This window comes from Bos indicus, chromosome 18 (assembly GCF_029378745.1).
Source record: "Bos indicus isolate NIAB-ARS_2022 breed Sahiwal x Tharparkar chromosome 18, NIAB-ARS_B.indTharparkar_mat_pri_1.0, whole genome shotgun sequence".
NCBI lineage: Eukaryota > Metazoa > Chordata > Mammalia > Artiodactyla > Bovidae > Bos > Bos indicus.
Window position 1 is genome coordinate 25,820,270 of NC_091777.1, and position 63,039 is coordinate 25,883,308.

The 63,039-nt window shown below is 47.9% G+C and overlaps 2 protein-coding genes and 2 non-coding genes across 5 annotated transcripts; 2 read left to right on the plus strand and 2 right to left on the minus strand.

Annotated features, from left to right (window-relative positions):
• Positions 1–299: 299 nt before the first annotated feature.
• On the plus strand, positions 300–6,830 carry ARL2BP (ARF like GTPase 2 binding protein). Of its 2 annotated transcripts, none has more exons than XM_019979646.2 (6): positions 300–638; positions 1,395–1,456; positions 3,254–3,360; positions 4,319–4,404; positions 4,633–4,729; positions 5,382–6,830. In XM_019979646.2, the coding sequence occupies exons 1-6, from the start codon at positions 601–603 to the stop codon at positions 5,481–5,483; spliced, it is 492 nt and encodes a 163-aa protein (XP_019835205.1). In that variant the 5' UTR covers positions 300–600; the 3' UTR covers positions 5,484–6,830. The 2 variants fall into 2 exon arrangements, with proteins under 2 accessions (XP_019835205.1, XP_070626714.1); XM_070770613.1 differs by lacking the exon at positions 300–638 and adding an exon at positions 856–1,079.
• Positions 6,831–8,643: 1,813 nt separating this feature from the next.
• Positions 8,644–38,740, minus strand: PLLP (plasmolipin). The gene is made up of 4 exons (XM_070770612.1): positions 38,453–38,740; positions 12,954–13,127; positions 10,840–10,962; positions 8,644–9,590 (listed from the first exon to the last, which is right to left on the minus strand). The coding sequence occupies exons 1-4, from the start codon at positions 38,585–38,587 to the stop codon at positions 9,474–9,476; spliced, it is 549 nt and encodes a 182-aa protein (XP_070626713.1). The 5' UTR covers positions 38,588–38,740; the 3' UTR covers positions 8,644–9,473.
• Positions 38,741–55,956: 17,216 nt separating this feature from the next.
• On the plus strand, positions 55,957–56,039 carry TRNAL-CAG (transfer RNA leucine (anticodon CAG)). Its single transcript has one exon. It is a non-coding gene; the product is annotated as a tRNA-Leu (tRNA).
• Positions 56,040–56,433: 394 nt separating this feature from the next.
• On the minus strand, positions 56,434–56,516 carry TRNAL-CAG (transfer RNA leucine (anticodon CAG)). Its single transcript has one exon. It is a non-coding gene; the product is annotated as a tRNA-Leu (tRNA).
• Between the last annotated feature and the right edge of the window lie 6,523 nt (positions 56,517–63,039).

Here is a 63,039-nt window from a genome sequence, read left to right on the forward strand (position 1 = left end):
ATCTTCTTAAATCTTGTAATTTATTCCCAAGTAGCAAGTGGGGAAATCGAGGCTCTCTCTGGGCTTCCATTCCTTTCTCTTCGCATTGGGTACATCTTGGCTTTAATCGTCCGACAGCGTGAGTTTACGATAGTGAGTCCCTGACCTGCTGGATGCGGCCCAGTTTCCTCTCGCTGTCCTCTATCCCTTTGCCTCACTTCCTTTCCCTATCTTTGTCCCGCCCCTGGTTTTGGGTAACGCAGGCCTGCGATTGGTTGCTAGGAGCCCCGAGGAGGCGGAAGGGTCGCGGTGGCCATGGTGACAGGAGGCGGGGCGTGGTAACTGACGCCGGACCCAGCGGCGGTAGGGGCGAGTTTAGCTAGGCCTGGCAGGGTTGGGGGGCCCGGCCGGCGTGTGGCCGCAGCCGGGGAGCCTGAAGCTGGGGCGTCGCGTGCAGGCTCTAACCGGCTAGGCCGTGAGCCGGCTGTGGCCTCGGCGGCGAGGCCTCCCGGATGCCGGTTGCAGCTCTGCGTTGCAAAGCAGAGGCTGCGCCCGGGCCGCAGGCAAAGGTAGAAGGCGAACGGGTCCGCTCCCCGACGCCCAGTGGATGCGGTGGCGACGATGGACGCCCTAGAGGAAGAGAGCTTCGCGCTGTCCTTGTGAGTCACGCCGCCCGAGCCCGGGAGGCTGAAGGCCGGGGCTGCTGGCGCTTGGCTTAGGCCTCCGCCCTGCGAAACCAGTGCCCTCAGTGGGTGTGGGAAACAAGACTCCCCCCTACCCACCCCACCCAAGTTCCCGCGGTAGACTGCCTCTGCGGCAACAGCGGGGTTTCAGGCGCGGAGGACAGGAGCGCAGCGTGGTGTTGCGCGATGATACACGCCTCTGTCACAATCCCCCGGTCTCCAGTCCTTAGTCGTCAGCAAAACCTGGTGGGTTTGAGCGGCTGAGGCCCGACCGCGGGTCAGAAGACCCTCCACCACTACCACACCACCATCCCCAGGGACTCTAATTTGTCCCTCCCCACCCCGGCCTGTGTGTTGACCGCACCAGGTTTACGCCCGCCCACAAGTAGATTGATGTGGGGTGATAAGGAAGATGCGGTGAGTAGAACCCACAGGAAATAAATGTGAGGAGCCTTAAGATGTCTGATGTGAGCCTTGACCCCTTTTATTTGTCCCTTCGTGACTCCTTGTGTCCCATCAGTTTTCTGAAAGTAGATCCACTACATTAAACTTTGATGTCACAGGTGTGTAAAATGTGTTTTCTTCAGTGTGCAACTGCTAGATTAAACAGTAAATCATTCTTAATTGTTTAAGCTGGGTGATGGAGAATTCATTTGAAAAGGGCCAGAGTACATTTGGGTGGGGGGAGAGGAATTAAGCTGAAACAGTATCTAATCCAGGTCTATTTTTCAGCTCTTCCGCCTCTGATGCAGAATTTGATGCTGTGGTTGGATATTTAGAGGACATTATCATGGGTAAGCTTCCCTACTCCGGCTCTTTAGTTTTTAGACTCTTGCTTTTAACGACATTGAAAATCCACTTGGAGAGTTAATTTTTAAAAAGAGAGAAAACATCATGCTGCATATAATGTTGAAAGTGGCATGCTGAAATACGAAGGAAGCCGTCCTGTTGTTTGCCTTAAAGGCATACAGCCCCTACTCCTGAAAATAATTGATTATCATAGATTCAGTCCCCAGAAGGGACTCATTCAGGTAACAGAGTACCTTGGAGTTATGGGGCTCATGGCAAAACTTCAGCAAATATTAACTACTTTATTTCAGAGAGTAAGAGCGGTTTGTAGTCTTGAGTCTTAATATTTTTGTGACATAGAGCAGTGTAATAGGTAACCATAGCACACGTGCCCATGAGGAACAAGGTGTCATGCTTCAGCTGGTTCCATATTTTCCTAGGTCCTGAGTTCCTATTTGTGGATTCATTTGGGCTTCCCTGGTGGCTCAGCTGGTAATGAATCCACCTGCAATGCAGGAGACCTGGGTTCGATCCCTGGGTTGGGAAGATCCCCTGGCGAAGGGAAAGGCTACCCACTCCAGTATACTGCCCTGGAGAATTCCATGGACTGTATAGTCCATGAGCTCGCAAAGAGTCAGACACAACTGAGCAACTTTCACTTTGGCATCCATAGGTCCTGCTAAGTAATAAGTGGTAACAGGCATCTGTCATTTAAGACAAATGTGTGGGAGAGAAAAACTTGAAAAAAATCTCTCGTATGGGTGACTTTAAGTTTGCTGAGAATAAGGAAAAGAACACTGTTGTTTAGTGTTATTAGCTGTATTTGTTAGTCTTGTTTAGTGAAAATCACTTGACTCAGTTTTGTACCTTTGGGTCCTATAAAGGTTCATGACCTTAACTCCTAAATACAGATGAAGATACACTATTAAGGTCCCATGTCAATCAGAGGATTCCTGGTGAATACTGAGGAATACCTGGAGTTCTTTTGGCCTCTACAAGAACCCTGTGTGCAGTGAGGGAAATGAGCTTTCTGTAAGCCCAGGGCATTTATTCCTAAGTCTAGGCCATTTGTGAAGCATTCCTTTTGTTTTGGAAACGATATTCTATTTGGTTGTTGAAATTCCCTAAACCCTAATAAGTGTTTGCTATGACTCAGTCACTGTACATGACTCCTCATCTAAATGCCACCTAGCAATCTTTTATGATAGGTACTCTGAAGTTGAAGAAACTGGGACTGAGAGAAATTAACCTGCCCAAGGTTACCCATTGTTAGTGGCTGAGGTGGAATTTAAACTCTGGTAGTCTAGCCTCTATCAGAGCCCATCCATCTAATCACTACACTGTTTCTACCACTGCAGCTGAATTTAAGAGAACGGTTTGTGGAGTTCCTAAGCCACCCTGCCCTGTCTGGCTGTGTTTAAACTGGACTAGAGGGTGGGGGCGGTGGTTGCACACAGTGTGAAGGCTCTTAATACCACGGAACTTTACCCTGAACACCTTCAGCTTTCCCACTCCTAAAGCTTGGCCATTTAGAAAGAAGACTTCCCTGGTGGCTCAGACGGTAAAGCGTCTGTCTACCATGCGGGTGACCTGGGTTTGAGCCCTGGGTTGGGAAGATCCCCTGGAGAAGGAAATGGCAATCCACTCCAGTACTCTTGCCTGGAAAATCCCATGGACAGAGGAGCCTGGTAGGCTACAGTCCATGGGGTCTCAAAGAGTTGGACGTGACTTCACTTTCACTTTTCTGCTGCCATTTAATTCCTACGTGTTAAAAAGAATATATGTTTCCTATTGCGATTCAGATGATGAGTTCCAGTTATTACAGAGGAATTTCATGGACAAGTACTACCAGGAGTTTGAAGACACGGAAGAGAATAAGCTCACTTACACACCTATTTTTAATGAATATGTAAGTGGGTTCCTATTATTCTTACTGGAGATTAGGATTTCTTTGAAATATGAATTTAGGATTTCTTTAAAATATGAATTTAGGATCAAATAATGTTGAAATCTGCTCAATTTTTAGAATCTGCCACCAGCACCCTGCTAGGAAGTCTAATTAGAATTGGGTTTAGTCTTCATTACCTATTGTTTTCCTCTGCATAGTTCTTGGGGCTGTTTTCCAAATAGTTAATAATCTCATCTATTTTAAAAACATGGTTGACTTTATCATAATCCTGCTTTCAGTTACAGTATATGGGTTCACCATACCTTGCACTTACATACTTTTGACCTTTCAGCTTTCACACACTATTTTTTCTTACTACGTAATTCAATCAAGTGTGCATGACAGTTAGATAAAAGTGAAAACCAGTTGGTGGCAAAACCAAACTATAACCCAGGAACCTTGGCTCTGGACCCTTGGGTCTTTGTATATGCCAAGGCCCTGTGCAGCCTCCTGTTAGGATCTCCTCTGTCTGAGAAGTTTGAGCCTCCAGGACTTAATTCCTTGAATGCAAAAGTACAGCAGAGTTGGTTAAAGTTTCTTAAGCCAAGCCTCCGCTTGTAACAGATCCATGACTGCCTTTCACTGTATGCTTTTTCATCTGTTTCTTTCCACAGATTCTATCTACCCAGGCAGAAAAGCCCCCACTTACTCCACTCTTCATTTCATGCCATGGGGGGTGGGAGCCCTTCTGCTCTCTAACCCTATCCATCTGGGAGCATTCCTCTTGTTGCAGTGTAATTACCTGCGTACACCTCTCCCCTGGAGGGCGGAGGGCAGGGGTGGGATGAGCTCACTGAAGAGAGGAGCTGGGTTTGGGTTCTCTCTGGTGCCCCCAGCTCTCAGCTGGGAGCCAGGCACACAGAAATGTTTGCAAAGGGCTGGAGAACAGGCTTTCTGAAAAGAAGTTTTACTGTTACAGATTTCTTTGGTAGAAAAGTATATAGAAGAACAGCTGTTGGAGCGGATTCCTGGATTTAACATGGCGGCTTTCACTACAACTTTACAGTGAGTTGAAGTTGACTTTTTTTAACCTCTTGGTACCTTGCTCCTCCTCAACTCTGAAAATTCATAGACCTTCCTCCTTTTTTTCCCCCCTAGTGCTTGAACATCAAGCTTCAGAGCACTTGGTGGTTAGGTCCTGGGTGGGAGGCCCTCCATACCTTTGAAGGAAATCTCAAGGAGATGGTCTGTGTCATCAATTGTTCATGAAGCAACCACCCTTTTCCTTCGCAGGCACCATAAAGATGAAGTGGCTGGTGACATTTTTGACATGCTGCTCACATTTACGGATTTCCTGGCTTTTAAAGAAATGTTTCTGGACTACCGAGCAGTAAGTCCTTCTTGTCTGTTATGCTACAGTGAACCACTTAGAAAATTCCAAGTGGACCTGTCAGGCACAAACCACCCTCTGTGCGCCCCGCTGTAAGACTGGCCAGTGTCAGCCAGACAGCGAGCAGCGTGCCAGCAGAGCAGCTGCTGTCCCCCACTGGCCGGGGCCCGGGGCGCTTGTGAAGATTTACACTCTCATAGTTTTGGTGAAACCAAAGGTCCCAGGTATCCTACAGGGTCCCTGTATAATCAAAAGGACAAAGCCAAAAAACAGGTCTTAATTGCCTTGCCGTTCTTGTAACGCAGGATCTTAATAGGAGAAGGAAATATTTTTCATTGAAGAGAGGTGTTTTTTGTTTTGTTTGTTTTGGCCTTGCTGCTTGGCACACAGGATCTTACTTCTCCCAATGAGGGATCAAACCCATGCTACCTGCAGTGGGGCTTAACCGCTGGACCTCCAGGGTCCATTGTACCCTGAGAGGTACATTTTTTGAGTGACCAGTGCTGAACAAAAATGCAAAATCACATCCTCCCTCTTCCTGTGTGCTCCCTGGTGGCCCGCCCTCCCACCCTAAGCATCTCCCTCCCCAGTCAGAGCTAGAAAGGACTTTCTTCTGTCCCTTGCCTCTTAAAGTTGTGATGTTCTCTTGTAGGAAAAAGAAGGCCGGGGACTGGACTTGAGCAGTGGTTTAGTGGTGACTTCACTCTGCAAATCATCTTCTGTGCCAGCCTCCCAGAACAATCTGCGGCCCTAGGTCCCACTTCAGGCTCTGGGCTCTTTTGGACGTCACCAGCTCAATAGACTGGGAGAGGCTTTGGCTAATGATGTCAGAAGAATACATCTTGGAAAGACTGACTCTTCTGCAACTCTTCATTAATGTTAAGTATTGATGGGTCAGAAGATAATTACCTGACCTTCCTGGGACAAGACATTCTTGTTTTTGGTAACCCTAGTACTCCTCCCTTAGTAGACCCCTCTCTGAGGCTTCGGAGTCTGGCTCCTGCAGCACACCCAAGTCCAGCATTCTACCTGGGATGCCTGTCCCCAGCATTCATGTTGGGGTGTCCATGTTGGGAAAATTCGCCATCATCAACTCTTCTTGGCCCAGCAGGCCTTACATATCCCAGGAGGCTTTTCGTGCATTCACAGCTCTTTATATGGATCACAGTTTTGAGTCCTACAGCCTCAGTGGGGGTTTTGACTGGGAGGATTTATTTAGGGGTTAACTGCAGCTAGCTGCCCATCTCAAGATTTCTGAAAATCCTACCATCACAGCTAGTAGGAATCAACTTACAGAGATTTCCTTTACCTAAAAGCTAACATGGGAAAATCAATTCCTAGTCTTACATGCACAGTCTTTGTATCACTGTCTTCTACAAGTCCAGATGTGGTCCCATTGTTTCCATAACCCTCCTTTACGTGTGTTTGAAAAACTATTTTTATAGATGAATACTCAGGCTAACCTAGTGGATACAATCTTGGAACTTCCATGATTACCCACTTCAAGATCAAAGTATTATATGCTGTGTGCTTTTTAGCTGTTAGTGCTATGAAAGCTAAATGCTTTCTACCTTGGTGGTCCATTTACTGGGTGCCAATGAACGTATGCTGGAAGTAGTCTAAAATATATCCTTTTCTTAGAGCATGTTCGTATTTGTGCAGGTTTGCTTAAAACCCTTTCTGTGTAAATCAGCTCCTTAGGTTTGGGGTAGGGGCTCTGCACTTCCTTTTTCGCTGTCAGAATAACCCTACCAAGATAGTATTCCATGGTCTAGCTTAGCACGAGTAGGAGATAGCAAACAGCTTTACTGGTCATACTGCTTAGATTCAGTACATTGTCTTATTATAGTGTTGGATAGAACATTACTGGCCGGAAAACATGAGTGAAAGAAAAAATGTAGTAGTTCAATTCCCAATGTGTACTTAGTTTTTTGTTTTTATTTTTAAAGTAAAAATAGGAATCTCTACCAGTTGACTCTCTTGGTTTTAAAGGATGAGCTACAGGCTGTGTGTTTTTCTGTACAGACATGGCACTTATTAAATACTTTTGTACCATGAGTAGAAGTTGAGGTGTTTTGCATAAACCATCTTTCTAAATGAACCAGTCCCTTGTGTACTATTGCTGCTGCCATCAAGTTATCAGAGCTTTGGTCTTTCAAGCCAAAGGCTTCCTTAAACACTGACTCTCCTGGCCTTGCTTACCCTTCTTGCTCTTTTTATAAATGGGACTGCCCGTCACAGGCCAGGCATGTTGGAAGCACTTGATGAAGACCCCACTGATCAGTCTGGGTGAGAAAAAGCAAGTGGACAAATCCAAAGATGAAATTATGAAAAGTGAACAAGAAAGGCAGATGGGTTTTTTTTTTTTCATCCTTTTCCACTCAGAAAAAAAGCAGCCAAGCCTGCTGTAGCTTTCCATTAGGAAATAGGCTTTCTGATTTAAAAAAAAAAAAAAAACAAAAAAACTTACTAGAACTCTCTCTATGTCCACTCAGGAACTTATGTCATCATGTGCCACCTTTAGAGGGGCTTAGGTGTCTCTTCTCTTCCAAGGAGACCGTTGTTCTGTGGAAGAAAAGCTATGACTAACCTAGACAGCATTATTAAAAAGCTAGAGATATTATTTTGCTGACAGAGGTCCATATAGTCAAAGCTATGGTTTTTCTAGTAGTCATGTATGGATGTGAGAGCTGGACCATAAAGAAGACTGAGCACCAAAGAATCGATGCTTTTGATCTATGGTATTAGAGGAGACTCTTGAGAGTCCCTTGGACAGCAAGGAGATCAAACCAGTCATCCTGAAGGAAATCAACCCTGAATATTCATTGAAAAGACTGATGCTGAAGCTCCAGTACTTTAGCCACCTGATGCAAAGAGACTCATTGGAAAAGACCCTGGGGCTGGGAAAGATTGAGGGCAGGAGGAGAAGGGGACAACAAAGGATGAGATGGTTGGATGGCTTCACTGATTCAATGGACATGAGTGTGAGCAAACTCTGGGACACAGTGAAGGACAGGGAAGCCTGGCATGCTGCAGTCTGTGGGGTCACAGAGTCGGACACAGCTGAGCGACCGCAAAAGGTATGGCCAGCATGAGAAAGCGCAGTGTTTGGCCCCAGCTTCGGAGGACACTTGCCTCTTCCTATAGCTTAGGCCTCAGCCCTGGGCAGCACTGTTCACCCACACAGCAGGGGCTGAGGACTTGGGGGGCATCGGCCTGAACCACAAGGTAGTTGTTTGACAAAGCATGTTAACATCTCCACCCAAAGAAGCTGTTTCAGGGTGTCAGAAGCCTAGATGAGGATTTTGTTTTCTCTTAAGCCTCAAAAGAAAATAGGTTGGTCCTCCTTAAAAATGCTCTTCTTATGGCTTGATCCTGCAATGACTATAATTTATTATTCAAACTCTGAGGCACTGGAGAGTAAAAAGGGATGCAGTTAATTGTCATCCCAGGACAACAGGCCCAAACTAGGCCTAGACCGGGCCAGCTGGGAAATGGGTATCTGACTTAACCTACCCCCTCCACTGCCCCTCTCCCCCAGAGAGGAGCTCATCCACAATTGTTTGAATCTAGTTACACTTTCATTGTTCCCAGTTTTTTAAGGTGGGACCAAGGGGTGCCCAGAAATGCCTGTGGCTTGTTATTCAGAGCATGTTGTGCTGTAGTAGGAAAATAAGCTCAGGGGGACCCCCGCCTGCTGCTCCCCCTTCTCTCTACTATCAGCTCCACACACTAAGCACCTGGATTGTCTGATCTCTGAACTTCACAAGCTATCAAGGTAGGTATATCAACCGATTGTTTGAATCCTCGGATGTGAAACCCACAAATACAGAAGGCCAACTGTACTGACTTAGGTTGCGGCTTCCTGGTGTTTATAAGCATCTCTAACTATGATTCCCCAACTAAGTTCCAAGTAAGTTCTTCGGTCTTTATTTTTGTAAAAAACAAAAAGTTACCACCACGCACAAGGCAGCTCACCAGCAAGGCCTTACTTTCCCTCCCGTCCCAGGTGCCTAATTAACAGCGTCAGGGAGGCAGTCAGCATTGATGTTAGTTTCCCCAAAGGGAAAATGAGAAAACAAGGGCTTGGGAAAGGGAGGGAAGCCTGGATCAGATTTTCATCACTGAGAGTCTCTTAAAACTGATTTGTTTTAAATAACTGGTACGTTCGAAAGGCAGGAAAGGAAAACCATGCTGTCAGAATCATAACCCTTTCTACATGCTTCCCTACAAGTGAACATGTTGGCTTGGGGGAGGGTCAAACCAGAATTAATGTTTTCAGGAATCAGAATGGTTTCATGGGTTTGCTCAGCTTTCCCAGAACAAAAACTAGGATAAATACTTGATGCTTGTTAGGCTTATTCTATGGTGAGTCAGGGGCTGTGGGTGTAGAGTTCACTGTTAGTGTATTTAGTGCTGGCGAGAAGGCTAGGTCTCGGCCTTGGACACGAAGTCCTAAGGACAAAGCAAGAGAGTCCTGTATCCCCCATCACCTTCTGAATATGGAGGGCAGAGAGGACTATCTTGGCTGTTGGCCTGTCTCCAGGCCACATGACTGCCAGAGGAAGGGTCCTGATTCCTTGGGAGTGTCGGGTGAGCCCGAGGAGCCTGATGAGCAGAGATGAGCATGCGTAGTCTCTTCCAGGCTGACTCTGTACAGGGCGCAGACTTCAGGCTTCTGGAGCCACCTGCACTGGGAGCAGGCTGTAGCCTTCCGCCCGCAGTGGCCCACGGCACAGGTGCTTTAGGCATAGCCACCAGCCATCTGACTGGTGGCTGCATTGCTGCCTACTCCTCGCCAGGCCTGGAAGCTGAGGAAAGCGCTCACTCCGTAGGCAATCATCACTAAACACGAAAAGAACTGAAAGAGAAGACACAGAGGTGAGTCTGTCTGAAGCACGGCATGTGGGGCTGGGGGCCACAGCAGTGAAACACAGAGGGTAGGCACAGACAGGGGAGCCAGAGCCCCTCAATTAACCGAATGAGCCACACCAACTCGTGCTTACCCGTACAGTCATTTAATGACTATGAGGCTGATGGGTACCAGGTTCTGGGTACTAACTTTGCATTAACCATACAGGCAAGGTGTGTCAGACTGAGAGGGAAGCCTGAACAATATGCCAAGAGTGACAAACGGGTAGGAGCTGCTGTAGACACAGCTCCGGGATTTTGTTTTTTAAAAGGCAACATTCGAAAGCTGCCCTAGGAATATTATGTAGTTCACATTCCAGAAGTCTCCATGTCTCTCTTCTGGTGACTGAGTTCACAGATTTCAAAACCATCCTCACCAGGAAGAATGAGGAAGCCCAAGTCCTGGTCTGGTCCTACCCGGGGCTCAGTCTAGGTGAGTCCCTTCACCGCTCTGAGCCTCAGTTTCCTGGCCTGTCAAAAGGGTTGGCAGTCCCTCTCCCCCCGACCCTCCTGTCTTCACACATACAGGGAGTGGAAGAACACTCATGGGTGATGCATGCCAGGTGTGTGGGGGTTCTGACACTTTACCCGACATGGAGCCCAAGTTTGGGTTGCCTAGGAGAACCTGAGTATCTCCCAGATAGTTTAAACCAAAGGGTTTTTGCCCATGGCTTTCTCAAAGGTGGATGATAGCTTCTAACAGACTCTCGAGGAGACATACAACCCTAGATCAGTGTGGCACAGCAAAGTTCAACAGGTGGCCCAAGCTTCACTTGCCAGCCCAAAGCGTTTCCCAAGCATTCTGGTTCCTCGGGGTTAATTTTGCTGTTCATTTTGGACACCTGGTGGCTCAGTGGTAAAGAATCCACCTGCCAGTGCAAGAGACGGGTTCAGTCCCTGGATAGGGAAGATCCCCTGGAGAAGGAAATGGCAACCCACTCCAGTATTATTGTCTGGGAAATCCCATGGAAAGAGGAGCCTGGCAGACTGTGGTCCATGGGGTTGCAAAGAATTGGACTCAACTTAGTGACTAAGCAACAACATGGACACCTGTGAGTCCACTGGGAGCTGGAGGGTTACTGAGCATGTGTCAGGTGCCTGGCCTGGGGTCAGGGAGCAGTGGGAGTCCAGGGGCATAGACCTCACTTTGACCCGTCTCCCCTGTAACTGCTGAGGGTGCCCCAGGGAACCATACTCACGGAGGCTGCTGCACGCTGGTTATACGGCTGGCTGCCCTTCAGGGATGTCAGCTCAACCGAAGCAGAGCAGGTGATGAAGGCCGTGATGTAGAGAACAGTGGCACCCACGTTAAATACCATTAACTGGGGGTTGGGGGAGTGGAAAGAACAGGCTTAAGACATGAGACTCTTATAGTAACTATGGAACTTCCTGTTCCCACTGACACATCCCTTCAGTAGCCAGAACAGGGACTAGAGCTTGAGGAGGAGGATGGAGACCGCATGGGTTTTTCCCACTACAAGGGCCTCCAGAGACAGAGGTCTACACAGGACCAGCCTGGAGGCCCTATGAGCAGAGAACACAAACATACTGAAGGCTGAGAGATGGGGGGCTAAAGTGATCTGGCTGGAACATCAACAGATCCACGTGGTAAAACTCACTCCTGATGGCAAGAGGCCAAACCGAGCCTGTCTCTGAGTACTCCAGCTGAAGGGCCTGCTCCTCCGTGGTGGCTCCCCGCCAAGCCTGGTCCTTCTCATGGCCCCTGAGGGCTTGGCTCTGAGGCTGACCCCGAGATGGGGGGGCGCTGGGGGGCCCTCACATCCCTACCTCTGCCCCCAGTGGGAAGAACCTATGCCTTCTGGCCACATCCTAGGCTCTAGGCCCCACGTCAAATGCCATGGTAAAGACCCTCAGCTGGCTGGCAAGGAAGGGCCCTGGGCTAACAACCAATCTCAGGTCCCATTTCCCTAGTGCTTGGTCCCTGGAGTCAGTTCTTAGCAGATCTCTTAGCCCAGCCAGACAGCAAACTGATGGCCCTCGGGCATGTTTGGTTTATCTCATATTTTTAAAAAACAATTACCAACATTCTAAAATTAGATTTCATATAAAAACTAAGATTTCATATAAAACTTTCAATCTTAAAATATCAAGATTTGGCACCTGCATTCCCACTAACAACAGTTAGAGCTGAGTAGAGGCAGCTTCCTATGGACCGGTTCTCCAGAACCCCTCCTGACCTACTTTACTCGTATGTCTTTATGGCCTCTTGCCCGGCCCTAAAGGGAGCTTGTAGTCCCCATCCCAGAAAAGCCCAATTTGGCAATCTTAACTCCGCCTTATCTAGGAGTGTGAGGCACTGCCCTGCCATCATGGCCTGGGAAAGGAGCCTCTCCCATCAGCAGCTGTGACTGGAGCCCCACAGCAGTGCTGAGAGACACCAAGGCCCTTCCATCTCCGGAGATGTCTTTCTTCAAGGCTCCTAGGACACAGGGCAGGGGTTGGACCCCGTCCAGGAAGTCAGGCCACTGCCTCGTCACCCCAGGATCTTCCCTCCTAGCCCAGTGCCCACTGCAAACACCACCTGGCTCCTACCAGTGATGTCAAGATCTAACAAACCCGGTCTGTCTTGAGGATGACTCACGTTTCCTCAGCTTCAAAAGTCATTGAATTGCAAACAATGCTGCCTAGTCCCAGCCTTGCTTGTCTGACAATCACGTGCCTCTCTCGCCTCTCTGCTCGCTGAAAGCCTCAGACCCCAGCTGCAGGGGTTTTCCGGGCTGGAGAGAAAAAAAGCCCCAGCAGTTTTCTCTGTGTCTGGCCAGGGTACTTCCTATGGACACTCTCAGCTCTGTGTTCTAAGGAGACTGACCTGGGCAAACTGAGGACACCACCCTCTGCCAGGCTGCAGGGGCCTCACCCTGCGCCCAGCCCATCCTGCACACACCAGCCCAGCCTCGGTGACTCCTGCCAGCTCATCCCAGCCTGCAGGCCCAGGGCTGCCGGTCTGGGCCCAGCCAGAGCCACAGCACCCCCAGAATCTAATCCCGACTGCCCACCCCCCAAAAAGGAAAAATATTTTCAAGATCCCAAACAGCATCTCACTTGTACTCCCTCCGTGGGAGAAAGTCAAGCCTGAGTCATCCTGGATTCAAAGCTCTCAGCGCTCAGAAAAAATGGACACCTGAACCATTCATCCTCCGTCCCCCATCCCCATTCAGTTCTACAGGCCAACGAGGACTTCAGTCAACCCCCAGCCGCCACTTCTCACTTAGGGAAGGTCACATTGTCACAGCCTGCCCAGAGGCAGAGGGGTCAGCCCAGAGCCACCCCTGGGGCTCCTATCCAGACTCACCACCAGCGGCCAGGGCACCATGTACAGCTTCATGTGCAGCTGAAACAGGTAGAGGACAAAGAAGATGATTGTCACCAGCCAGAGGAAGACAGCGACGAACATCACCCAGCCATAAGACGGATACAGGTGGTACGGAGTGTCAGCAATCAGGGCCCACACCAGCAGCCCCAGCACCTGGAGGGGATGAGACAGAGCCAGAGTCTCCCAGAGTCCCCATCGCTCAGGCCGAAGGCCACAGAGCAGTTTCCAGGCCTTCACCATGGGGCGCCCCCTGCAGGACACATTTCTCATTGGCCCGAGAAATATTTATTTGGCTTTTACCACATGTATACAAAGCCCTTGCCTGGTAACTTACCTCCTTCAGACCCCAGCTGAAATGGTACATGCTCCAGGGAACCTTCCCTACTTCTCCAGTCTGGGCTCCAGAGCCCTCTTCTGGGCTCACATGGCCCCTCAGGCACCACCCACCCAAGACAAATTCTGTTTCCTTCCCCAGACCAGAAGCCACAGCAGCACTGCCATCCACTCGGCTGCCTCCAGGGTGAGACCCCTGCAGCCCTGGAGAGGGTGGTCTCCCGGGCTCATCCAGTTCCCCAAGAAAATGACTGGCTCATTCATAAGTGCATGCTGGCACCCAGGACAGGACCCGAGCTCGGCCAGGGGCTTAGGAAAAGCTGCTGAAAGAAAGATGAAGTCACCAGCACATCCCTGAGGCAGGGACACAATCACAGAGGCCCGGAGGTACAGTGACATCTGCCTGGAGCCCCACCAAGCCCCCTCCACCCAACCTTCTCTGACTCTCCTAACTGCCCCATACAGGTGCTATCATCCCTGCCTTCCAGGTGAATCTGGGCCTTGGAGAAGCAAAGGGACTAGCACACCATTTGTATATGGCAAGGTGGGCCCCAACATCCCGGAGTGTGCAGAGTAGCTAACACCACGGCCTCCAGAGCCGACTGCCTGAGTTAAAACCCACTCCTCTTGCCAGCTGTGTGACATTGGGGCAACTCACAGCCACTCTGTGCTGTGTTCACAGCACAGAGCATGAAGAGCATACTTACTCTATAAGGTCAGTGCCCATGAGGGTTCATGTATATAAAGGAACTATTCCCAGCTGAGGACGCCGTGCTGCAGGGAATTCTACACAGGCAGGTTGGCTGACCCACCTCAAGGGCATCCTGGGGAACTTGGCAGAGTGGTACCTTACTTGCTCAGGAGCAAAACCCACCTCTGCCTGCTGGTTTGGAGGACAAAAATTTCCCCAGCTTCCCAGATGAGAGAGCTGTCACTCATCCCAGAGCAGCCAGAAAGGGTCCCCTAAAGTGAAAGATATTCAGTCATATCCGACTCTCTGAGACCCCATGGACTGTAGCCTGCCAGACTCCTCTGTCCATGGGATTCTCCAGGCCAGAATACTGGTGTGGGCAGCCATTCCCTTCTCCAGGGGATCTTCCCAACCCAGGGATGGAACCCAGGTCTCCCACATTGGAGGTGGATTCTGTACCATCTGAGCCACCAGGAAAGCCCCCAGAGAGGGTCCCCTGCCAAGGACCGAAAGGGAAATTTCTGTATCAGTCCCCCTCCACGTGTGGGGCAGGGCAGGGCAGGGGTGACCCTAGCTGAGGCCTGGAGTCCACGAGCCCCTTTGACAGCTTTCCTTCCCCCCACCACCGGAAGTGAGAGGTAGAGCCCTGGGCTTGCCAGTCAGCTGCTGGGCTTTCACCCTGCCTGTGTGGTGGGAAGTGTCCCCACCTCTGTGCAGCTCCCCAAGGCACCTCTAGTCCACCCGCTAGAACCCAGACCCCTGGGTTTTGGGCATCGCTGTGTCTCCAGTGCCCTGCAGTGCCGAGCACATAGGACCTGCTCAGTAAACACATGCTCAGGCGCTAACAGGCCTCAGCTTCCTTATCCAGGAAATAGGGGCTAGACACCCTTCCCGCACAGGTGCTGTGTGTTATAGGAGGACTCAGGTCTGAGTCGATAATATGCTCCCAGCCTTGCCTCCCCCGACGCACGGGTGGGAGTGGGAGACTCGGGGAGGCACCCTCTTCCCCTTCTCTCCAGGTTTTTGCACCCACCCCTCTTCCTCTCCTGGGGGGGAGGGGTGAGTTCCCAGGGATGCCCACCTGGCACTGCACCCCGCCAGCCTTCCTGCCCCACCTCCAGCCTCTGGTGCTCTCCTTCAGCCACCACCAATAGACCAGGTGGCCCTTGGGGCCCAGTGTGCGGTGAGGATGGTGGGGCAGGGAGCAGGGCCTTGTGGGCAGTCACACCACTGGAGGGGAGTCCTTATCCATGAGGACCCAGAGTCAGGGTGTCTCAGCCCAGACCCCCAAGCTTTTACCACTCATCCTTCGGACAGACACTGCCCTAAACAGACACATCAGTGGGGCCAAGAGCCCCCAGACCCAGGGGAGTCACTGCTGGAAAGGAGAACAGACACCCCTAAAGCAGCAAGGCGCAGGACCCTTCCAGGGGCAGACAATTATCTCCTTGTCTTTTTTTTTCTGGCCATGCCACTGCGCGTGCGGGATCAAACCCATGCCCCCACAGTGGGAGCGTGGAACCCTAACCACTGGAATTCCAGGGAAGTCTCTAATTATCTCCTTGCTTTAAAGTAGGGTCCTTATGGGCCTCCATGCCATCGTGTTGCCTGGTTACAACTATCTGAAAGGAAGTTAGAAAATGCAGTGAATTAAAAATCACGAAGGGAATGATTTGGGTTTACGTTAATGTACACTTATCAATTGGTGGTGTTATCACTCATGGGCTTGGTCACAAATAACCACGTAATGCCCTCTGGCTCGTAATGTGCCAAGCCTCAGGTGAGCACCTTCCCTTTTATTTCACTGATTTTCCCATAACCCTTTCATTAGGCTTATTTATTAGCCCCATTTTTCACAGGAGCTCAGAGGAAAATGTGTCCATGGTCATCTGTGGTCACCCATGAGTCAAGGACAGGGCAGGGCAGGACTTGAACCCAGGTCGACCCTTCTCTGAAACCTGGTCTACTAAGAGTTACTTAGTGATGTACAAAAAATGAGGACACTTGGGCTGGCTCCGAGGGGTGAGGCCCAGCTGGCATCCCGGCTCCCTGGTCTCTGCCTCTCCCTCCTGCTCAGCCCTGATTTCTAGATCAGCAAGTACAGCCTCTGGGAGACAAAGCTGCTGGAATAAGCAGTGAGAATATCTGGCATCCCTCTGGCCGTGCCTCCCTGGCCCTGTGCCCAGGGAGCCGCCTCGGTTTCTGCTCTCCAACAAGGAAGGTCCATCTGAACCTGACAGACTGGTTTTTCCCGTCCCCTCACCCCCAGCCCCAAGAATCTGCCAGAGCACCCCAGTCCAGGATAGGGCACCCCCGCATGTGCTGACCCTCTGCTGGCCATGGGAAGCTGGGCCCAGGCCTCATCTCTAGAATGTGCAGGAGCTGCTGGACCCTCCCTCCTGCTGTGGACCCACAGTCCAGCTGGAAGAGGCCAGAAGACTTGTCTTACAGTCCAGTCCAGAACGGTAAACCCCACCGTGCAGGGGAAGCAGGGGAGCGGAAGGCAGAGGGCAAGGCAGACAGCCCTGACTCTGCCACCTGCCCGCTGGGCTTCGTCCAGGTCCTCGTGCAATTCCTAACACCCGCTTTCTGAGCACAGGCCCCACCGTGTGCCTCCCTCTGGGTTCACTCATTCAACAAGTATCTGTTGTGGGACTTCCTGGGTGGTCCAGTGGCTAAGACCGTATGCTGCAATGCAGGGAGCCCAGGTTCGATCCCAGGTCGGGGAACCAGATCCCACAAGGCACAACCAAGAGGCCCCATGTCACAACTGAAGATCCTGCATGCTGTGACTAAGACCTGGTGCAGCCAAATAAGTAAAAACTTTTAAAAAATTGTAAAAGCCAAACATCTGTTGAGCACTTACCACTGTGTGAGCAGTAAACATGGGAAGCCCTGCTCTCCCAGAGCTCTCACTCTACAGCTGGGTTGGGGGTAGGGGAGTCAGATAAAACCCGAGTACACGAGGGAAGCACAGGAAATGTGTTATGGGGGAAAATTCAGCTGAGAAGGGATAAGAAGGTCAAGAAAGATCTCACTAGGACATGAGAGCGGATGTGGGGGTGGATTGGGGGGGGAGTTGGCAAAGGGAAGGAGCCAGGTGAGAAAGAGCAGAACTCTGTGCTTTAACAAACGCTCGAGGTCCCTGTCTCTTGCCCCCATGTTCCTCTGTCCCCATGCTTCTCTACACATACACCTGTGTGTCTTACTCTTCAAAGACTGACACAGACACACACACATAACAAACATGCACAGAATGAAACCTCACCCCTTGGCCCTTCCAAACACTGAGGCCCCTGTCATGCCTCCCCAGGCACCCCCTGCAGATGAACCAAGAGAACTGTCTGGAAATCCTGAAGGAAAAACATATATATATGCCCTTTCCTTCTTGAAAACCTAAAGATTTCAGATGAGGGATCTTGTCTTTAAACGACAACTCCCCTGGTGACTCAGACAGTAAAGAATCTGCAGGAGATGGAAGTTCAATCCCTGGGTTGGGAAGATCCGCCGGAGAAGGAAATGGCAACCCATTTCAGTATTCTTGCCTGGAGAATTCCATGGACAGAGGAGCCTGGTGGGCTACAGTCCATGGGGTTGCAGAGTTGGACATGACTGAGTGACTAACACTGTCAAAAAGGTCACATTTACACATGCTCCAGGACGTTCGCGCTTCCAAAAATTTTTTTCTCAACTGGATAACAGAGATTTTTTTAAAAACCACCTGCTGAGTCAGAGAGGAAAGGGATTAGTCACAAATGCCTGACCATGAGGCATTTGGTTGGGGGCAATCAGTTGGGGGGGGGTGCAATCCAGGGGCTGAGGTTCTTATAAGAGGGAAGCTGGACATAGAGACACACACAGAAAGAACATCATGTGAAGATGGAGGCAGAGATCCGAGTGATATGTCTCCAAGCCAAGGAAAACAAAGGATTCCTGGCCAGAAGCATGGGACAGACTCTCATTCAGGGCCTCCCAAAGGAACCAACCTTGCCAGCACCTTGACTTTGAACTTCTAATACTGTGAGACAATAAATTTCTGTTGTTTTTTAAGTGACCTAGTTCGTGGCAATTTGTTATGGCAGCCCTAGGAAACGAATACATCTTTCTTCGCTATTCTTTGAGGCTAAGAATGGCTGTTATGATCTGACTTAACTGGGAGATGTTGGCATTAACTGATGAAAAGTTGGTCTATTGACTCCCTGGGTTCAAGCTCTGGCCCTGCCAGCTTACAAGCTGTGTGACCTCCTGCAAGTTGCTGAGCCTCTCTGTACCTCCCTGTGCTCATCTTCAAAATGTGCCGACCTTACAAGGGTAGATGTCAATGAAGTAATGTACGAAAGGCACTCAGACCAACACCCAACACAGTCTTGACACTCAGTACAGGCCCTACTGTCATCATCACTTCGAGGGGTTAGAACCTGGGCTTTCCAGTCCATTCTCTGCCTGGCTTCCTGCAGTGGATAGGGTAGGAATAGCATGTGCAGTTCCTAGGGGTGTGAGGCTTGGTGAGATGAAGGTATTTAACCTTAAGCACCAAGCATAGTTCCTGGAAGATAAGGGTCACCTCCCCACACCCACCCCACCCCCACCCATCAGTGTGGCCCCTCCCACCTTTCAGATAAGGCAGCTGGGCTTATCCAGAGGTGGTGGAGATATGGAGGTGAAGGGGAGCAGAATGCAACCCAACCCCACCCTAGGACTCCTCCTGCAGCTACACTCCCTCCACTCCTCACAGGCTAAGGGTCCCAGGGCAGAACCTTCACCCATTTAGACCTCAGCCTTCCCCTCTGTACAGCAGAAGCAGGGAGGTCTGCTCAGCGTTCTCCAAGGCTCTTCTCAGTCTGAGCCCTGACACTCCTCAACTCAGGCCTCCTCCAGGGGTACCTACAGCCTTTCCTCCCTCGTACTGACTGAAAGGACTCTACCAATCCCAGGAGCACTCGATAACTCCTCTCCTGCCCCAAGACGGTCACTCAACTCTCCTTTAATATTCTCCATTCTCTGGGCCGAGTAAAGCCCTTGAGATTTGTTGGGTGGCCTTACCGTTGTTGTTCAGTCGCCAAGTCATGTCCGACTCTTTGCAACCCCATGGACTGCAGCATGCCAGGCTTCCCTGTCCTTCACTATCTTCCAGAGTTTGCTCAAACATACTTACATTGAGTCGGTGATACCATCCAACCATCTCATCCTCTGTCCCCTCCTGCCCTCTATCTTTCCCAGCATCAGGATCTTTTCCAATGAGTTGGCTCTTCACCTCAGGTGGCCACAGTATTGGAGCTTCTAATGAATATTCAGGGTTAATTTCCTTTAGGATTGATTGGTTTGATCTCCTTGCAGTCCAAGGGACTCTCAAGAGTCTTCTCCGATACCCCAGTTTGAAAGCATCAATTCTTTGGCACTTGGTCTTCTTTATGGTCCATCTCTTGTAGCTGTACATGACTACTGAGAAAACCATAGCTTTGACTTTGTCTATATAGACCTTTGTTGGCAAAGTGAATGCTCTGCTTTTTAATATGCTGTCTAGGTTCATCATAGAGTCACCTAACTTTTTTGGCTTGTGTTTTCATCTGACACATAAGAAGCTTGGGGACATACCCCAATGCTGGTCACCTTGTTAGGGGAAACACACCGACTGAAACCAGCCAAACTGGTCAGGCACCACAGTAACTCACAGCGCGTGAGTTATTTTACAACAGGAGGTCCTGGTAAGGAACACAGGACTAACACGCCACCACTAACCAGAAGAATTTGGGAAAGGTCAAAAGGAGATGTCACCGCTCAGTGTCCGACCACCTCCCAGAATCCTTCTCACTGGCACCCGTCTTGGCTGAGCAGTGCATGCACCACCAGAAAGGACCCTGAATCAAGAGTGATTGGCCAGAGACAACGAATTGGCCTAGAAACGAATTCTGTCACCATCAAACCCGAGATCACAAGCCACATGGCAAAGCAGTTCTGGGTTCCCTTACCCTCCTGCTTTCCTCTTGGACGCCCTTCCCAATAAAGTCTCTTGCTTTGTCAACACGTGTGTCTCCTCGGACAATTCATTTCCGAGGGTTAGACAAGAGCCCACTCTTGGGCCCCGGAAGGGATGCTCCTTCCTGCAACCACCTCATAGGCATGTCATGCAGGTAAAGAAAGGAAAAAGTGAACAGTTGTAGAGGTTGTGAGTGGCTAGGAAGGCTGTTAGACAGCCTGGGGCTTAGAGGGAGCAAACCCGAGTTGGGGGGTGGGGTGGCAGGAGAGGGGACACTGTGCCCCAGAGCTAACATTGTGGTTTCAAACTCAGCAGCCACCGAGGCAGGCAGGTCACAGAAATGACTAAGGTGGGCCAGGGGAGGTCTGTGGAGCTGAGAGCAACCAGCTGATGTCTGGGGGAACACAGGCCTGGGATAGCCAGAACTTTTTTTTTTTTTTTGGATTGTACCCACCACACAACATGCAGGATCTTAGTTCCCCAACCAGGGATCGAACCCGTGCCCCCTACAGTGGAAGCACAGATCCTTAACCTCTGGGCCACCAGGGAAGTCCCAAGAAGTTCTAATTTTTAAAGATATATTAGAAATCCAAAATTCTACATGAAATCTTCAGTTTTTTAAACATTGGTAATGAAACCAAATGTTTTGGGAACAATTTGAGGGCGGGGCCCATCCAACAGCCCCCAGGACTCCCTTCTCCCCACTGCACCTTCCAGAAAACTGAGGTCCAGGGGACCACGTGAACCCTTCCTGGGGTTTCCCCGCACAGGGATGCATCTGGGCAGCTCAGGACACTCAGAACTTGGCCTGGCCCGGCCCGGCCTCCACCCCCGCTCTGGCCCTTCTCCCTATGGTGAAAGGGACTTTATGGGGACAAAAAGCCACCCATTGTGTCACAGGAGACAAAGGCGCAGGGGACAGAGGCGCCGGGCGGCGGGGTGCCACCACAACTCCACACCCCACCTCCTCCCCTTGCAGAGGGGTAGGCTCCTTGGAATTCCCACTGTGTACTCTGCAGGCCACGCCAGGGCAGGTTCATAACCCAGCCTGGGGCCAACTGACCAGGTCTGGGCTGTTATCTAACTCTGCCAAACCTCCCTTTTGTCACCTGAAAAGCAGGCACAAAAAGTTACCACATCGAGTCACTGAACAAACTCTCCCCCAAGGGCCCACTCTGTGCCAGGCGCTGTTATAAGCATCAGGGAGTGTGGGGTGGGGGGAGAGAGCCAGGCAGCCAGGGTCCCCACCCACAAGCACGCAGCTCCCAGCCTGGGTTGCCAAGGAGGAGGGGGAGGAGGGGAACACTGACTCAGGGCCTGGGTCACCTTCAGGGCTTTCCAAACAGAGCCTTTATCACATTGCTTCTTATTCCTGAGTCCTGAGTTAATTAAAGATGAAAGAGACCTCTACACCCCTACCCTCACAGCCCTGCCACCCCCAGAACCCCCTAACTGGGACCTCCAGCCCCTGCATGCAGACTGAATGTCAAGGAGCTCACTGCCACCATCTTCCTCTGGGGTCTGTCTTGGGGTTCTAGAAAAACCTTCCTAACCTGAAGCTCAAGCAGCACTCTGGGGCCAGAGACTAAGCAGGTCCCCTCCACATACAGCCCCAGATGTGTGGAGGTAGGTGGGGGCCCCCTGAGGCATCGCCAAGGCCTTCCTTCCCTGGGTCCCAGAGGCAACAGCAGCACAGCCCCTCAGTGAGGTTCCAGAAATTTAGACCCTACCTGCCTGCCTTCCCACCCTCCTCCCTTCCCTCCACTGGGGTCTCCTGGTCTCCCCAGAAGGCCAATCTGTGCCTTCTCCCCAGCACAAAGACTCTTAACAGCCACACAGAGCTATCCCAGGAAGGCCTTAGACCCCTTGAAAGCCCAGGTCAAGTGCAACTCAATTCCAGCCCCTCCCCCCACCCCGCCCCAGTGCTTCACTCCCAGGAAGCCCAGCTCTTTACATAAAGCACACGGCCCATTTCACAGATGGGGAAACCAAGTCACTTGGAAAAGATGAACCTCGCCCAAGGTTATGCACAGTTAATGGTGGTGCCAGTTCTGTGACTCAGCAGATAGAGAGATGCCCAGTGGGGAACACAATTCCAAATCCCAGAAGGTAGGGACATTCCCTGGAGACTAACTGGGAGGGAATATCAGTGCCCTGGAGGTGGGAGCAGAGAAGGGGCAGGGGCGGTCCTTGAACCCTGAGGGGATGACAGAAGCAATGTTTTCAGCACCCTAGTCTGCTCCCTGCCATTGGCCCTCCAGAGAGAGCTGGCTGCAGGGATCACAGGCACTTCACAGCCCCATGAGACCTGGCCTCTCTGCCTGCTGGGAATAGGGTTGGGGTGAAACCATTTACCAGACTGGGACTTGAACCCATGTGCTGGAACTCGAACCCAGCCAAAACCCAGCCTGGGACTTGAACCCACGTGGCTGGGACACTAACCCAGCCAAAACCCAGTTTGGGAAGCAGAAGGGAAGGTCCATCTTCTGTAATTCTGGATACCCGATCTAGGGGCCCCAGGGACAAGGGAGGCTCCTTGTTTTAGTCTACATGGGCTGAAATCCCTACGTAGCCATCTTGATGCAGAACTGCTGTAACTGGTTCCTTAGCCTTCTTATGTATCTTCTGGATGATGAAGCCTTTTTTGAACCAGCACCAGGGTACATAAATATGTATAAATGACAAAAGACTCAAAAGGCATGGTCAAACATCTGATTACAGTGTATGATAAAGTTGGTTACGATAACCAGAATTACAAATGATCATATTTAACATAATATACCAAATAACCCTAGTTAAATATTTCTCTTTGAGATAACACAGGAGCCCTCTAAAACATCCCAAAGTTAGTTTTCAGTTAGATAAGATCATAAGTCACTAGGAGACTATACTTTTTCCCTAACCTAAAGGTTTTTTCCCTAAAGATCTCAAAAGCAAATACAAATCACTTACAGGCAAAGAAACTCATCTCAATCTGTTTGTCCAAAGAAGGATTTCAAGAATTCTTTGGAGGGAGAAATCAAATCCAGTCTTATTTTACTTTAGCCCATTCCTAACAAAATCCATTTACCCAACTAAATTTAATTCAGTCTTAGAAAATCCTGATCATGTGTAACCCTTTGCCTATATTAATCACACCAAAAAGCTTAAACCACTTTCAATTTTTCAATCTTTCACTTTTCAATCACCAGATATCAGTTTTGTCCTGAGTATTTTTCAGATAACATGAGACTGAAATGAATTCTGGCTGGATTATTTTGTATTTTGAGTATTTATATGAGTATTTAATTTCCTTTAAGTCAATTAGAGCTCTTTTGTGAATTAACTTTTGGCAATATTAGACATCCAGAACACACATATAGACACATATGAACACACAAACACAGAGACCTCATAGTTTCTATTTCAGAATTTTAGTCATGATCTTGAGAACCCAAAGCATTCTCCCAAAATAATTCCTAAATCTGGGAGAGGTTCATTATCATTTTGTATATATTGAGGTAATCCGAAAGGTGTGATTATCTTTTTAATCAAATTCTTTGTTACTCTTTCTGTCCATGTGGGAAAATTCTCTAGCCATTTAATGAATGTCTGCTGCTGCTGCTAAGTCGCTTCAGTCGAGTCCGACTGCGACCCCAGAGACGGCAGCCCACCAGGCTCCCCCGTCCCTGGGATTCTCCAGGCAAGAACACTGGAATGGGTTGCCATTTCCTTCTCCAATGCATCAAAGTGAAAAGTGAAAGGGAAGTCGCTCAGTCGTGTCCAACTCTTAGTGACCCAGTGGACTGCAGCCTACCAGGCTCCTCCGTCCATGGGATTTTCCAGGCAAGAGTGCTGGAGTGGGGTGCCATTGCCTTCTCCGAGTGAATGTGTCTACCTTTACCAATAAATAATTTGTTTCCTCTGGACTTGGGCATCTGAGTAAAATCAATTTACCAGTTCTTCTTGGTGTTGAATGGGTCTAAATAATGGAGGAGGGGGTGGCATTTTTCTAGGATTATTTTGTAAACATGTGTCACATGATTTGGTAATCTGGGTCACCACCATTTTCATTCCTTTACCCACAAGCAATCTTTGTAGTAAATTCCAAAGAGCTTCACATTCTTATCTTACTTCCCTGGTGGCTCAAACAGTAAAGCGTCTGCCTGCAATGTGGGAGACCCGGTTCTGATCCCTCGGTCCAGAAGATCCCCTGGAGAAGGAAATGGCAACCCACTCTAGTACTCTTGCCTGGAAAATTCCACGGACTGAGGAGCCTGGTAGGCTACAGTCCATGGGGTCACAAAGAGTCAGACACGACTGAGCAACTTCACGTTTCACTTCACTTTCACATCCATAGTGGGTAGTTTCATATAAAACCTTGATTACTTTCCATTGCTGAGCTTGTGGAATCACAGTATTTTCATCTAACACATACCATCCCCTTAGACTTATTAACCCCCTATTTTTAGCCCAATTTTTTCCTTTAGTATAGCAAGGTTGTGGCATTTCCTCTATCAAGCCTAGGGCTTTCAAAACTGCCTGTGTTTTATTTGTTGGTATGTAAGCTAAGGTTTCCAATCCTTTGGGCTAAGACTGAGAAGGTTGCACCAGTATCTGTAAGAAATTCCACCAAGCCACATCAATGATCAGCCGAGGCTTGACATTAGTTATGTAGATGGTATCTTTAGGCAGAGCCATTTTTGGCCTTGGGTCCCATCGGTCTTCTGATTGCAAAACCATCAACGGTTGAGGGGCCTCTGCTGCCTGGTGTCTGGGGCGTTCCCCCTGCCAATGCCTGGCTACTTGCAAAGGACACATGGACCGCAGTGCTTCCTCCAGTGCCCCTTTTGTCCACAGAGGCTATACTGGCCTTATATGTGTATCCATGGGCCTCGTGGTCCACCAGGACCAGATTGTCCAAGAGAGGGCAGCCTCCTAGTTGGTGGTCTTTGAGCAGACAAAGCCATTGCAATCATTTGGGTCTCTTGCATGTTTCTCTGGGTGCATTCAGTCTTTTCAACCATATCCCCATTATTGAAAACCAAATAAGCCAATTGGAACAAATCATTCATTAGAGTCTGAGGACCAGCAGTTGCTTTCTGAACTTTGTGCCTGATGTCTGGGGCAGACTGGGCTATGAAATGCATGCATCCTGTCCCTCAGAAGAGGAGGGATATACTCCTTAAAGCTTAGGTATCCTTCCTAAAAGCGTCCACTAATCTCCTTTGGAAGACTGCAGGTTTTTCATCCTATCCCTGCTGGACCTTTTTCACCTTTTCATAATTAACAGGTTTTACTGCAAGTTTCTTCATACTCTCTATTAAACAGTTAATCATATGGTCCATCTATCTATTATCAATAGAATTCAGCTGGTAATTCCATTGCAGATTTGCCTCAGGGAAGCATCATTCCCCACCCAGTGCACTGCATGGCCCTGTTGGCTTGGGCTGCCAGTTGGCCTGTATGGGCTCTGGCTGCCAGTATTATATCCTGCTTTTCCTTGGGGGTGCAGCAAGGGGATAGTAAAATCTAAGTCCCCCCAGGTGAGATCAAAAGATCTTACTAATGGGGTAAATTCTTTTGTAAAGAGTTCAGGATCCTCAGAAAAACTTCCCAACTTGTCCTCTGCCACACTTAGATCAGACATTGAGAAAGGTACATAGACACATATTGTTCCTCAATTTCCATCAGGAACTTCTCTTAGAGGCAAAACTGTAGGGGCATTCGTTGGTAACTTATATCATTGACAGTGCTAGCTGAAAAGGTCAGTTTTCATTCCAATCCCAAAGAAAGTCAATGCCAAAGAATGTTTAAACTACCGCACAATGGCACTCATCTCACATACTAACAAAGTAATGCTCAAAATTCTCCAAGTGAGATTCAACAGTACGTGAACTGAGAACTTCCAGATGTTAAAGCTGGATTTAGAAAAGGCAGAGGAACCAGAGATCAAATTGCCAACATCTGTTGGATCATAGAAAAAGCAAGTGAATTCCAGAAAAACATCTACTTCTGCTTTATTGACTACGCCAAAGCCTTTGACTGTGTGGATCACAACAAACAAAAAACTGTTGAAAATTCTTCAAGAGATGGGATTACCAGACCACCTTACCTGCCTCCTGAGAAATCTGTATCCAGGCCAAGAAGCAACAGTTAGAACCAGACATAGAACAATGGGCTGATTACAAATTGGAAAAGGAGTATGTCAAGGATGTATATTGTCACCCTGCTTATTTAACTTAAATACAGAGTCCATTATGCAAAATGCTGGAATGGATGAAGCACAAGCTGAAATCAAGATTGCCAGGAGAAATATCAATAACCTCAGATATGCAGATGATACCACCCTTATGGCAGAAAGCAAAGAGGAACTGAGGAGCCTTTTGATGAAAGTGAAAGAGGAGAGTGAAAAATCTGACCTGAAACTCAATATTCAAAAAAACGAAGATCATGGCATCTGGTCCCATCACTTCATGGCAAATAGATGGGGAAACAATGGAAACAGTGAGAGACTATTTTATTGGGCTCCAAAATCACTGCAGATGGTGATTGCAGCCACGAAACTAAAAGACTCTTGCTCCTTGGAAGAAAAGCTATGACAAACCTATAAAAAAACATCTATGACAGTCATATAAAAAAGCAGAGACATTACTTTGCCAACAAAGGTCTACTCAAAGCTATGATTTTTCCAGTAGTCATGTATGGATGTGAGAATTGGACCATAAAGAAGGCTGAGCACCAAAGAATTGTTGCTTTTGAACTGTGGTATTGGAGTAGACTCTTGAGAGTTCCTTGGACTGCAAGGAGATCCAACCAGTCTATCCTAAAGGAGATCAGTCCTGAATATTCATTGGAAGGACTGATGCTGAAGGTGAAACTCCAATACTTCGGACACCTGATGTGAATAACTGACTCCCTGGAAAAGACCCTGATGCTGGGAAAGATTGAAGGCAGGAGAAGCAGGGTTAGACAGAGGATGAGATGGTTGGATGGCATCACTGACTCAATGGACCTGAGTTTGAGTAGGCTCCAGGAATTGGTGATGGACATGGAAGTCTGGCATGCTGCAGTCCAAGGGGTTGCAAAGAGTCAGACATGACTGAGCTACTGAACTGAACTTGGGTAACTCAGGGTACAAACAAGTTCCTGAATATGGGTGGGGCCTCTTTTCAGCCCTAGCTGTGTCTTCCCCTGAGGTAATGGTTCCTCCCAGTAGGCAAGGAGTAGCTCTGGCTCCTCCTTGCAGAGGATTTAACCTTTGGATGGCTCCATACGGTAGATCAGTTAAAATGTCTTCTGTCTCCTTACTATAATTATCCCTTTGAACTACATGCACCTTAAATTCCTTTTGGGTCTCACTGTATAAATACAGTGAGAAGGCAATGGCAACCCACTCCAGTACTCTTGCCTGGAAAATCCCATGGACAGAGGAGCCTGGTAGGCTGAAGTTCATGGGCTTGCGAAGAGTTGGACACGACTGAGAGACTTCAATTTCACTTTTCACTTTTCACTTTCATGCACTGGAGAAGGAAATGGAAACCCACTCCAGCATTCATGCCTGGAGAATCCCAAGGACGGCGGAGCTTGGTGGGCTGCCGACTATGGGGTCGCACAGAGTCAGACATGACTGAAGCGACTTAGCAGCAGCAGTATAAATACAAGGCCATGAAAATTTGAACATATGGAAGCTCACTCCATTTAAATTTCCTTCTACAATATAAATCTAGCTGCACTATAGTATCATAACTCAGAGATCCATTTAATGGCCGCTTTTCTTAGTTTCTGGCTCAGACAGTAAAGTGTCTGCCTACAATGTGGGAGAGCTGGGTTCAGTCCCTGGGTCAGGAAGATCTCCTGGAGAAGGAAATGGCACCCCACTCCTGTACTCTTGCCTGGAAAATCCCATGGACAGAGGAGCCTTTTAGGCGACAGTCCACGGGGTCGCAAAGAGTCGGACACGACTGAGCGACTTCACTTTCACTTTTTTCACTTTTCTTGGCTTCCTAGCTCATGTCATGGCCAAACATGATTACATAGCCTAACAAGTTTCTTTGTTTTTAATCCCAGTAGTCTGAATCTTTCCCAATCCTGGACGATAAGACCCAGGAGGGTATTGGTTGGGACTGATGCCGCCTGACCCGTTACAGATCCAAATTGAGATAATGTCTCTAACTCCCATCCTATCCAAAATTTTACCCTTAAGTTAAAATCCACCACACAATTTGATCAAGATTTACACTTAGAATTTTAGATCCCATCCCTTCCAAGATAGTTTCCCAAATGGTTGTAGTGCCCAAAAGTCGTTGCAAAGAAATGGCACAAAGATGTCCTCAATGGTGTTGAGGATGAGCTGGAATTGGTCTAGTTATAAGTTGGGAATAAAGGGTCAGCATTTGTAAGGGTTATAGGGAGGAAGTGAAGTGAAGTGGCTCAGTCGTGTCTGACTCTTTGCGACCCCATGGACTGTAGCCTACTATGGCCCTCTGTCCATCGGATTTTCCAGGCAAGAGTACTGGAGTGGGTTGTCATTTCCTTCTCCAGGGATCGAATCCAAGTCTCCTGCAGTGGCTGGCAGATTCTTTACCACTGCACCACCTGGTTAGATGATAGCCCTGGGGTAAAGTGGGGAGAGGTTGGGGTATACACAGGAAATAGAACAGAGTGGGCATGGGGGCAGTCAACTCTAACCAAAGGGCACAGAGATTGCTCATGGTGCTCTTTCCCATTCTATTTTATTCTGGACTGTTGATAATATATTATCTATTAAAGAAATTAAGAAAAGAAAGGATTAAAAAAGAAAGATACATGTAGTTCTCTGTGCAATGATACAGGACATCCCTAGGTGTATTGCCAGGAGGGAAAGACTGGAAGGGCACAGGTGGGGCAGAGCTACCTGTATTTTGTGTAAATAACCCACTGACTCACCCTGGAATGTCACACTCATAATGCCTCCAGCAAGGGCCAGGGATGGGGGTGTGGGCAGTGACCCAACCAGGATGAGAGATTATATATTCATTGATAACCCTTTGTATTCATTAATAGCCCTCTGGACTGCTGAAATGTTTTTGCTATATGTCTGTATATATTTTTAAAAGAATAAAAGCATTAAAAAAAAAAAAACTGGCCCATCAACATTTACACAGTGCTACATATAAAATGGATAACCAACAAGAACCTACTGTACAGCACTGTTATGCTATATAATGTTATGTGGCAGCCTGGATGGGAGGGGACTTTGGGGGAGAATGGATACATGTATACATATGGCTGGGTCCCTTCCCTGTTCACCTGAAACTATCACAACATTGCTAATTGGCTATACCCCAAACAAAATTAAAAGTTTTTAAAAAACAAAGAATAAAAAAAGTGAAGTGAAAGTCACTCAGTTGTGTCTGACGCTTGCAACTCCATACAGTCCATGGAATTCTCTAGGCCAGAATACTGGAGTGAGTAGCCTTTCCCTTCTCCAGGGGATTTTCCCAACCCAGGGATCGAACCCAGGTCTCCCACATTGCAGGCAGAGTCTTTACCAGCTAAGTCACAAGGGAAGCCCAAAATAAAAAACAAAACAAAACAAAAACCAGGCCCATCCACAGAAAAACGGCTAAATGAACTCGGGTCCAACCAGCGACATTCTGGAATAGCCTGAACGGTTAAGAAGGAGGGAGACAGCTCGAAGAGATGCAGGTGCAGCGGTTATAAGACAAGTAACTGAACAAAGGATACAGAATTAAGCCATCAGTGTTTTTTCAAATGCATGGGAAAAAGAAATAGAAACACCCCAGTACAGCAGTTCCTTTGGGGAGACAGGCAGGGGATCCAAGGATAATTTTAGTCTTATCTGTAATAGGTTTTTGCTTTTTAAGGAGAACGTGTCCATATATTGGTTATATAACTACAAATTGACTCCAAACATTTGAGAATCCCCCAACCACAAGTGGGGCATGTAGGCCGAGCTAACAATACAGGCACTGCTGTGCTCCCTACAGTGGAGCATGAAGGTGGGGAGCGTGCAGCATCAGGAATGCTGCCCTAGGGAGATGGAACCCACAAAATTCAATGCTAAGGAAAACCCTGTGAGTCCCCAACACTGAGATCCCAATATGGCCAACCTCTGCTCGCACCTCTCAGACCTCAACAACATTGTCTCACCAGGCTAAAGAGCTGACTTTCAGGTCCTGTCCTGCCTCCAACCTGGAGAGGAGCTGCCATGCCTTGTGGGGCTGGAGAGAGACCCAGGTTACCAAGAGGAAGGACTTTCTCACACTCCCAGGCGTGCAAGGATGCAGCAGGCATCCTTTAGAGAGACTGAGCTCCCTGTCCCTGGGAGCCTACAAGCTCTTGCTGAGGAGACACCTGGGGACCTTTGGGAGCAAGCGTAAGAGCCCTAGATTTCTATGACCCTGTGAATCCTAATAATTTTCCTTCATTCTCACACACACTGTGCTAAGCCCTCTGCAGGCATCAGCTTCCACCTTCCCCAAAATCTCACCATCACCATTTCACAGACAAGGAAACTGAGGCTCAGGGATATTAGGGAACTTGTCCAAGATCACAGAGCCAGGATTTGAAACCAAACTTCTCTGCTTCCACCAATCCTCTCACTACCGCCCATGGATCACTGTCATCAAGTGGCAAGTGAAGCTTCCAATGTGTTTGTTCAACTGCTAACTGGGAATTGTGTGTGTGTTCAGTCACTCAGTCATCATGTCCCATTCTTCGTGACCCTATGAACTGGAGCCCACCAGGCCCTTCTGTCCATGGGATTCTCTGGGCAAGAATATTGGAGAGGATTGCCATTTCCTCCTCCAGGGGTCTTTTCCGACCCAGGGATTGAACCCACGTCTCCTGCATCTCTGCATTGCAGGTGGATTCTTTACCGCTGAGCCACTGGGGAAGCCCCAAGGATAGGATAGAAGCTTCTAAACACAAATGGCCCTACTGTCACAGACCATTCATAGGGCTTCTCTGTCCCAAGCCTTCTGACTGCCCTTGTACTAGTTCCTCAACCTCTCTAAGTCTGTTCCTTCATCAGTAAACCCACGTGGGGCTTCCCAGGTGGCACCAGTGATAAAGACCCTGATTGCCAATGCGGGAGACATAAAAGACATGGGTTTGATTGCTGGGTCGGGAAGATCGCAGGAGGCAATCGTAACCCACTCCAGTATTCTTGCCTGGAGAATGCCATAGACAGAGGAGCCTGGCGGGCTACAGTTCATAGGGTTACAAAAAGTTAGACACAGCTGAAGCAATTTAGCATACATGCATGCAAACCCAGGAGATCACCTTTCTCCCCGGGCCTGGGGGAAGATTAAAAAAAAAAAAAGAAGAAGAAGAAATGTGCACTTCACTTTATACTTATTCTATATAAGTCTCTGGGATCAGCCAAGTTAACCACAGCTTCCACAAAGTTCCTCCACCCACTAGCCACACAAAGATCTGCAGCATCAAAGCTTCCAGGTTTTTAAGACCAAGAGTTATCTCTAGACCAGGCATGCCTGCTTCCTTTTTTATTTTTCTTCCTTTTTAGATGCTATCTGTATAAATTCATGCTTCCCTTTTTTACCTAGGCTGCTAGGAAACTCAACAAAGAATCAACAGCCTTAAATTTGTGACGGAGTCTAGATTCTTCTCAGCTCTCTTTAAGTCAGCCCCTACCCCATCTCCACACACACACACTACCAACTTTAAAAAATATATTACTTTAACTCTTCTGTCATATGTGACTTAATATCATATCCCATTTCATATTATTTCTGAAGCTAGATGGGGTGGGGGAAGTGACAATCAGTGACCACTGAGGTTGGTTCTTCAGGACACATTTAATACTAAACAAAGAACACATCTCCTTCTCAAGAAGCTGGGGTCTTCCTACCCAGCCCCTCTTCCTCCTCCCACATCTGGAACCCTTCACCAGATCTTGGGAAACACAGATGTCTGATACCTTCCCATGTACTGCCTCCTCCAGGCAGCCCACCTGATCCCTCCATAGGAAGCTCATCCTTTGAGCACCTCCCTCAGAGACGAAGAGCTCCAGAGAGCAGGCACTGGACCTGGGGTCTCCATTGCTCCCACAACAGCACCACACCCAGTGTCCAGCTGGGGAGGAGCCCAGCTGAGTGTGATAACTAAGTGCAGATCAGAAAAGTCAGGCCACTGGGGCCTTTGATCCCAGCTCTAACACTCTATGAGCTCTTGGGCCAAGAACTGACCCCTGAGCCTCAGTTTCCTCACCTGTAAAGTGGAGGAATATACAAGAAAATGAAGCTCTTAGCAAAGAGCCTGGAGCCTAGCTGGCATCTGAGTGGTGGGAGCCACACTGGCTGCCCAGCAGACGTGGTGCCTGTTGAGTGGAGCCCCGTTTGTCTCAGACCCCATGGAACTGTCCATTGCCAGAGAAACAGTTCAGGAAGCAGCTTCTCCCACAAGCCAATTGGTGAAGTCACGAAAAGGTGCAGGTCTTCAGCACTCCAATAGGAGACTCTCATCCTCCCACTCTGGGCTCCAGAAACACTGCAGGGAGGGCAAAGGACGGCCATCCCACTCACAGCCAGTCCCTGGAGTCTAAGTGCCAAGCTCCCCCACAGCTCTCTGGGCCAGTCCTACATTCCATCGACACCTCTGTCTACATCTGTGTGTGATGGGAGCCAAATGCTGCTCAGGACTGGGCTGCTAAGCCCACTGCTGCTGCTGCTAAGTCGCTTCAGTCGTGTCCGACTCTGTGCGACCCCATAGACGGCAGCCCACCAGGCCCCGCCGTCCCTGGGATTCTCCAGGCAAGAACACTGGAGTGGGTTGCCATTTCCTCCTCCAATGCATGAAAGTGAAGAGTGAAAGTGAAGTCGCTCAGTCGTGTCCGACTCTTAGTGACCCCATGGACTGCAGCCTACCAGGCTCCTCCATCCATGGGATTTTCCAGGCAAGAGTACTGGAGTGGGGTGCCAAGCCCACAGGGACCCCCAAATCAAGAGACACAAGCCTCCTCTAGCAGAAGCTACTTCAGTTCTTGCAGACACAGCAGGCCCCTCCTCCGCTGCTGCTGCTGCTAAGTTGCATCAGTTGTGTCCGACTCTGTGCGACCCCATAGACGGCAGCCCACCAGGCTCTCCCGTCCCTGGGATTCTCCAGGCAAGAACACTGGAGTGGGTTGCCATTTCCTTCTCCAATGCATGAAAGTGAAGAGTGAAAGTGAAGTTGCTCAGTCGTGTCTGACTCTTAGCGACCCCATGGACTCCAGCCCACCAGACAGGACCTGAGCATCACCCCCTTTTGCATTTGAACAATGAGACTTGGAATAAGGGGAACTAGGCCCTTCCTCTAGTTCCCCTTATTCCAAGTCTCATTGTTCAAATGCAAAAGGGGCTGATGCTCAGGTCCTGTCTACCAAGAGTGAACCCTGGGGGACCCACCCTATGGCCTCCTCATCCTCAGCCCAGCTTAGAGCCCCCTGCGGTTCCAACCCCCCTAAGAATGCAAACAGAAAACCATCATCACTTATCTCCCTCAGCTTCTGGCCACCCAGAAACAAGTGCTTCAACTCCGGTGTAGCAGAGCAAAATTTACCATCCAAAAACTCATCTTTCTGGCATATCAATTTTAAGCTGGTTATTTGCTAAGAAAAGCAGGCAAGGGAAAAGCTGAAAACCAAGGCTCCTTACTCTTTTGTAAGAAATACTTACATTTGTAAGGATGTCTCCCTCACAGTAGCAGGGAAAGGAGGTTGACCAAATCTCTAGAAACACATCTATGGAAAAAGCAACGACTTAAATCCGCACAACCTTACCCTTGTTTCTTGTGCTTTTCCCGGTCACATCCCATTACTGACCTCACATCCTCAACATCCTCTTTTTCTTTAGCTGAAGATGGGATTTAAGGGGAGGGCTTTGGCCATTTTTTTAGCTTCTCAGTTTTCCTGGGTCTCTCCCATGTGTACATAGCATTAAACCTTGTTTGATTTTTCTCATGTTCATCTCTTTCATGTCAGTTTAACTCTTAGACCAGCCAGAAGAACTCGATGGGTAGAGGACAACTTCTTCCCCTCCACCAGCTAAATCAACCTGCTGGCTACTCTCCCCATGTGTGTATGTGTGTTCAATCACTCAGTCATGTCCGACCATTTGTGACCCTATGGACTGTAGCCCACAGAGCTCCTCTGTCCATGGGATCTGCCGGGCAAGGATACAGAAGTGGGTTGCCATTCCCTTCTCCAGATCTTCCTGACCCAGGGATTGAACCTGGGTCTCCAGCATTGCAGGCAGATTCTTTACCATCTGAGTCACCAGGGAAGCCTGCTCCCCACTTCTCTTCAGCTTCCCCAGCCCTAAGCCTTGGCCTGCATGGTCACCTGCCCTTTTAGAAGGCGACCTTTCCCTACTTCTGCGTCAGATATCAGTGAAGTGAAGTGAAAGTCGCTCAGTGGTGTCCAACTCTTTGCGAACCCATGGACTATACAGGCCAGAATACTGGAGTGGGTAGCCTTTCCCTTCTCCAGGGGATCTTTTCAACCCAGGGATCAAACCCAGCAGGTTCTTTACCAGCTAAGCTGCAAGGGAAGCCCAAAGGGCAATGTCAAAAGCCACCTTTCTTCCACAAGCCTTCCTGAACTCAGAACTGATTCTCCCTCTCCTCTGCGCTTCCACACCCTTGGGTCGGGGACTTCCTTCATGCTTGGCAACTGCTCCCTTCACAAGCAGCCAGAAGCCTAGCACTCAGCATCGCTCCAGACAGGCCCTTCCTACCAGCAGATTTAAATTTGGGGGAACCTCTGCCCCTTCTCCTCCCTTCCCAGAGAATCTGCCAGACAACTCAGAGGAGTTTAAAATGCAGATTTCTGGGCTGTAGTGACTGAGATTCCAATTCTACATTTTTTCCTGGGGTGGGGACAAACACCTACAAGCCCCTCCAAGAAACCCTGAGGGTGAGGTTGGGGACAGGGCTCACAGGAAGAGATCTGAGGAATTCTGAAAGAGAGAGCAATAAGGAGTTCATGATCTCAGCCACAGTCAGCTCCCAATCTTGTGGTCTTGTTTTTGCTGACAGTATAGGGCTTCTCCATCTTCAGGAAAACCACTAGACCATTCAGGTATGACCTAAATCAAAGTGGAAGTGACAAATAGATTCAAGGGAATAGATCTGACAGAGTGCCTGAAGAACTATGGATGGAGGTTCGTGACATTGTACAGGAGGCAGTGATCAAGACCAACTCCAAGAAAAAGAAATGCAAAAAGGCAAAATGGTTGTCTGACGAGGGCTTCCAAATAGCTGAGAAAAGAAGAGAAGCTAAAGGCAAAGGAGAAAAGGAAAGCTATACCCATCTGAATGCAGAGTTCCAAAGAATACCAAGGACAGATAAGAAAGCCTTCCTCAGTGATCAATGAAAAGAAATAGAGGAAGACAATAGAATGGGAAAAACTAGAGATCTCAACAAGAAAATTAGAGCTACCAAGGGAAATTTTCATGCAAAGATGGGCACAATAAAAGACAGAAATGGTATGGACCTAACAGAAGCAGAAGATATTAAGAAGAGGTGGCAAGAATACACAGAAGAACTATACAAAAAAGATCTTCATGACCCAGATAACCATGTTGGTGTGATCACTCACCTAGAGCCAAACATCCTGGAGTCCAATGTTAAGTGGGACTTAGGAAGCATCACTACAAAAAAGACTAGTGGAGGTAACAGAATTCCAGCTGAGCGATTTCAAATCCTAAAAGATGATGTTAAAGTGATGTACTCAATATGCCAGCAAATTTGGAAAACTCAGCAGTGGCCATAGTACTGGAAAAGGTCAGTTTGCACTCCAATCCCAAAGAAAGGCAATGCCAAAGAATGTTCAAACTACAGATCAATCGCACTCATCTCACACACTTGCACAGTAATGCTGAAAATTCTCCAAGCAAGGTTTCAACAGTATGTGAACCAAGAACTTCCAGATATTCAAGCTGGATTTAGAAAAGGCAGAGATCAAATTGCCAACATCCTCTGGATCATAGAAAACGCAAAAGAATTCCAGAAAAACATCTACTTCTGCTTTACTGACAACGCCAAAGCCTTTGCGTGGATCACAACAAACTGGAAAATTCTTCAAGAGATGGGAATACCAGACCACCTAGCCTGCCTCTTGAGAAATCCGTATCTCGGTCAAGAAGCAACAGTTAGAACCGGACATGGGACAGCAGACTGGTTCCAAATTGGGAAAGGAGTACGTCAAGGCTGTATATTGTCATCCTGCTCATTTAACGTCTATGCAGAGTACATCATGCTAAATGCCAGCTGAATGAAGCACAAGCTGGAATCAAGATTGCTGGGAGAAATATCAAGAACCTCAGATATGCAGATGACACCACCCTTATGGCAGAAAGCGAAGAAGAACTAAAGAGCCTCTTGATGAAAGTGAAAGAGGAGAGTGAAAAATTTGGCTTAAAACATTCACATTAAAGAAAAAAAAAACTCAACATTTTATAAAACAAAGATCATGGCATCTGGTCCCATCACTTCATGGCAAATAGATGGGGAAACAGTGGAAACAATGACAGACTTTATTTTTGGGGGCTCCAAAATCACTGCAGATGGTGACTGCAGCCATGCAACTAAAAGACTCTTGCTCCTTAGAAGAAAAGCAATGACCAACCTAGACAGCTTATTAAAAAGCAGAGACATTATTTTGCTGACAAAGGTCCATCTAGTCAACAGTATGGTTTTTCCTGTAGTCATGTATGGATGTGAGAGTTGGACCATAAAGAAATCTGAGCGCCCAAGAATTGATGCTTTTGAATTGTGGTGTTGGAGAAGTCTCTTGAGAGTCCCTTGGACTGCAAGGAGATCAAACCAGTCAATCCTAAAGGAAATCAGTCCTGAATATTTATTGGAAAGACTGATGCTGAAGCTGAAACTCCAATACTTTGGCCACCTGATGCGAACGACTGACTCATTTGAAAAGACCCTGATGCTGGGAGAGATTGAAGGAAGGAGGAGAAGGGGATGACAGAGGATGAGATGGTTGGATGTCATCCAACCATCCGACTAGATAGACGTGAGTTTGAGCTGGCTCAGGGAGTTGATGATGGACAGGGAAGCCTGGGTGCTTCAGTCCATGGGGTCGCAAAGAGTTGGACACGACAGAGTGACTGAATTGAACTGAAAGAGATAGCACTGGTCCAGGAGGAAGTGTGATCACCTGGGTAAAGAGGGAAGCTTGATCTGGGCCCCTGCCTTCTGTGCTGACCCCTGGCATTCTTGCTAGGACCGAGCAGTGGGACAGCAGAAGGTGCCCTAACGGAAGATGGATCTTGACCCGCCTCCATCTTCTTGCTGCTGCTGCTGCTGCTAAGTCACTACAGTCGTGTCCGACTCTGTGCGACCCCATAGACAGAAGCCCACCAGGCTACCCCGTCCTTGGGATTCTCCAGGCAAGAACACTGGAGTGGGTTACCATTTCCTTCTCCAATGCAGGAAGAGAAAAGTGAAAGGGAAGTCGCTCAGTCGTGTCCGACCCTAGCGACCTCATGGACTGCAGCCTACCAGGCTCTTCCGTCCATGGGATTTTCCAGGCAAGAGTACTGGAGTGGGGTGCCATTGCCTTCTCCGATCTTCCCGCTAGTCCCCTGAAAACGCAACAAGCCCCTCCTACAGGGCAGCCACCCAGCTCCCAGACTGGCACCAGAGGGTACTGCGGGGCGGGGCGGGGGTGGGCGGGAAGCTAACACCTCCAAGCCTGAAACTGCTGCCGAAAGGGGTGTGCCCATCGATCCGCCTCGGCAGGGGTCTACAGAGGGTATTGGATACAGGATTCCTGCCTCTGCCTTCCCACCAAACCCTCCCCCAACGCTGGGCGTGGTATCTTGGCCCTCAGGGGCCAAACCGGCCGGAAAGCGGCAGGTTACTCAGTGAAAGCTAGATGGGTCGGACTCCCTCACAGGGGCCCGTAGGGCCCGCTGAAGGGTCTGTGTTGCCCCCGGACGTGCCCGCTCGATTAGACGAAGAGTGTTCTGGGGTACAGCCACCGGGAGCAGCTCGGAGCTCGGCAGAGGATCAGCTGAGATCGGACTTTGCCTCAGGCTGGCGGTGCTGGAGGGCTAAGGGCATAGTCCTGGCAAAGGGAGAGCCAGAGTCCGGGAGAAACAGTCGCGCGCAGTGATTGTGGCGTTTGTGAGCGCTTCTGTGGATGACCTCTTGGTGACCAGCGGGGACGGAATGATGGGGCGCTGGTGATGGGCACTCTGACATTGGTACATCTTGCGTGTGCTCTAAGAGACGGCAACTAGGGCGTCTCGCGGTGAGAGGGTACCAAGGAGATCCTGGGAGCGTCCGTCCTACAAGCGCCCCCCGAGGAAGGCAAGGCGCACTGGGGCGTGTGTGAGCCTAGGTTGGGGGTGTGCGGGGAGCAAAGAAAAAAGGCAGCTCCGGAGTCCCCGACCCCTCCAGGCCCGGCCGGGACCCCCCTACACCACCACCCTAACCCGGTCCCGGGGCCCAGGCCCCGCGAGCGCGCTCACCAACTGCAGGAGCATGAGCGCACCGAGGCTGGAGCGCACGAACCCCAAGTCCGGGCTCAGCGTCGACACCACGGCGCCGCCTCCCTGCGCCGGGCTGCTGGTCCTCGTGTTCACTTTGGACGGGAACTCTGCCATGGCGCCTCCGCTCGCCTCCCGAGGTTGCTCCGGCCGTCGTCGCCGCCCCTCCCGCGGCAGGTGCCGGCTTCTGCGCGGCTCCTCCCCGGGGGGCTCCCGCTGGCGCTGCGGCTCCCCGAGCTACGCGCGGCGTCTGGGCGGGGAGCCGCGAGCCGCCAGGTGCTACAGGAATCCCGGCCCGGCCCTCGTCACGAGACCCGCCCCGTTAACCCTTCGCTCACCGCCGGCCAGTCCAGCTCCGACCCGCACACGAAGTCGCCAATTCTTTACAGACGCGGAAAGTGAGGCCGCGGTCAATGAGATGGCTCCACCAGAACCAGCCTGGACATCTGCACCTGTCTCTCCCCGGAAAGCCGGCTGCTGGCAATTTCCCCCACATTCGGGGCGGCTTTGATCGCTCCGCGCCCTCCTCGCCGTTGGCTTCCGAGCCTCAGGATAAACTGGCGGAGGCTTGCAAAGCTACCCACATCCCTCCTGGATGTCTCTCTAGGGCTGTGTGCTCTTGGGCGAGCTCCTGCACTTCTCTGAAGTCTCCCCGTAAAGCAGGATCGTCATCGCTGTGTCGAGACTCCCAAAGAGTCCCAGATGACCGAGCATCCATGAGGGGAGGGTCTGGATGAAATGTGAGAGTGCGTGGAAGGAGATGCTTTTATGACTCAATTGATGTGGTCTTCTCTTCTGAACTGATGGAGCGGTAACTTAGAAGATCGTTGAGCCTCAGTATCCTCGTCTGTAATACAGGGAGAGGAATGAATCTCACTTCACAGAGCCTTCGGCAGAATGAATGAAATATTGCACGGAAAGTTTTTTGCCATTAGGTGTGGGGCGGGGAGGTTGTCAGAAAGCGGGAGATGATGTTGAAGTTACAGTTTCTTTGCTCCACTTGCGCCCTGAAACTCACTTGCGCGCGCACAAACACACACACACACACACACACACACACACACACACACACACACACACCCCTCAGGCTATAGAGACCAGCACAGACAATTGTTTCGTTTATTCATCACCAGAGATTGTTGAGACCTTACTATATTGTCAGACCCTATCCCAGGCCATGTGAATACACAAGCAAAAAAACACACGAGGGCTTCTATGATCCCACTTCCTACTGGAGGTGACAAGTATAAACTGGAGAGAAAAAATAACTTCAGATAGTGACAAGTGCTATAACTAAAAACAACAACAACCAGGAATTCGTTGGCGGTCCAGTGGTTAGGACTCAGGGCTCTCACAGATGGGATGGGTTCTATCCCTGGTCAGGGAAATCAGATATCACGTGGTGTGGCCCATAAAGAAATACATAAGTAAAACAGGAGTGTGACAGAGATGACCACGAGGTAAATTTTAGACAGAGTAGTCAAAGATGACCTCTCGGAGATTTCCCTGGTGGTCCAGTGGCTCAGACTCCATGCTCCCAGTGCAGGGGGCATGAGTTTGATTTCTGGTCAAGGAACTAGATCCCGCAACTACAGATTCCACAGGCCACAAGGAAAATAGAATATCCCACCTGCTGCAGCGAAGACCTGGTGCACCCAAATGAATAAGCAGATATTTTAAAAAACAAAAAGAAATCAAAGATAATCTCTCAGAGAAGGTGACACTTGATATTTACTCAACTGGATATTCAACCCCCCCCCCCATCCCCTTCCCAAAGCACCTGAGACCCTCTTTTCCACCCCATGCAGACAGTAGATACTCAGGGAATGAGAAATGCTTCTTGGTAACAGCAAAATCGTTACCCAGAGCCCAGCCTCTCTGCAGACTGCTCGAGGCCAAGTGCAGAACAAAGCTGTCGAGCAAACCCTTGATTTTAGGATGACACAGAAAACAGTAAGACCATTGTTTCCGAGGCAGATTCTAAAACAGTAGAGTATTTTTGTTTTGGTTTTGGTTTGGATTCTGTGTTTTTGCTTAATCCCACTTTCATTCCTTTCAAATGGCAACAAGCAAGACTCAATCACTGTACTGTTGTGTTTTTTTTCTTCGACCTTTTCTTCCAAACCAATTTCACTCGCCTCCGGTCAGAAAAAGTGGGAAGGAACCTGTCCCCAGACTGGAATGTGACGCCCACCCAGAGCCCCCACTTTTGCCAAGGAAGCCCTGGGTTCTTGGGACAGGGGGACAGGGAGCCAGCTGAGGTTGTGGAGGAGAGGGTCTCTCTGTTCCCAGGGTGAGTTCCCCTCCTCCTGTTCGAAAGGCCACCTCCACACATCATCTAGAGCACCCGTCTAGTCTTGTGCGTGCTTAGTCGTGTCCGACTCTTTGCGGCCCCATGGACTGTAACCCCCAGACTCTTCTGTCCATGGAATTTCCCAGGCAAGAATACTGGAGTGGGTTGCCATTTCCTACTCCATGGGATCTCCCCAACCCAGCGACAGCACTCACGTCTCCTGTGTCTTTTACATTGGCAGGCAGATTCTTTACCACTAGCCACCAGGGAAGTTTTCCGTAATTCTACAAAGTCTCCCTACTCTGATCAAGCCCCTACTGTGTGCAGGGCCTGTTGTCCATGGGGTGGGGATGGAGCATAATTGCAGAGGCTGTGGGGATTCCAGCACTGAGCACATGTTCGGTGTACACCAGGCAGAGACATTACTTTGCCAACAAAGGTCCATCTAGTCAATGGGATGGTTTTTCCAGTAGTCATGTATGGATGTGAGTTGGACCATAAAGAAGGCTGAGCGCCCAAGAATTGATGCTTCTGAATTGTGTTGGAGAAGACTCTTGAGAGTCCCTTGGACTGCAAGGAGACCAAACCAGTCAATCCTAAAGGAAATCAATCCTGAATATTCACTGGAAGGACTGATGCTGAAGCTGAAGCTCCGATATTTGGCCACCTGATGTGAAGAACTGACTCATTAGAAAAGACCTGGATGCTGGCAAAGATTGAAGGCAGAAGAAGGGGACAACAGGGGGTGAGATGGTTGGATGGCATCACTGACTCAACGGACGTGAGTTTGAGCAAGCTCCGGGAGATGGTGAAGGACAAGGAAGTCTGGCATGCTGCAGTCCATGCAGTCGCAAAGAGTTGGACAGGACCGAGCCACTGAACAACAGCAGGCACTGAGAACAGCGCTGTGGGCCATCCAAGCAGAGACTCTACCCTCAGGGAATGTGATGGGAGAGACAGTCTCGAGATATACAAATCCACAGATATATAGATAATTTGATGATAATACTACAAGAGAAATCAAGATGCCCTGGGAAAGAATAATAGAGATTTGGGGGTGTCATTTAAATAACTGGGTCAGGGAAAGTGTAAGCACTTAGGCAGAGACTTGAAGAATGCATAAGAATCAGACAGAAAAAGAGCATTCTAGGCTCAGAAAACTACCATAGGTGCAAAGGTCCTGAGGCAGGAAAGACTTTGGCATCTTTGAGGGGGGGACATAAATTTATAAAATGAAGGGATTGGGGAGAGGTGAAGTTCAAGAGGCAGCCAAAAGCCAGGTCAGTGGTGGTGCCCAATTGTGTTCAACTCTTTGAGACCCCCTGACCCCACCAGACTCCTCTGTCCATGGGATTTCCCAGGTAAGAATACTTGAATGGGTTACCATTTCCTTTTCCAGGGGATCTTCCAACCCAGGGATCAAATCTGTGTCTCTTGCGACTTCTGCTTGGCAGGTGAATTCTTTACCACCTGGGAAGCCTGGAACCAGGTCACCTAGGTCCTAAATCCTTGCTAAGAGAGTGTTTGGGCTGTGCCTTGTGGCATTCGGGATCTTAGTTCCCAGAGCAGGGATTGAACCCTTACCCCATGAAGTGGATGCACAGAGTCTTAACCACTGTGCTGCTGCTGCTAAGTTGCTTCAGTCGTGTCCAACTCCATAGACAGCAGCCCACCAGGCTCCCCTATCCCTGGGATTCTCCAGGCAAGAACACTGGAGTGGGTTGCCATTTCCTTCTCCAATGCATGAAAGTGAAAAGTGAAAGTGAAGTTGCTCAGTCGTGTCCGACTCCCAGCGACCCCATGGACTGCAGCCCAACAGGCTCCCCTGTCCATGGGATTTTCCAAGCAAGGAGTGGGGTGCCATTGCCTTCTCCGTGTAATGCAATAGCATATGCTAAATGACATACCCAGAAGCTCCAGGACAGTTCTGAGGCTAAGCATGTGCATATGTGTGTCTGACTCTTTCCAACCCCATGGACTATAACCCACCAGGCTCTTCTGTCCATGGGATTTCCCAGGTAGGAATACTGGAGTGGGTTGCCATTTCCTCCTCCAGGGGGTCTTCCCAACCCAGGGATAGAACCAAACCTCCTCTCTTGCGTTGCAGGAGGATTCTTCACTGCTGGGAAGCCTGAGTTCAGTTCAATCGTGTCTGACCCTTTGCGACCCCATGGACTGCAGCATGCCGGGCCTCCCTGTTCATCACCAACTCCCGGAGTTTACTCAAACTCATGTCCATTGAGTTGGTGATGCCATCCAACCATCTCATCCTCTGTCATCCCCTTCTCCTCCCACTTTCAATCTTTCCCAGCATCAGGGTCTTTTCCAATGAGTCAGCTCTTTGCATCAGGTGGCCAAAGTATTGGAGTTTCAGCTTCAGTATCAGGTCCTTCCAATGAATATTCAGGACTGATTTCCTTTAGATTGACTGGTTGGATCTCCTTGAAGTCCAAGGGACTCTCAAGAGTCTTCCCCAACACCACAGTTCAAAAGCATCAATTCTTCGGCACTCAGCTTTCTTTATAGTCCAACTCTCACATCCATATATGACTACTGGAAAAAACCATAGCCTTAACTAGATGGACCTTTGTGGGCAAAGTAATCTCTGCTTTTTAATATGCTGCCTAGGTTGGTCATAACTTTTCTTCCAAGGAGTAAATGTCTTTTAATTTCATGGCCTCAGTCACCATCTGCAGTGATTTTGGAGCCCACAAAAATAAAGTCTGACACTGTTTTCATTGTTTCCCCACCTATTTGCCATGAAGTGATGGGACCAGATGCCATGATCTTTGTTTTCTGAATGTTGAGCTTTAAGCCATCTTTTTCGCTCTCCTCTTTCACTTTTGTCAACAGGCTCTTTAGTTCTTCACTTTCTGCTGTAAGGGTGGTATCATCTGCATATCTGAGGTTCTTGATATTTCTCCCAGCAATCTTGATTCCAGCTTGTGCTTCATCCAGCCGGCATTTAGCGTGATGTACTCTGCATAGAAGTTAAATGAGCAGGGTGACAATACACAGCCTTGATGTACTCCTTTCCCAATTTGGAACCAGTCCTCTGTCCCTTGTCCAGTTCTAACTGTTGTTTCTTGACCTGCATACAGATTTCTCAGGAGGCAGGTAAGGTGGTCTGGTAGTCCCATCTCTTGAAGAATTTTCCACAGTTTATTGTGATCCACACAGTCAAAGGCTTTCGTGTAGTCAATAAAGCAGAAATAGATGTTTTTCTGGAATTTCTTGCTTTTTCAATGATCCAGCAGATGTTGGCAATTTGATCTCTGGTTCCTCTGCCTTTTCTAAAACCAGCTTGAACATCTGGAAGTTCACGGTTCACGTATTGCTGAAGCCTGGCTTGGAGAATTTTGAGCATTACTTTACTAGCGTGTGAGATGAGTGCAATTGTGTGGTAGTTTAAGCATTCTTTGGCACTGCCTTTCTTAGGGATTGGAATGAAAACTGACCTTTTCCATTCCTATGGCCTCTGCTGAGTTTTCCAAATTTGCTGGCATATTGAGTGCAGCACTTTCACAGCATCATCTTTTAGGATTTGAAATAGCTCAACTGGAATTCCATCACCTCTACTAGCTTTGTTTGTAGTGATGCTTTCTAAGGCCCACTTGACTTCACATTCCAGGATGTCTGGCTCTAGGTGAGTGATCACACCATCGTGATTATCTGGGTCGTGAAGATCTTTTTTGTACAGTTCTTCTGTGTATTTCTGCCACCTTTTCTTAATATCTTCTGCTTCTGTTAGGTCCATACCATTTCTGTCCTTTATCGAGCCCATCTTTGCATGAAATTCTCCCGTTGGTATCTCTAATTTTCTTGAAGAGATCGCTAGTCTTTCTCATTCTATTGTTTTCCTCTATTTCTTTGCACTGATCACTGAGGAAGGCTTTCTTATTTGTCCTTGCTATTCTTTGGAACTCTGCATTCAAATGGGTATATCTTTCCTTTTCTCCTTTGCTTTTTGCTTCTCTTCTTTTCACAGCTATTTGTAATGCCTCCTCAGACAACCCTTTTGCCTTTTTGTATTTCTTTTCTTGGGGATGGTCTTGATTCCTGTTGCTTATACAATGTCATGAACCTCGGTCCATAGTTCATCAGTCACTCTGTCTATCAGACCTAGTCCCTTAAATCTATTTCTCACTTCCACTGTATAATCGTAAGAAATTTGATTTAGGTCATACCTGAATGGTCTAGAGGTTTTCCCTACTTTCTTCAATTTAAGTCTGAATTTGGCAATAAGGAGTTCATGATCTGAGCCCCAGTCAGCTCCCAGTCTTGTTTTTGCTGACTGTATAGAGCTTCTCCATCTTTGGCTGCAAAGAATATAATTAATCTGATTTCGGTGTTGACCATCTGGTGATGTCAATGTGTAGAGTATTCTTTTGTGTTGTTGGAAGAGGGTGTTGTTGGAAGGCAGTGGCTCAAATCCTGGAAATCCCCACCCTCTTCTCCAAAATAGTTGGAATAATCCTCCCACTTATTGGCCTGTGAAATTACCCAGCCCATAAAACTAATCACCTCATATTTTGGGGCTGCTATCCCCTTTCAAGACACCACATTTGGTTTATGAAATGTGTATATTTGTAAATAAATCTGCTTCTTACCTATCACTGCTTCTTGCTGAATTCCTTCTGTGCTGCGACATAAAGAACCCAGTCCTGAAACCAGGTTTATGATCCCAATTAAAAGATAACAGTTCTGAGTCCTGGCTTATGTGTTCAAGTTCCAATCTGAGAAGTTTTCTTTCTTTTAAAAAACTTTTCATTTATTTTTGGCTGCTCTGGGTCTTTGTTGCTCTGTGGACTTTCTGTAGCTGCAGAGAGCAGAAGCTGCTCTCTAGTTGCGGCATGTGGGCTTCTCATCGCAGTGGCCTTTCTTGTTGCAGAACAGAGGCTCTAGACATTCAGGCTTCAGTAGTTGTGGTGCATAGGCTTAGTTGGCCTTCAACATGTGGCATCTTCCTAGGCCAGGGATCAAACCATTGTCCCCTGCATTGGCGGGTGAATTCTCAACCACTGGGCCACCAGGGAAGTCCCTGATCTGGCTGGGTTTGAATCCCATCTGAGTTATGTAGTTTCAATATTATATAAGCCTCTTATTTACATTTTTGCACACAAATGAATCCAGTCTTCCAAACAGAACCACTGGATTGAGGGTATTTGTGGTTTTTAAAATAGATACTGCCAAATTGCTCCAAAAGTCCCTATTAGTTAACGCCCACATTAAGAGTAGGTGAACTTAACTATTTGCCTGTCCCATGCTTGAAAATGGGCTGCCCTGATGGCTCAATGGTAAAGAATCTGCCTGCCAATGCAGGAGATGCAAGAGACCCAGGTTCGATCCTGGGTTGGGAAGATCCCCTGGAGACGGAAATGGCACCCCACTCCAGTGTTCTTGCTTGGGAAATCCCATGGCCAGAGGAGCCTATAGTTCATGGGGTTGCAAAGAGTCAGATTCGACTGAGTAGGCAGGTGGCTGAAAAGTAGAGGTCGCTCAGTCATGTCCAACTCTTTGCAACCCCACCCCATGGACTGAATTCTCCAGGCCAGAATACTGTAGTAGGTATTCCATCCTCCAGGGGATCTACCCAACCCAGCAGTTGAACCCAGGTCTCCCTCATTGACAGCGGATTCTTAACCACCTGAGTCCCATGGCTGTTGTCGTTTAATTGCTAAGTCATATCTGACTCTTTTGGGACCCCATGGACTGCAGCCTGCCAGGCTCCTCAGTCAATGGAATTTCCCAAGCAAGAATACTGGAGTGGGTTGCCTTTCCTTCTCCAGGTGATCTTCCTGACCCAGGGATTGAACCTGTGTCTCCTGCATTGCAGGTGGGTTCTTCACTGCTGAGCTACCTGGGAGGCCAAATGACTATGTGTGGTGAGCTTTTTTTTAAAGAAGAAGTCTCTTTGTTTCCAAGTGTATTTCCTAATATTTAGCTGGTGGTGACAAGTATTGGCCATTCGTATTTCCTTTCCTGTGAATTTAAGGTCTGACTCATTTGCCTTCTGTGTAGTAAAGAATTGAAAATTAGGCCAAAGAGTGGTCTGGCCATTTTTCCTCTGTTTCTGAGAAGTAATCTCCCTTGAAATTTCATGCCTCTGTAGGGTAGGGTCTGGTCACACCAGATAGTCTAACAGTGTGGTTTGGGGTGGAGGCACAGGCTGTCAGTTCAAGCAGCTCCACCTGGAAGAGTTGGAAACTAAGCTCGGTGATGTGAGCCGTTAACCCATAGCCAGGTGATGAAATCCCCAAAAAGGCTGTGGTCCCCAGGCGGTAGGTTAGATTACCTGGTTGACAGTACTCCATATGGACTGTCACACATCACTGCTGGGTAAGGAATGCCTGGAGTGCATGACTCCCCAGGGAGAGGACAATGGATGTTCCACTTTGGGAAGTCAAAAGTCACCCTTTTACAATGTACACGATTCAGTGATTTTAGTGTATTCACTGTCATGAACTATCATCACCACTAGTTCCAGAACATCTCCATCACCCCACCTCTGATTGTAATCTGTGTACTTTAGCTGTAACAAACTGTAACAATGAGTATGAGAGCTTGCGGTACATTCTGGGAGGCCTTGTGGCTAATGAACTATTGAATCACCTGAGGGTGGTTTGGAGCACCCCCTGAACCTTGCAGAAGTGACAGCAGTCTTGGGGAGTTCTGTGCTCCCTCCAACATTGTAGCCCAGTTTGTGGATTTTTTTTTTTTTTTAAGGAGCTCCTTTTACATTTTGGATCCCCCCCTCCCCATGGTTACTTTTCTGTGTTGCTATTGAGGCCCCAGGCTGAGCAGCTTAGTCTGTCCCCTGTGGAAAGATACTCCCAAATAAATATAATGGTAGGAACAAGGAAGAGCTGAATCCTGCTTGGATGAAAGATAGAGACCACATATTTCTCATTCATGAGGTCAAGAAGACCTTCCCGACTACACATTTGCAGAAAGGCTCCTTGGTGATGCCACCCCATAATAGGTGGTGTCAACCTTCCCAGAGGCTCCTGTGCTGGATTCCGTCTTGGCTAAAACATGTGTACCCCAAACAGGGGAGGACGCTAAGTTATACCAAATACAGACTCTGTTGCTGCTGCTGTTTAGTCGCTAAGTCATGTCCAACTCTTTGTAACCCCATGGACTGCAGCCCTCCAGGCTCCTCTGTCCAAGGGATTTTCCAGGCAAGAATACTGGAGTGGGTTGCCATTTCCTCCTCCAGGGGCTCTTCTCGACCCAAGGATCCAAACCTGCTGGGAGCCATCTCCCGGCATATTGCATATTGAGTGCAGCGCTTTCACAGCATCATCTTTCAGGATCTGGAATGGCTCAACTGGAATTCCATCACTGCTGGGAGCCAGTGTGAGGAACTCCGCCCATGGCAAAGGTCATGAGGAAGGAGGCTCGGCATATGCAAAGGCGGGATCGAGCCTCAGGAGTCCCCCTGGAAATTCTCCAGCATCTACCCCCAAAACCAGAGTCTGCCTACTTTCTGCTTTGTGCTCTCACCTACACCTCTGACTTTACAGGGGGCTGTGCCCCACTACCTCTCTCTGAAAAAAAGAGTTAACTTACAGCTCCAGTTTATAAAGTTCCTGGGTGTGATAGTGTTTCAACCTATAAACTCCTTTGGAAGTCCTCTAGCCTGCCTCTGAATAGGTTTTTCCGGCCACATGTGATTGCTCAGAGCCTCCCAACTGTGAGAACTGTGAGAGACAAGAGATGTTCTAAACTGTCTAAATACAGATTCCTTTGAGCAGTTAAAAGATTGATTAGAAACTGTATTGGTGAAGGGTTTTTCACTTGTTGGGCCAATGTTTGCTGCTAAGTCTCCACATCCCTTACCTGCTGTGTCCCTGGCAGTGTATTGATTAATATGATTGGTGTAAGTAGTAGCTTTAATGTTTGTAACCTTGGACCCTTGAGTTAATTCTTTTTCTCGTTACAGCCCACCACACCTTTGCCCTATAGGAATGCAACTTTAATGCTTTTGGAGGGTGGCGCCTGTCTAACCACCTTTAGAGAAAAGTTAAGTTTTCTGAAGAAAGGGTCTTAAAATGTTAACAGGCCTCCGGGCCAGAAGATGATGCAAATCACCTAAACTTTTGCATATGATAAGTTTGCAGGAAGAAAGCCTGGCTTACTGCATGACTCTACCCCTTCCCCCATTATCCTCTATGCATAACTTAAAGTATAAAAACTACTTTGGAAAATAAAGTGTGGGCCTTGTTCACCGAAACTTGATCTCTCCATGTCCTTCTTTCTCTCACCTTCCGGCTGAATTTTTCCTCTGAGGCGGGGAAGCTCGTCAAGCCTACTAATTTTGCCTGGGCTTCTAAGATCTGACCCGGGAGGCCTTAGTGTCTCCTCTCCTTCGGGAGAACGGGAGGATGCCTGCGGCCTTCGTAGGTGACGTAAATTCCCTGCTTTGGAATTTTATTCAGCCTCTTTTCTTCACTGAATTTCTTCGCTGAGCTCTCCTTATTTCACCACTCTTTATATCCTTAATTAACGTTTAATTAAGCAGTTGTTTCCTGATCTTCACCAACGCCGTCCCCGCTTCGAATTCCCTGGATCCGCCGGGGCTGGACCCTGGCACAAACCTGCATGTCTTGCATTGCAAGTGGATTCTTTACCATTGAGCCACCAGAGAAGCCCAAAGATGGACTCAGAGCCAGGCGAAGTAAGATGATTGACGAGAGGAAATCCAGATATGTCCCATATGAGTGACTTAAACTGCCAAGAAGCCAGAACCCTCTCTCTGAGCCAGTTCATATGTGTCTATTCACACATACTTTTTCCCCCTCCTAATAAATATTTCACTTGTTCCACTATTTCACTTGTTCCTGTCCCTTTGTCGAAATTCAGTCCCACCAAGCAGACAAGCCAGGGTCTTGTCACTAGCCACTGGCCCTCGTGGTCTAGTGGCCAGGATTCAGTGCCCTCACTGCCATGGGCTGGCTTCAATCTCTGATTCAGGGGAAAACTGAGATCAAGCTGTTGCCAACTGAGACCACCCAAGATCAGTATCGTTTTTTTCTACTTTGTTTCTCGCACTCTGTGCCATTTTGATAAATATGTATAATAACACACAAAAATGTTTTCCCTTAAATTTTGGCCACTCCACCAGCATGTGGAATCTTAGTTCCCCAACCAATGATTAAACCCACATCCCCTGCATTGGAAACATGTGTGCTTAGTCATGTCCAACTCTGCAACCTCCATGGACTATAGCCCACCAGTCTCCTCTTTCCTGGGATTATCCCAGCCGGAATACTGGAGTGAGTTGCTGTTTCCTTCTCCAGGGTAACTTCCTGACCCAGGGATTGAACCCATTCTCTTGAAGCTCCTGCATTGGCAGGCAGATGGAAGGGTGGAGTCTTAACCACTGGAACACCAAGGAAGTTTCTCGCCACCAAAATTAAAATATAGAACATTTTGATTACTCCAAAAAGGTCCTTCATGATCTCCACTCTGGCTCCAGGCAACCGCTGATCTATTTTCTGTCATTGTTGCCTTGCTTTTTCCAGAAAGTCATATAAATGGAGTCTTATATGACATAGTTGTGGCAAGCTGAACAATGCCCACTCTACCAAGATGGTCCCTCTTAATCCCTGGAACCAGTGAATGTTACCTCTTCTAGCAATAGGGATTCTGCAGGTTTGATTAAGGGCTTTAAAATGAGATTATTCAGGATTATGTAATTGTGCTGTGCTGTGCTTGGTCATGTCCAACTCTTCACAACTCCGTGGACTGGAGCCCACCAGGCTCCTCTGTCCATGGAATTTTCCAGGCAAGCATACTGGAATGGTTTGCCACTTCCTTCTCCAGCAGATATTCCCAACCCAGGGATCAAGCCCAAGCCTCTTGTGTCTCTTGAACAGCAGGCAGATTCCTTACCTGTTGAGCTACTACATTTAGAATGGATAAACAATAAGGTCCTGCTGTGTAGCACAGGGAACTATATTCAATATCCTGTGATAAACCATAATGGAAAAGAATATATAGATATGTATCAGTATTTATATGTATAACTGAGTTGCATTGCTGTACAGCAGAGATTGGCACACCATTGTGAACCAACTATGCATCAATCAATAAAAAATCTTTAAAAATCATGGAAGCAACCCAAGTGTTTATCTACAGATGAATGGATAAATGTAGTATACATGTAAAAAGCAAAATGTAGTATAGATGTACAATGGAACATTATTCAGCCTTTAAAAGGAAGGAAATTCTGACACATGCTATGAATACACTTTGAAGTTTGTTGTTGTTTAGTCACTTATTTGTGTCCACCAACTCTTTGCAACCCCATAGACTGTAGCCCGCCAGGCTCCTCTGTCCATGGGATTTCCCAGTCAAGAGTACGGGGATGGGTTGCCATTTCCTTCTCCAGGGGCTCTTCCTGACCCAGGGATTGAACCCATGTCTCCTGCAGTGTAGGCGGATTCTTCACCACTGAGTCACCTAGGAAGAACCAAACCTTGAAGACATTATCATAAATGAAACAGGTCAGTCACAAAAGGACAAATATTACATGATTCTACTTATATGAGCTATCTAGAATAGTCAAATTAATAAAGACAGAAAACAGAATGGTGGTTGGGAGAGGAGGGAATGGAAAGTTATTGTTTGATGGGTATAGAGTCTCAGTTTTGCAAGATGAAAAGAGTACTGAAGACGGATGGTGGTGAAGTTTGTCTAGTGTAAGTATGTACACATACACACATACATGTACGTAACTGTCACAATCAGCGATGCTAAAGTGAATTTGCTCATAGATGCAGAACTGGCTTCTACCAAGGGTGGAATCAATTTCATTTTATAGATAAGATTTGTTTGCAAATTTATGAACTAAATTTTAAACAATTAAAACAGTATGATGAATGGATAAGAAGTTGTGGTACATATGTACAAAGGAATATTATATATAAAATATTATTAGTCGCTCAGTCATGTCCGACTTTTTGCAACCCCATGGACTGTAGCCCGCCAGGCTCCTCTGTCCATGGAATTCTCTAGGCAAAAATACTGGAGTGGGTTGCCATTTACTCAGCCATAAAAAGAACACATTTGAGTCAGTTCTAATGAGGTAGATGAAACGAGAGCCTATTATACAGAGTGAATTCAGAAAGTAAAAAAACCACATATATAAGGAATCTAGAAAGGTGGCACCGATGAGCCTATTTGCAGGGCAGCAGTGGGGACGCAGGCATAGAGAACAGGCTTGTGGCCACAGTGGGAAGAAGAGAAGGTGGGACGAATTGAGAGAGTAGCATGGGAACACGTCCATTATCATGTAAAACTGATAGCCGGTGTAAGTCACAAACCCCGTGCTCTGTGACAACCTAGAGGGCTGGTATGGCATGGGAGGTGGGAGGGAGGTTCAAGAGAAAGAGGACATGTGTATAGCTATGGCTGATTCGTGTTGATGTATGGCAGAGACCAACACAATATTATAAAGCAATTATCCTCCAACTCAAATAAATCCATTTTAAAAATTAAAAAACAAGCCACACTCACTCTCTGCAATGGCCCCAACTCTCTGTGGAGTGTGCTTCTCTCTGTATCTGAATAAATCCACTTCTTACCTTAAAAAAAAAAAAAAACACACACACACACAAGAAGTCACAAGAGGAGCACACGCAAAAAACCTGAATACATAATGTGACTCCCACCAAAATATACCTGATTTAACCCACTATTTTAAAAATATTATTATTTAAACATGTAGCCAAAGGACTTCTCTGGTGGGCCAATGGCTATGCTCCCTTGGGGCCCAGGTTCTAACCTGTAGAATTGTAGGTCAGGGATCCTACAAGTTGCAAGACTCAGCCAAAAAACAAAACAAAACAAAACAAAACAAAGCACCTCAAAATCCATGTAATCAATATAAACATTTTTATTGAGATATTTTGCGTTCCTTTTTTTGCACTAAGATGACAACACATCCCAAGTGCTCTGTAGCTACATGTGATTAGTGGCTTCTGTAATAGACAGAACAACTGTAGACAACACCTAATAGTCCTTTGAAAGAACATCCAGGAATCTTTTTGTCTTTTCAAATTCTTCTCCAAGTTTCCTAACAGTTAAAACTTTCTTTCTTTTAGTTAATTATTGTTTATGATTTGACTGTGCTGGGGCTTCATTGCTGGGTGTGCTTTCTCTAGTTGCAGAGAGTGGGGGCTACTCTCTAGCTTCGGTGCGTGGACTTCTCATTGCAGTGGCTTCTCTTGTAGCAGAGCACGGGCTCTAGATGCTCAGGCTTCAGTAGTTTAGGCAGGAGGGCACCATGGTTGCAATTCTCCGGCTCTAGAGCACAGGCTCAATAATTGTGGTGCCTGGGCTTTGCTGCTCCAAGGTCTGTGGGATCTTCCTGGATCAGGGATCGAATGAGTGTCTCCTGCATTGGCAGGAGGATTCTTTTCCACTGAGCCACCAGGAAAGTCCTGAGTTTTTTTTAATTAAAACAGAATTACCCAAGTAATCCATGTTCAAAATATAAATATCACATGCAGGTAACCAATGAGAAAAAAAAATCACAATAAATGCCACCACCCAGGGATAATCACAGGTCCAGAAGGAAATGGCAACCCACTCCAGTATTCTTGCCTGGAGAATCCCATGGACGGAGGAGCCTGGTGGGCTACAGTCCACGGGGTCGCAACGAGTCGGACACGACTTCACTTTCACTTTCTTTGATGTTTCTATGGCCTCTGAGACTTTAATAGAAACATTTTATTATACACATATATTGTAAATAAATAATCTTTGTAATGAAACTGAGTTCCCCTGAAATCAAGTTCCTCTGCCAAGTTTATGAGTGATCGCTCTATTCAATACCTGTGACCATCAACATTGAGGCATATCAAAGGAAAGGAGGAACTGAAACTGTGCAGAACTCTGTGGGCCCCTCTCCAAATGCAAGGGCCTTTCTTTGGCCCCCGCATTTCTCTCTTTTTTCCCCCGCCCATTTCTTATTTGTAGGAAAAAAGTTTCAGCCTCCAAGACCTTCTCTGATTCAAACAGTAATTAGAGTGAGGGAATGCAGAAAGAAACCATAGCACAGCCTTGGGGTGTGCTCTTGGTTCCTCGTGGTGGGGATGTAACAGCCTGACACACATCTCAGTTCTATGGGAACAAAGCGCCCAGCCCAGGCGGAGGACGGTAATTTCAGGCTGAGCACCCGCCGGCTGGAACCTGAATGCTAATGTCTGAGGTTCTTAGAACACCGCCCTCTCTCCTCACCGCCAACCAATCAGAGGAAGGTTACACACCCTGCAGCCCTCCCCACCCTTAAGGTGCCTGTGTAAACTTCCCTGGAACACTTTGGGGAGTTCGGACCGTCTGAGCATGACCCACCGCTTCTCTCCTTGCATGGCCCTTGCCATAAATCTTTCCCTAATCCAAACTGACCTTCAGGTGTGTTTGGCCTCGCTGTGCTTTGGGCACCCACACTTAATTTAGGTGACAACAAGAGGTTAGACAGGAGGGTCAGAGGCACAGAAGGCATTCTGAAGACAGAAGCAGAAGGTGGAGTGATGTGAGGGTATAAGCCAAAGAATGTGGGTGGAAAAGGAAAGGAAATGGATATTTCCTAGAGCAGGGGTCTCCAACCTCTGGGAGCTAATACCTGATGATCTGAGGTGGAGCTGATGTAACAATAATAGAAATAAAGTGCACAGTAAATGGAATATGCTCGAATCATCCCGAAACCATCCTCCACCCCTGGTCGGTAGAAAAACTTCCTTCCATGAAACCGGTCCCTGGTGCCAAAAAGGTTGGAGATTACTGCTCTAGAGCCACCAGAAGGGACACAGTTTTGACCTCTAGAACCATAAGATAATAAATGATGTGGTTTTAAGCCACTAAATTAGTGGCAGTTTGTTATAGCAGCAATAAGAAACTAATACGGGAACTGTCAAATCCCCTCACCAGCCTTCCTGCAGTGACTGTCCAGCCTTGTCTTGAATGCCTCCTGTGATGGGGATGTCACTGTCTACACAGGCAGCTTGTTTTCTTTTCAGCGAGCTCTTCGTGGAAAACTTCCTCGGTGGTAACTACCCACCCATTGCACCTACATATCAAGCCTCAGTTCCTGCAGCAGGATTCAACAAGCACAATTCCAACCCCTTAAACACAGCAGGCTTTTGTAAACAGATAAATGGTCTCTTCTCCAAGTTTAACATTCTCTAGCTTTTCCTTCGTTCAGTTTATTAAAAAGGTATAAAAGCCAACTTTCTCTTTCTTGATGAGGCTTCACCTAAACACGTGCGGAATGGAAGCCCATTGCCGTGGCTTCAATCCATTGAGGAGTCCATACAAAGTCCATAATGCTATGCTATGCTAAGTCACTTCAGTCGTGTCCGACTCTGTGTGACCCCGTAGACGGCAGCCCACCAGGCTCCCCCGTCCCTGGGATTCTCCAGGCAAGAACACTGGAGCGCATTGCCATTTCCTTCTCCATAATACCCTCTTCCAAAAAGAATCCTCTAGACCTACTCTCACTTCCCCCCAGGGGCCCAACAATAGTCTAGACCCTTTCAGGTAATTTTAGTCATTAAAAATAATGTGAAAACTTAGTCACAGCGTTGGCAAGTGACTAGAATTCAATAATATAGTTTCATTTCCATTGTTATTTATTTTTATGGTTATTTCCTGTTGATGGCAAGAGAAACTAATTTTCCGTTTCTGTGTAGGCTACAAAGTTTCCTTTTAAAACATCTAAGTAGTAAAACGGAGAAGGCAATGGCATCCCACTCCAGTACTCATGCCTGGAAAATCCCATGGAGGGAGGAGCCTGGAAGCCTGCAGTCCATGGGGTCGCTGAGGGTCGGACACGACTGAGCGACTTCACTTTCACTTTTCACTTTCATGCATTGGAGAAGGAAATGGCAACCCACTCCAGTGTTCTTGCCTGGAGAATCCCAGGGACGGGAGAGCCTGGTGGGCTGCCGTCTATGGGGTCGCATAGAGTCGGACACGACTGACTCAGCAAGTAGTAAAAAGACTGAACTACTTTAAGGGTAACGATAAATCTTGGCAGTACGGTGGTTATTGATTGTGGATGACGAGGGGCTGTATGGCTAGATCTCGAGCTGCGAGAGACCTCAGAATTATTTGAATAATTCCCAAGCCACGTCACACCAATAGTGACTTGAGTAGAATCCCACGAAAACTTTTAAAGTAGGAAGTCAGGATGGCCGAGCGGTCTAAGGCGCTGCGTTCAGGTCGCAGTCTCCCCTGGAGGCGTGGGTTCGAATCCCACTTCTGACAATACTCCATCTTTTTGCCGCTCAGTCGTGTCCGACTCTTTGCGACCCCGTGAATCGCAGCACGCCAGGCCTCCCTGTCCATCACCAACTCCCGGAGTTCACTCAAACTCACGTCCATCGAGTTAGTGATGCCATCCAGCCATCTCATCCTCTGTCGTCCCCTTCTCCTCCTGGCCCCAAACCCTCCCAGCATCAGAGTCTTTTTGCCTTTTCCTCACTTCAAATGTCTGAAGAATGGCTTTGCGGTTTCAGAGAAGGACTCCTTTTACATTTCAAAATAAGTCATCAGGAAATAACATGTCATAAGTAGAAAATACTTGTTTTGTAAAAAGATTAATATCCACAGGGCATATTTCAGACGTCGCCGTTCGTGAAAAACGAAAAAGATCTAGCATTGTCAGAAGTGGGATTCGAACCCACGCCTCCAGGGGAGACTGCGACCTGAACGCAGCGCCTTAGACCGCTCGGCCATCCTGACTAGCGCTGAAAATGTTTTGCAAGAGATCCTCTTCGAAATAGTTCCAGTGTGCGCATGCGTGGCGAACGGCAGGCGCTGCGGCTTTGTTCTCCGCTCAGCGTTAGGAGGAGCTAGATACAAGCTTTTGCTCCAACCGGGGGAGCGAAATGCGACGCGAAGGTACAGAAACCCGCCTGGGCAGCAGCAGAGGGCGCGCGCGGTGTGCTGGAGAGTCTGAAAGGCGAAGAAACAGAGGACTCCCACCTGCTTGCATTCGTGCCGCCGACAGGCTTTCATTCTGCACTCATGTACTTACTATTCACATCAGCTTTGATTTGCATGTCTGTATACATTTACATTTCTGCATACATGCCCTCATGCCTTTACCGCACAAAGCAGACAAATCCGCACATTCGCTTTGGCTTATAGGTCTCTGAATCAGGTGAAGCCAGGGGTATCGCAAGGCCTCCGGGCAAGCGTACCGCGTGATCTCCTTCCTAACATTCGTCGAAACGCCAACTTCACCTCTGTATGTGTGTTTAACTCATTCACGCAGACTCCAGGTTACATCGAGTCCTGCAGCGCGCAAAGCCATCAGATCCGTCTTTTTCCTGACCGTGTTCCTAGCGCCCCAACCTTGTTTGACACACAGTAGGCCGGCAGGGAATGTCCGTGGATTAATCCCTCCCGCGCCGCCTCCTTCCCGCATTCCGTTTCTTCCCTAGGCCCCCGCAGCACCTTCCACCCACTCCTTCCCCCACTCTACCCACCCAACCAGAATTACCCACGCACTCGCTCTGTCCAGGGACCAGAAGATCCCAGGTCGCGAGAGTACCTTTCTCCACGGGATTTCCTGGAGGCCTATATAATAAAGAGAATTTCTGCCCTCAAGACACATTCAAATCTGGGGTAAAGGGAGAGAGCTAAGAATTAGGTGAAAGGCAAAATGGCAAAAAAAAAAAAAAAAATGCTGCTAAGTGCAAGAAAGAGGATGTCAGGAAACTTGCAAGAGACTTTGAAATGGGCCAGGACAAATAACTGGGTGTCCTGTCTGGGGCACTAGTCCTGTTTGATTCTAGGGCCTGCACCTTTCATTACTACAACATACAAATGAGTCTTAGTCATGGAAATGCAAGTGGATTTTGTTGGAGTGGAATGCAATTAACTACTGCCCTGTGGATACTGGCCATTTTTACAACTGTATCCATTCTATCATTCTATCATTTCTGATTGTCAGTGTATATGTGTGTGTTTTGAATCAGTTGTAACATCTTGCTGTTTTGTTTTTTTTTTTTTTACAAATTGCTGAGTTAAATGAAATCTTTGACTTGTGTTCTTTTTATATTTAGGTGAGAATCATAGTTTTACCTTTAAAAAAGCCTCTTTTTACCAATGATCAAGAGTGACTAGAGGCTCTCATAGGTGGTCAGGGAGGGCGCCTCTCAGAAGACAGTGAGTTCTGAAGGGAGAGACAAGCACAGTCAAAGCCAGGAATGGCAGTGTTCCCAGGGCAGGGGGCAGGGTGGGTATAGCCTGTGCAAAGGTCCTGGGGCAGAGAGGGATTGTGGTCTGTTGAAGAGGCAGCAAGGCCAACCGGACAAGGTTAAGCGTGGGAGGAGGCTGAAGTCCATATCACACAGGGCTGGGGTGCCAGGAAAAGGAGTTTGGATTTTCTTCTGTCTGTGTTGGAGTCACTGGAGTGTTCAAAGCAGGGGAGTGACAAGATTCAGTTGGCCTTTCAAAATGATCCATTTGGCTGATCTACAGAGAATGGATGTGAGAGGCAAGAGGAGAATCAAAAGCCCAGGGAGATGGTCATGGAAAGGAGGATGAGAGATGATGGTGACTGAGCCAGGGAAGTGGAGATTGCAAAGGGTGGTCAAGTTCAAAACTCAGGGTGTGTTTTGGAGGTATAACTAATTAGCCCGGCTGGCTGGCTGATGTGTGTATGTGTGTGTGAGTGAGTGTTTTGTGTGTGAGTGCCTATACACAAGAAGGTGGAGAGAGTGGGGTGTAGGGATGCAACAGAAAGTCACCAAGATCAGAGGGCTTATCAGACACTCACAACTTCCCTCTGAGGCCAGTGCTCGGGCAGGAACCGTTAGCTCTGTCCTCCTGCCCCATTTTGCACAGCAGAGAGCTCAGGCTCACACAGCCTGAGTCATTCACCAAGGTCCTCTTTGGGGCAGAAGCCTTGTGCTCAGGACCTCTGGAACCCTCCCCTCATACCTTCTACCACCAACCTTTCTAAATGCGTATCATTTGGAGATAAGAAAACAATGTCAAACCCAGAGCTACAGCCCAAGTCAGTCCCACTCTTCCTGCTCCCCTCCTGGCCTGGCTGGGAGAAAGTGCTGATTTGATGAGGGTCAGTGCTGCGGCCCCACTCAGACCTACCCCTGGGTTTGGGTGGATGGTTAGCTATCTTCCCCTGACACCTTTCAGGTGCTAGATTTGTGGCACGGAATAAGCCATTTTAGAACCCCATTCCAGTCCCAGATCTCCAAAAATGGGAAAGGGTCACTATTCCTGTTTATCCCAGTGTCCCCTTATCAGCAGCCCAAACACCAACAATCAATCCTTGAGGGACCAGCCTCACTCATTTTCTACTCTCGGAAGTTGTCCGGCTGAGGAGAGGAAAGTCCCCTGAGCTCACCCTGGAAAGTCTACTAGCAGCTGGGGAAGTCCCAGGTGACTATGCTCACCTCTGCTAGGGACAGATGGAGTCAGTCCCCGAATGAGAACCTGGTACTCAGCCAACCGAGGGGCCTGAAAATTCCAGGGATTTTGGCATCCCTGGAATCTTGGCATATATACCCACCTCTGCCTGGGTAAAGAATGGCAGGAAACTGAATTTTAGTGAATGTCTCCCTTACATCCATTATTTTGCTGAACTTTCATAGCATTACCACAATACAGAGTAGCATTACCTCCATTTACAGAGGAGGTAAATCAAGCTCAGAGAAGCAAAAGAATTTACCCAGAGTCACACAGATAAACGGAGCTTGATTTTTCTGGCTTAATACCCCTCCTTGAGAACTATTCTGAGCCTGTAACAGTGATTTGTTGTTGTCCAGTTGCTCAGTCTTGCCTGACTCTGCAACCCCATGGACTGCAGCACGCTAGGCTTCCCTGTTCATCACCAACTCCCGGAGCTTGCGCGAACTCATTCCATTGTTGAGTGATGCCATCCAAAACCATCCTCTGTTGTATCATTCTCCTCTTGCCTTCAATCTTTCCCAGAATCCGGGTCTTTTCTAATGAGTAGGCTCTTCTCATCAGGTGGCCAAAATATTGGAGTTTCAGCTTCAGCATCAGTCCTTCCAACGAATATTCCTGGTTGATTTCCTTTAGGATTGACTGGTTGGATCTCTTTGCAGTCCAAGAGACTTTCAAGAGTCTTCTCCAACACCACAGTTTGAAAACATCAGTTCTTCAGCACTCAGCTTTCTTTACAGTCCAACTCTCACATCCATACATGACTACTGAAAAACCATAGCTTTGACTAGACCTTTGTTGGCAAAGTAATGCCTGCTTTTTAATACGCTGTTTAGGTTTGTTATAGCTTTTCTTCCAAGGAGCAAATGTCTTTTAAATTCATGGCTGCAGTCACCATCTGCAGTGATTTTGGAGCCCAAAAAAATAAAGTCTCTCCCTGTTCCCATTGTTACCCCATGTATTTGCCATGAAATGATGGGCCTGGATGCCATGATCTTCGTTTTTTGAATGTTGAGTTTTAAGCCAGCTTTTTCATTCTCCTCTTTCACTTTCATCAAGAGGCTCTTAGTTCCTCTTCGCTTTCTGCCGTAAGGGTGGTGTCATCTGCATATCTGAGGTTATTGATATTTCTACTGGCAATCTTGATTCCTGCTGTGCTTCATTCAGCCAGCATTTTGCATGATGGACGCTGCATAGAAGTTAAATAAACAGGGTGACAATATTCAGCCTTGACGTACTCTTTTTCCAGTTTGGAACCAGTCCATTGTTTAATGTCCGGTTTTAACTGTTGTTTCTTGACCTGCATACAGATTTCTCAGGAGACAGGTCAGGTGATCTGGTATTCCCATCTCTTTAAGGATTTTCCAGAGTTTGCTGTGATCCACACAGTCAAAGGCTTTGGCATAGTCAATAAAGCAGAAGTAGATGTTTCTCTGGTATTCTCTTGCTTTTTCTATTCTCCAATGGATGTTGGCAATTTGATCTCTGGTTCCTCTGTCTTCTCTAAATCCAGCTTGAACGTCTGGAAGTTCATGGTTCACGTATTGTTGAAGCCTCACTTGGAGAATTTTGAGCTTTACTTTGCTAGTGTGTGAGATGAGTGCAATTGTGTGGTAGTTTGAACATTCTTTGGCATTGCATTTCTTTGGGATTGGAATGCAAACTGACCTTTTCCAGTCCTACGGCCACTGCTGAGTTTTCCAAATTTGCTGGCATATTGAGTGCTTAGATAGCATATTCAAAAGCAGAGACATTACTTTGCCAACAAAGGTTCGTCTAGTCAAGGCTATGGTTTTTCCTGTGGTCATGTATGGATGTGAGAGTTGGACTGTGAAGAAGGCTGAGCGGCGAAGAATTGATGCTTTTGAAGTGTGGTGTTGGAGAAGACTCTTGAGAGTCGCTTGGACTGCAAGGAGATCCAACCAGTCGGTTCTGAAGGAGATCAGCCCTGAGATTTCTTTGGAAGGAATGATGCTAAAGCTGAAACTCCAGTACTTTGGTCACCTGATGCAAAGAGTTGACTCATTGGAAAAGACTCTGATGCTGGGAGGGATTGGGGGCAGGAGGAGAAGGGGACGACAGAGGATGAGATGGCTGGATGGCATCACTGACTCGATGGACGTGAGTCTGAGTGAACTCCTGGAGTTGGTGATGGACAGGGAGGCCTGGCGTGCTGCGATTCATGGGGTCGCAAAGAGTCGGACACGACTGAGCGACTGATCTGATCTGATTTGATCTGAGTGCAGCATTTTCACAGCATCATCTTTTAGGATTTGAAATAGCTCAGTTGGAATTTTATTACCTCCACTAGCTTTGTTCATAGTGATGCTTCCTAAGGCCCACTTGACTTTGGACTCCAGGATGTCTGGCTCTAGGTGAGTGAGCTCACCATCCTGGTTATCTGGGTCGTGAAGATCTTTTTTGTATAATTCTTCTGTGTATTCTTGCCACATCTTCTTAATATCTTCTGCTCCTGTTAGGTTCATAACGTTTCTGTCCTTTATGGTGCCCATCTTTGCATTAAATGTTCCCTTGGTATCTCTAATTTTCTTGAAGAGATCTCTAGTCTTTCCCATTCTATTGTTGTTTTCCTCTGTTTCTTTGCATTGATCACTTAGGAAGGCTTATTCCCTCCTCGCTATTTTTTTTGGAGCTCTGAATTCAGATGGGTATATCTTTCCTTTTCTCCTTTGCCTTTTGCTTCTCTTCTCAGCTATTTGTAAGGCCTCCTCAGACAACCATTTTGCCTTTTTGCACTTCTGTTTTTTGAGGATGGTTTTGATCACCACCTTCTGTACAATGTTATGAACCTCCATCCATAGTTCTTAAGGTACTCTGTCTACCAGATCTAATCCCTGGAATCTATTTGTTACTTCCACTGTATAATTGTAAGGGATTTAATTTAGGTCATATCTGTGATAAGTGCTTTATTTACATTGTTTCCTTTTAGAAACAAAGCCAGAAAGAAAGCCATGGGGGCTTGCCAACTAAGGTGGCAGGCTGAACTAGGAAACATTATTTTTAGTCCTGTTTTCATTATAGAGGAGACTTAAAAGAAAGGGTAAGCGTTTCCCAGCAAGCCAGTCTAAGTGGCAAGGCCAAGTTTTTTGCTTCAGGCTCTGGTTTCTTTGGCCAAGATTCAGCGCCAGTAGTGAATCCCTGCCAAGCCTGGTTCGGGCATCTTGGCCCACTTAGCTGGGCGCTCAGGGGTGCAATTGATGAAGCAGGTGTGGATCTCTGATGGGGTGGGTTAGGAACTGCTCAGTCTCTCTGGAGCCAGAGCCAAAGACCCCAGATTCCGCCTTGGTGTGGAGAGTTGGGCAACCCAGTTCCTGGAATTTGAATGAATCATGTGGACAGTGGACAGAATGCACCAAGGACCAGGAACTCACTTCCAAGTTCTGTAGACTGCTTATCATGTCCCCAAAGCATTCAGTCTCCCTAGAAAGAGAACCCCAGGAATGGGGAGACTCCATGGCATAGCACTCTAATAAGCAAGGGCTGCAGTGCGCATGTGCTTGCATAACCAATTTTAACTCGAAGGAGCATGACTGAATGTGTCAGCATGTGGATTCTGGAACCACCTGAGTTCAAATCCTGCTTCTGCTAGTTCTATGACACGGGAGAGTTAGTTAGCCTCTCTGTTCCTCAGTTTTCCAATCTGCAAAATAGATTTAGGGATAGTATCTGCCTCAAAGGGTTGCATAGACAGAAGGGTTAATACGTGCTGGACATTTAGGGTTCATGGAATAGAATAAACGCTTTAAGTGTTAACCCAGAAAAATAAACCAATGTACCACTTCTGCCCCACTCCAAAACTGCCAAA

Coding starts and splice junctions, on each gene's coding strand:
- ARL2BP (XM_019979646.2), top strand. CDS start 601: ATGGACGCCCTAGAGGAAGAGAGCTTCGCGCTGTCCTT. Junction 639..1,394: donor GAGAGCTTCGCGCTGTCCTT/GTGAGTCACGCC, acceptor TCTATTTTTCAG/CTCTTCCGCCTCTGATGCAG. Junction 4,730..5,381: donor TGTTTCTGGACTACCGAGCA/GTAAGTCCTTCT, acceptor GTTCTCTTGTAG/GAAAAAGAAGGCCGGGGACT.
- PLLP (XM_070770612.1), bottom strand. CDS start 38,587: ATGGCAGAGTTCCCGTCCAAAGTGAACACGAGGACCAGCAGCCCGGCG. Junction 13,128..38,452: donor CGCTCATGCTCCTGCAGTTG/GTGAGCGCGCTC, acceptor CATCCCCTCCAG/GTGCTGGGGCTGCTGGTGTG. Junction 10,963..12,953: donor TGGTGCCCTGGCCGCTGGTG/GTGAGTCTGGAT, acceptor CCCAACCCCCAG/TTAATGGTATTTAACGTGGG.